The following is a 72,089-nucleotide window of genomic DNA, read 5'->3' on the forward strand; positions in this document are numbered from 1 at the left end:
TGAGAACACTTTTAATTTACAAGCAAATAGCTTCTTTTATTAATGGGAAGAAAGGGAAGATGGGAGGAAGAAAATGGACAACTTTGAAATTCTTCATGACAAGTTACTGTTACAAATAAATTTTGCTATATGAAAAAGATATCCACATTGCTTTTTTACTCAGTTCAATTAAACATTTTGATAGAGTTTGGAATTGAAACTATGATGGCGTATTTGCTTAGATGTCACATGATTTCTGATGCCTTTAGTGTCTATTTGCATTGTATTGGAAGCCTGCTGTCAGCATTCTGGATTATGGTGCTTTCTCCACATATATAAATATAATCTATTTTTCCACAAACATTTAGATTACTTGGCAGTTCCCTTTAGAGAAGGAGATTTTCTGGAGCAGACATGATGATCAGAAATTCAAGGTGATCAGAAAGTATTCATTGATATTTAAGTGAAAGTTTTCTCTCTCCTTTTAGAGACCTGATGAACAGTTACTGCAACAACTTTTTGAAAGTGTTGTAATATTTCCTGGAGAAGGATAACCACCATGAAGCCTGCCTCAAAACTTATTCTAATGCAGTCATCAAAATTTTACTTTATTTGAAAGTAGGAACAATGTGTATTTGGTCAATATTCACAGCAGCATGTCACCAAAGCCACATACCAGTTAGCAAACACTGTTTATAAGTCATGCTCATTACTTTGTGGAAGGAAATCCAGCTCTGCTGACTTTCATGAGTCACCTATTTACATTGGAAAATAATGTGGATAATGAAGGGGCTGAAGAAATATTCATATTCATATTTATATGAACATAGAAATGTTCATATTCCTCAGAGTTCTGTGTACTACCATTCCTTATTTGGGGGTTCTAACATATACATCTCCTTCCTGAGTTTTAGCACAGATATTTGTAAATATATTAATCCTAGACATGCTTTAATTTATGGTTAGTAATTGTTTTTAATTATTCAGAGTAAAGCAGAAACAGGTTTTTCCCTTCTTCTCACCATCATATGTGATCATTTATTTTTGTTAAGAAGCTCTCTATGAACAGCTGTGTAATTAGATATAACAAAATAAAAGAAACAATGTAGGTAAAAGCTTTTAATGAGATTGTTCAGGGTAATCTTAGCTCACTGTGCCGATTAGTCAAAAGTAAGACATCATTTTTGTCTTTCTAGAAATAGCTCAAGAATCAGTGAGTAACCCATTACTGGTTCTAGGTTCTGAAAGAGGGGTTACTATTTTAATGGGAGATACAAAAATAAAAGCTATATTGTTCACTTTTTTCTTTCTCGAGTACTCACTCTCTTTGTGTCATCCTATTCTCTTTGTCTGCTCCAAGTCAATTCTGGTAATCTGTTATACAAAGACTTTGCACACATGTAACCACTGGCTACATCCATCATGGTTCCCACCAGTTTATAGGAAAGGATTGTAAAAAACTAGGTTTTTCCAGCTATATAAAGGTTTGCATGCAGTGTTTGAGAATAAGCCCTTGCACATTATACTGGGAGGCAGGCAATGTGGGTCCATGGGATGTTTCTCAGAAAGGATTTGCTGGACATTGGAAGGTCTCTCAACTCAGCAACTTTTGGCCTCTCTCAGGTGCAAACAAAACCACTAAGCAATTTCTACCAATGACTGTGACCACTTTCTACATAGTAAAACAGCACAATACACAAATGCAAATGCAAATTAAAAAAAAACAAAACAACAATAACAAAAACAAAAACAAACACGTTTACTAGTGCTGAAAACTTCTAGGTTTTTCTCCAAATACAAATTCAATAGATAAGCTACTGAAATAAACTATGAGGTAAAGTAGCATCTTGGCTCAGTTCTGTACCACAGGCACATATGCTTTGCTGCAGGACATAATGAAAATTGCAGACAAGACTGAGCTCCATATTTATCTTGGTATCTAAAAAGCTTCAAACATGAGGATATACAAATATGCACTTAGAGACCATAGAATGAATTCCTTTAAACCTTATTTTCAGTGAGCAACATCTTCTGATTTCTTTTCAGCTTGATAAACACAAGTTTCAATTTTAGCCCCAAAGCAGCATGAAATGCAAAATATTTTGCCATTTTGCTTGTTTTATTCTTTTTCCTGAAAAAGAAAATTAGAAGGAAATGGATGAAAGATTTCTGGTTAAATAAATCTTTGACTTATTTCCATCCTGTACTCATCCTGCTTAAAAAGAAAACACTACTGATGGCAAAACACACAGGTAGGACAACAATCAAGATTTTGAAAAACATGGTTTTATTTTCCATGTCAATGCTGACAGAAATGTTACCCATTTTTCTTAAAAAAAGCTTAAAAGGAATATAGTAAATATTTCCTTTAGGCAGTTCTGGACTGATGATAGAAATGAATCAGAACGTGGAAAAGCTGACAGTCAAAAATAGCCAATGTCTTCTTAAAATCAGACGAGTACAAATAGCAACAAGGATGAATTAGATAATTTCTTTATCTATTGTCATAATTTATGGTACGGTATAGATAGAATGCCTCTTTAATACCAGTCCTCACTTGATTAATTTACCAAGATCTCAGTATGATGTGTTCAGTTTCTCTGTGTAGGCAAGTGACTAACCTGCAGAACAATATTATTTTCTCTTGCTATTGAGTTGGGCTGACTTTGAGTGCCATATTCAATTTATTCCTCCCTAAGCAGTCTGCCTTCAATGTCAACACTTTTCCAGTCAGCTTGCATGGCAGGCACAATGATTTGTTAAATATTTCCTATAAGCAGTTATTACTGTGCTATCAGCGTGCATGTACTCTGCATTACTCATACAGCATGTTTATAAATTACATTGTCATCATGAACCTCTTCCATGCACTTTGTTTGTCCTTGCTGTCTTAAAATACGCATTGGTTATCACTCAGAACTGTAGCAAACATTCTACAAGGTCATTCAGTGCAAAACAGATGTCCATATAATTTATGGACATAAACATGTGCTTGTGCTTTATTAGTTTAAATATTAGGTAATAAATTAAGGAAAATATTGTCTTGCAAGGGTTCATCAGCCTAACTATATGTTCTGCAATTTAATTTAATTTAATTTCAGGATTTAAAATATTTTTTTGTTTTGGTAGGGTGTTTATTTAACAGACATATTAGTGCATCTGCAACAGTATTTTATAACTTCCTCTATAACTGTAATAAAAGGTAAATGTTGCACTAACTAGGATTATTTATCAGGACATTAACACAAACGATTTGATGATGGTCTTTCTTGTGTAATATTAGAAAAGCAAATTTTTGTTACCATTACCTACCCTAAGTTACATAGAAAAGTTTAGTAAGCAGTAAAAATATGAAAAAATTCAGAGTAGGTTTCAGACTTTAGGCTGTAATACTCAATTGCCCCTTCCTTGTAAAGAAACCCCTTTCAATGAGCTATATTGTTTGGAAAATTAATGATTTCCATTAATGTCTGTTACAGAAATTTTCTCAAAAAAACTAGAATGCACAAAATCCCAACAACTTATGAAAAATCACTTCTACTATTAAATCACGGTTGTTAGTAAGTTTCCTCAAACTAATCAGAGATATGAATTTTCTCCCCTCCTCTATAATAAAATTATCTTATGACATTTTTTCAAGACTAATGAGATGTTGCTGTTTCTTTTGGGGCTTTTTTTGAAAGAAGTCTTGATTTGAATTGCAGTGCCTGATGATCGATGCATTACTCAAATGGAAGAATAAAAGACTTGTGCTGATGTCTATTGGTTGTTTTTGTTTTCTTGTTCTTTTGGTCACTTGCATTTAATGAAAAGAAGGGACATTTGATGTGAATCTCCCACAGGACCATTGGAAGCTGCCAGTGTAAAACACCCAGGATGGCACTGCAACAACTGTAATGACACAGAACAACGTTCTGACATTTCATTCTTGCTATAAGGTAGCAAATACCAGCTACTACTGGATTTTCTGCTTTCTCATATCACAGTGAGAAACTGCAGTGTGGATGCAACCAAACTGGAACAAATGCACACCCACATACGTGCCTGCACACACAGTTGCACTCACACAATCCTCAACACCCACTTGTTGATGACTTATAGGCACTGGACCAAATATATCAAGTCAGAAATCATAGCAAGAAATTCTAGACTCACCATGCCAAAACTGATGTCTTTTCAACAGATGAGTCTTGTTTCTTAGTTTGTATTTAGAAGTTGAACACTTTCTTTTTGCCTCTAAGTGAAATTAAGATTTGGTATGCTGAGTGAAGTGCATTGGCCAGATTTATCTAGGGTATAAGGGATTGCTCCAAGCAAAATTCACACTGTAGCAAACCTGAGGGGAACACAGAGGATTTTTAACAAACTCCAAATAAATGCTCTCATCAGATATTTTAATTCTCAGTATAACATAACTATTCTTTCATGAGACTTTGTTCACTTATAAGGTTTTGATATAGACTTATGCTGTTTAAATGAATTTTAAGTATTTGGGTGAAGGAATTAAAACACAAATAATGTATAAAAGCTGGTCTGTCAAATTCACTCTGTCTCTGTAAAGACAGCAGGTCCTGATGATTTCCTGTGGACGTTTCAAATGCATCCTTTCTGTTCTTATTGTCCTATCAAAGAAAATGGTGATTTGAACATATAATCAGCCAAATGGAGTACTAAATATTTCTCAAAAGCACAGGACTGTGGTTTATGAAGATAAACGCATGACTCAAAGACCTTACATGAGGATTAATCTGTCAAGTGCAGTCAAAACCTATTCTTCCTTTCTATGTCACTTTGTACTGAATGACAAGTTATACATACAAAAGGACTTTTTTGCCATTGCAAGTTAAAGACACACAACAAAAGGATTTTCTATTATATTAGTGGGCATTTTTCTTGCACTCTTTTTTAGAGGTGTAGCAACAATAATCCCAAATTCTCTCTCTCTTTTTGTATACGGAGAATCAAATCCAATTTGTAATATACGAGACAAAGGAAAATAAGTTTTTCTCTTACTTGCAAACCTGGTACAGGTGACAGGTCCTTCTCATAAAGTAGCTTCAGGGAAGCATCTAGACATGAAGCATCTACTTCAGTTTCTGCTTGTTCACTAGGGAGACACACTTCCACTCTCACTCACTTTCAGGCTTTTCTGTACACAGTATGTATCTGTCTTCAGTAACAGACAGACTTCATTTTTACCTCTTTCCTTCTGTCTGTGTGAATTTTCTCCAGAAACATAAAATATATATTTTACATGATGGATTATGATTGGACATATTAAAGATACTGTCAAGAAGCTAGAAAAACAATGTTCATAGACCTGCCAAGTTTAATCCATTTTCAATGAGTATCTGTTCTATGATGATTTAGGATCATTTGGAGCAATTTGGGGTATACAAATTGATTCATAAAAATTTTTGAGGCTCCCTTGAGAACTAACATTTTTCTAATCTTATCAAGACTATTTTAAAATAATATTTTAATGTATCTTATAATTTGTTTCTACTACCCAATTATATGTTGACTACTTTACCAGTGTGCTCTTTTTTATTGTGCTATGCATAGGAGAGGTACATGCACTGATACAGAGCAAAAACAGACAACTACCTGAAAAGTTAAGGTAATTTGTATTCTATAGAATTTTACCAAAATCCAGAGATTTTCCTCAGCAGTGGCAGGCAGGAAACTCTCATTCTAGCTTAACTGAGCATTTGAAATCTTGAAAAGAAATCAAAAGGTACAACAGTAATTATAAAAGGATCAGAAGGCCCACCTGCCTGATGATAATTGATGAAAGTCATTGCATAATGCAAATAATAATACTGTTAATTAAAAGAAAAATAATATTCATCAGAATTTCCCAGATTAAATGTTCTCTGGAGTTGATTTCCTCCTTATTTTTGAATAATAAGCTAATGTTTTTCCCTTAAAGAAAAACCAAAGAGCCCACAAACAAATGGCGGTGGAGTATATAAGTGATATACAAAAGAGTATATCACTTTTAAAAAGCTTCACTCTTGGTTCTTGGGAAGACCTTACCAGTACGTCCTTTAATCTGTCACCTCAGTAGTACCCTCATGATATGAAGGAGTTGATGTTAAACTTCATTTGCATACAAGCTCTATTCTAGACCTTCAATTACCTACTGGTGAAAAGTCAACATTTTTCAAATTCAAAGCCCCATTATACATTCGATTTTCCACTTCCACTACACTTGCAGGTAAAAGATGAAGGTTGCGTTTGAAGCACTGACATAGTATAAAATGCCAACACCACAAAAAGAATGATGGTGTCCATAAATCATTGCCTCAGTAGTAAACCTTTAAGCAGAAAGTACCACTTTTCATTGCTTTTTTTATTCTTATAATAATTTCATAAATTATAAATGATTTTTACAGAAGACTTTAAGGAAAAGTTAGACTATTTTCAGTTTGTGCACACAATGAAACAAAAGAGAGAGGTAAAACAAAAATTTACTCCTATATTTAAAATAAAGCTACTATATTTATTCAAGGGCTAGGATTTTTTTTTTATTTGAGGAGTGGACAAGCAGACAAGATAGAGTTTGTTTGGTTTTGTTGCCAAAAACTATAAGTGGTTCATGAAGACAAATTACACCATCAGCAGCATTGCATTTTTCATTTCTGTGACAATAAAATGCAAAGTTTGAACTAAAAACCTGTATTGTTTAATATCATTGATATTCCAAGAACTACTAAAGTTAATTATTAAAAATGAAATACTATGTGTGATATTTAATCTTAAAAATTATAAAATAAAACAAAGCAACTTATATCACGTTATATAGAGGTTACAAGTGCTGATCAAGTAAAGAAGACAGAGTACAATTTACAGTACGTGATTGGTTATTGCAGTGCAACAAATAATTACTGCTATTTTTGTTCTTTTTCTCTAACAAAATATGGTAAAATATGAATACTAAAACCTGAAACACCCTTTAAAGCATCCTAGAACTGTGTCTTAATATGAGAGAAGCTCATTTGGGATCGGGATTATAATTATCAACTTTCCCTATTGCTATTTTTCTTTTGATTAAAAGTGGCATAACAGAAGTTAATATAGGCCCTAAGATATTGCAAGGTTTTTTTGAGAAGATATTTAAATAGCTTTTTTGCTTGTTTGTAGCTGAAGAATATAAAATTTAAGACTCTAAAGTGTCATGCTTCTGAATCACTCTACTCAGCAAGCCAAATTCTTATTTCATATTTTACTCAGACCTCTAGGTCTAACATTGCAACCCACCATGTAGAAAAGGATCAAAGCTCAATATGCTAATTCTGGTTACTAGTAAACTTAGAAAAATGAGACAAATTAATGAAAACTCTATTTGACATTAATGTAAAAAAGCTAAAGATTGAAAAAGGCTTGTGTAACATTAATTATGTTTCTGTTGAGCCTACATGTGGTCAAAGACTGACTTAAAGAAGACATTGTATTCTGTTTGTCTATTTTCGCACTGAAGAGCATTGATTAGACTATGTGGACTGACTGAAATATCAGTATTATGTGCTATCCACCTGAAAGAAGCTGAACACATAGTTTCTAAAGAATTATTTCAATTTTTAAATATAACCAATTATTTATTTTGGGCAAATAGTATAAATCGCAGTGAACAAACACCTTAGAATATTCTGTAGTGCTTTTCATTACTCATAAACACCAGTTGTTGCTGGGAAAGTTTCCTCTCTTCTATCTCAAGTCTGATTAAATACTTGTTAGAAAATATCCAGACTCTTCTATTTCTTTTTGTAGTATGCAAAGCAAGCTATATAATAAACATACAGGAATATTGAAGGGATGTGATTTCACATTGTAGCGTGGCAAGAGTAGCCAGTTGTTAACCAGTGCTATGTGACTATCTAGTGACGTGGATTTTAAAAATTTGAATCTATAATTAAATTTAATATTAAAATGCAGTTCAAACAAACCAGTCAGCACTTTCATTCCTTAGGTCTTTCTTTTGGTTAAAGATTTTAAGCCTATTGAGAGTGTATTTTTTTTTTTTAATAAAAGTTTCATCAACATTAGCTGCAGTCAAATCAAACGTACACCAGGGATTCAGGGTTGATATCCAAGAATAAGATTTGATGTTAAATAACCTTTCACCACTGAAAATGAAATGCATTAATTTTCTTCTGAATAAAGCAGGGTGTGACATTCTCAGAAGAGTAATTTCACACTGTCCTTATCTTCCTGAAATAAGGCTATTTCTATCATTTGTCTATAGCTTTATCTCATGTGTTTCTAGCTTATATCTCGCTGTTCATTTCAGATTTCTTTTATCTAGAAAAAGAGATGGTCTAAAGGTTTAGTAGCCAAAAAATATAGTTTGAAATATTTCCTTCAAAAGACAGCATAACAGAATGAAAAGATAAAGGTATTTGATGTGAAGCATTAGAGGGATTTTATGATAATTTTGGAGACTTGTATTAACATTCATAAGGCAAATTCAACTGCTACATAAAAAGTGAAATTTCTGTTCTTTAAACATAGAGAATTCTGTGCGCTAGAAGAATTTCTAGATAAATCAGTTGGCAGGTCAGTTGCAGAAGTAATACTGCATTAAATGGTTCAGGCAGGTCTACAGCAATGCAGGTCTAGGACAGAAGTTAAACTTGCTTATTGTTAGTCTCTAAATTAATTCAATCTTCAGAGTATGCAGATACTCCTTGGATTATCATTGAAGGATGGTGGACCAATCATTTTAAAATATCTGGAAGTTAGATAAATCAACTAAATAAATCAACTGTTAGTCATAATCCCTTCTGAACTTCTTATCACAAAGAAAAAAAATCTGCATTTCTTAAAAAATTTAGTGAATAATTTGCTATCTAGGATAGTAAACTATATAATATTCTGACAACTGCTACAAATAACAAATGACAATTGGACACAATGACTTTTTCACAATGAGAATGATCAGCCATTGGACCACTTTGAGTTTTCCTGTAGGCTTCTCCCAAGCTGTAAGTGACAAGCATTGCCAAGGAAGTTGGTACTCTATTTCTGTCCATTACCAGTCCACTTCCTTACTGGTGGACCTTATTCTAAATTTGTTTTGCTGCTACAGACAGAGAGGTTTATATAACTCTGAGAATAGAACCATAAATTAACACTACTACATGTGAATCTCACAAAAAGCAGCTGAAAAATTTGTTTAGGATTGCAGGCAGTAATTTCATTACCTAAATTAATGAATAAAATAATCACACCCAAAACTATGAGGAAGGATAAGTTTGTAGGTCTATATTCCATTAGCATGTTAGCATTCTTTGCATTAGCTGAGCCATGCAAGTACATTTTATGAGGAGACTAATACAAAATATGTTCTACTTCAATATTACTAAGCTTCATGCAATGTGTAGCACATTAATTTTGCGCACAAAATAGGTAATTTTTCATAAGGGTGTATTTTAATGAATGTTGGCATCAAAATATCATTGCCAAATCATTGGGACTCTGATATCTTGTAAGCTCATCACCAGCATAGCAGATGGAACTGGTTTTGCTCTGTGAAGATTAAGATTCCAAGCAATATCCTCAGCCTTGTTTAGCACCCCTTTTATGACATGTTTATTTCTCCAAATCTATTTTCCTTAATCTCTTATGACAGCTTGGATTGCAGCCCTATTCTTTCAGAATACCCTCCACTGCTGCTGTGGGAATTGATTGGCAGGTAATCATATGTGAGAAACCTGGCACCAGCATCCTGCTCAGGACTAAACCTGACACAGATGGCCCTGCTATGGTAGCTGAAAGTTGTTCAAAAGTTCAATTTTTGTGATGGGGAGAAATAATACAGATAGAGACAGTAATTTTCAACTCTGTGAAATACTGATTCTGATCTGTTTATTAATATCTTAAGGAGTGTCATTATGAATTTTTACCAAGGACCTTGGACTCAAAAGAAAATTGTAATATATAGTGACATTTAATTTGTTATTGTTGCAGCAAAGTGCAGTCATTAAGACAATAAAAGGTGCTGACAAAACATTAATGGTGGTGAGGAAGTAATATTTTTTATAAGTCTGAGATTTCTGAGATCAAATAATATTTCTATCTAGCCTTCATAAAGGAGAAAATTGCTTGCATCGTTGCACTGATGATATTAAATCTTATTTGTTTGTCAAATATGTGTAAGACATTTAGCATTCTGCAGCTAATAGTAAAGATTAGTATTCTAGAATGGATGCTGGAACGGCTGAGAAAACAACAACAACAAAAAAATCCTCTTGTAATTGGACATATAAGTGAAAAAATTTGGTTGGCAGAAATCCAGTACCCATATATTAAAGTAAATAGCCATTACAGCAACTTTCTTTATTGCTATTCTCATGAGATCTAACAACAGAGAAAACAAAGATGTGCCAACTGTTGTCTGCTGTGATAATATGTTACAGACAGAAAACTAATCCACAAAATTCTTCTCACAAAATCTCTCTTATATATAAAAAATAAAATGGATTTTCATTTCAATTTTAGATCATAACAGTCTTTTGTGTCTCTATCAACTTTTCCAGTCCATGTTTGATATTATGATTCCCTGAACTTAGTAAAGTGTGACAAGCAGAGAAGCAACAGAATCTTTACTAGGAGTATGTCCTGCTGAACAAGAAAGGCAGTAAAATTTAGGTCTTATTTTTTGATTTTTAAGTAACTTAAATCAACACTTTTACAAATATTTCTCAAAATTATTGCTAAAATTTTAATATTCCTAAGAAAAAGAGAAAAAAATTAAAAAGTGTCCTAAGCATATCTAATTGGCTAATCATGTCGCTAGTCTGAAGTAAAGGTAATTTCTGCTCTCAACTTTTGAAAACTTATTGCACTAGAAAAAGAAGGAACAAACAGGACTCTGCATCTAGATGATCTCTGTCTTCACACCTCCTCCCTTCTTTTGCCATGCTTAGAAACTGGATTTAGGGAAAGATTTGAATTTTTAAGATATATCTGTGCTCAGATCACAACATTGAAAGAAAAGGCTTCTTTTTTCTTTCTTAAATATTTACAAATACTTCATGACTTAGAAGTACTAGTCCTACAGTATACTGTATTGTACTCAATATACTTGGCACAGTAAGTTTGCCTTTGATACTAATTTGGGAGGAGCTGTTCACTTTCTAAGACAGAGAGGTCCTACAGAGAGACCTTTATAAGGTAGAGGCCTGGCAATCACCCTATGTATAAAGTCAAACAAAGTGCAGGATGCCACACATGGGATGGGGCAGCCCAGGATGAATGGACAGACTGGGAAATGAGCAGTGCTGTAGAAAGGGACCTGGGGATCCTGTTGCTGGCAAGTTGAACCTGAGTCAGCAGTGCCCTGGCAGCCAGGAGGGCCAAGCCTGTCCTGGGGGGCATCAGGCACGGCATCACCAGCAGGGCAAGGGAGGGGATTGTCCTGCTCTGCTCTGAGCTGGGACAGCCTCACCTCGAGCTTTGGGCACTGCAATCTAAGCACGATAGAAAGCTCTTAGAAGGTCCAGAGGAGGGCAATGAAAATGCTGAAGGTTCTGGAGGGGAACTGTATGAGTGTCTGTGATCACTTGGTCTGCTCAGACTGGGGAAGACTGAGAGGAGACCTCATGGCATTCTACAGCTTCCTCATTTCCAGAAGAGGAGGGGCAGGTACTGATCTCTGCTCTGAGGTGGTCAGTGACAGGACCCAAGGGAACAGCCTGAAGTTGTGTCAGGGAAGGTTTAGGCTGGATAGCAAAAATATGTCTTCCACCCAGAGAGCTGGGCACTGGAACAGGCTCCCCAGGGAAGTAGTCCCAGCACCAGCCTGACAGCATTGGAGAAGTGTTTGAACAATGCTCTCAAGCACATGGTGTGATTCTTGGGCTGTCCTGTGCATGGCCAGGAGTTGGATTCTTATGATCCTTGCTGGTCCCTTCCAAGACAGGATATTCAATGACTCTGTGATTCGACGATACATTCTTAGGTATACTTATTGTATTTTGGTAATAGAAAGCATTGTAATATAATTTATCATTACTGTAATTCTTATAAATTTTTTATAAAATCAACACATAAGGAGATCTATTTGACATTTTTTGGACAGTTTCCCTTGATAAACAACTTGTATTATCCTTAATACATAGCACATTAAAAAAAAAAGAACCTAAATTAATTCAGAATTTGGTACATTTCTGAACCTTATTAATCCTAATTATCCACTGTATCTTGTCTTGGCACCTGTTTTGTACAGAAATTGGATTAGCAATCCTGAAGGTTAGTAAGCACTGTGGTAGATTTAAACAATGGGTTTTTTGAGGGAGGTTTTATTTATGATTGTACCTCATCTATAAATGCTTTACTATATAAAGAAACCTTCTACAAAGGGTTCTTTCATTTCTGAAGTCGAGCAGCTGTCTAAACAGAGTATTGCAGTCCACAACATGTTCTAAAGCCTACAAAATAAGACTAGGAACTCAGTCATCAAGGATTAATTTTTACTTCTTATGCTTTTGAGTAGCTAGATGATTATAAATATATAGCTTGGTGTGCTGGATTGGGAAGCCAGATTTCCTGCCCACTGCACACATGCAAGCCAGGTAAGTAATTAACTGACATAAGGTAGCAATCACTATTTTGGGAAAAGCATAGAAGCTCCACTCTTTTGCTTCCCTTTTGTTTCAGGTATTTTAATAATCATTTCCCCCATGGTGCTATATCATTGAAAGAACCAGTTCTATGAGCTTTTGCCTATTTATCTTGATACCAAAAAGAAACCAGATTATTAAAATTCTGCAAAATGGGTACCCATTACAAAATGGAATTCTTAGTTTATCATCAGAGACGGCTCACAAAATAAGAAACAGGACAGGGTTGGGCATCTGGTGAGAACAGAGGGGCAGATGGGGCCAGGATCATCATTAGAAAAATTGGCAAAGGTATTTAATTTTGTAATTTTTTAAAATACCTAAACCCAGAAGAGTGTAGAAGTGAGCATCTGGGAGGAGACAGATGGGGTAGGGCAAAATGTACAGCTGCCAAAACCATAGGAAACAATAGAGTAACTACTAGAGAGACTGCGTGACAGACAAATTCTGAAGAAAAAAAAAGTGAGGTAAAATATAAAGCAGCAAGTCATGTAGAAATATAGAAAGTAGAAATGGGAAGTGTAAGTTTTGTGTTGCTGAAATGTGAGTTGTGTGCCATATAGGTTGAATTAAAGTTCAGCTTACAAACTGTTCTCTGTGTCAGGAGTTCAAGTATTACATCTCTGCTCATTGCTTAAATCAATGTGAGCTCTTGGATCAGGAGTGTGGTCAGGAGAGTATGATAAACAGTAGGAACAAAGTCATTTGTACAAAGAGGATTTAAGAAAACTTTCCAAAGTCAACAGCAATGGCACAAACTAAGTTAAGCCAACAGCATAAACAAAGAGAATCCTATAAATTATAAAGTAGTAGTTAGAGAAGTCTTATAAATGTAAGAGATTTTCATTCACATAAAGCAATACAAAAATAGGGCTTCTGTCACCACAGGAATGGGAGACCCAGGGACTGTGCAGCCAGGTTTGTGTTAAACCAAAAGCTAGTCAGTTCATACACAGCATCATTTGCCTTTTTTTTCCATTCTCAAAATTGCTGGAATAACAGAAATTATGTATATCACACACAAGATTTTTTTTTTTTTAATTTAATGGAACACAGCAAGAAACCTGCTTCCCTCTTACGGAAAAGGGATAAGTGCAGGCATTAGCAGAAATATGAAGGTAACTGTTGTGGTCAGAGAGAAAAGAGGTGGAGTTTCTACCACTTTTTAATTCCATACCACCCATATCCTGGCAAGGGCATGGTTTCAGCAGGAGAATGACAGGCCAAAATGGAACAAGGTAACATAAATGGTTTAATCTTTATGCTGGGGTTTAAACCAGCACAATAACATAGCCAGAAGAAAGAACTCAACCACTCCACAGACAAGCAGATCTGTAGATTAGTATCAAAAAATTATTTAAAATAAGTCATGCATTTTAAAAAAAACATTGCAATTGAACTATTTTTCTAGTTGAAGAATATTAAGCTGAAAATGACTTACAAATATAAGGAGGTAGAAAAGATTGATATTCTTAAATTTAAAACAGTATTCCAGCTTGTCTTCTTTTACATGAATAAAGGACTAAAAATAGGCATAAAGTTGAGAATACTTAAATTATTGGTGTCATTCCTATCCACAGCCTGACACCACTATTCATATTCGCACTTGATTTTTGTTGAGAAATAAATTTGCCTATTGTACTATTACTGAAGGCAAGCCAATTATCTACTATCTTTTTTAATGCTGCCTATTGGATTTTTATAATACTTTAATAACCTATGTTATAAATTCAAACTCCAGATGTTTTTTTGCTAAAAGAGGGGGCTACCTTACTGCATTACTTCTGCATCATTGACTGAGCCTATATCAGAGAAAACCTCGTACTGGAAGAGGGCTGCATTACTGGTATAGATCATAAAGGTGTGACCAAGCTGAGTACGTCAGGCCATAAAGAGCTGCTTCATTAAATCTTCAGATTACAATCTTAAGGAGTTTTTTCAGTTCCAGAATTGAAACATTTTCCTGTATATGCATTTTTACCAACTTTCCTAATCACTGCTGTTTCAGAAAATATGTGACACTAGTGATTAATGTAGATATAGCAATATAAAACAAAAAATAAATTAAAATATATATTTAGTAATTTTGAAAAATAATCATGAAAAGAGTAAAAAGTTGTGGTGGAATTCAAAGTTCTTAAAGGATTGCTGGAAATCATTGTATCAAAACTATAAACTTAGGTGCCATAAATGGAATTTATTTTTCTTGTTTTTTGGTTTTTTAATGAATGATAGTATAGGGGAGCTAAAATAGGAGCAAGGAAAAGATAATTACTAGCATTCATTGTCTAGTGGTAATGTCTGATTCCATAGAGAAGGAATTCCCATGCCTGGACCTGAAAATTAATCACTGTCTGAAAAAAAAAAAAAAAAAAGAAAATTATATTTCACAGTTCCTTCAGGGATTTTCCTTGAAGAATTTGCCACAAGAATGCAGCTCTAAATACTTTTATTTCAAGGAAATTAAACCTCAAACATCTAATTCTATTTGTATTTCACCTTAGGGTAAAAAATTATGAAATACGGTTTGTAGGTAAAATTTTGTATGCTGGAGGATGTAACTCTTAATTAATAGAAGGAGATGAGGAGCTGAAATTTAAACCTTTTTAGTCTAAATGGATGAAAGTTTATAAACATGTAATCAATCTGTCTGGTTTGGTTTGGCTTTCCTAGCACACATACAGAAAAATCAATAGGTGCCCAAAGTTTGATAAAAGATACAGAGGAAGAAGATAAGTTTCTGCATTGTGGAAATGCTGGTGCTGCAGAGACATTTGCAGTCATGTAGCATGAGATATTCCATGAAAATAAAAATCATACATTGCTTCTTATAAGGCTGTCCTATCTCTATTAATTTTAATGTTCCTGCATCTGATTTTCCTTTCTTATGAAGTTCAATACTGGCCTCAATATTTAAGGCAGAGAGAAAATGGAATTGAGGAATGACATGGGAGTACTTAAAAGCCTTCTGCCTTACTGTATATTTGGACAGGTTTTAAGTTGCATAACAGGGAAATGAGATACCAAAAAAATCTTCAGAAATCTTTATCTCTCCTCCTTTATTTGTTGGGGTATTTAATGGAAATAAATTTAATACTTTCAGTGATTGATTCTACCAAGAAAATTCTTCATTTAATAATGCTTTTTAAAATTTGTCAATGACTGAAAAGGGACAGAATAGTCAGGGACAGATAAAGAACAATCAAATGTTCCAGGCAGCATGGTCTCTCTTACTGTCTCGTAATTCTAAATATCTTAACTCCAAGCTATGTATGTTACAGTCACTGAGAAATTTCCTTTCTTCACTGATGAACCAAAATTGACTTTATTTGCAGTTGCAAGTTTTGTAGGGTTGCACACCTGATCTTGGACTTAGAGGTGGACAGTTTAAGAGGCGAATTTTAAAATCCTCCAGTACTCCTAAGCATCTAAAAAAAGAAGAACAATGAATAAAATATGTGGAAAACATGCTGAAAAAAAATCATATGGAAGAGTATTGGCAACAGGATAATTTCAGACCTCAAAGACTGTATGGACAACATAATACATAACCAACTTGCCATAAATACAAAAATATAAACCCACAATAAGCCTTTTTTTTTTCCTTTTCACCTGCCAGGAGAAAAAAGTGGTGGGTTTTTTTTCCAAAACATTTTCACACTGGTTCATAAATATTTTTTAAACACCGAGAACCAATTTTTCCCTCCTTTTCAATTGAATAGGTAATTTAGCAGCTCAACCATCACTCTAGAAAAAAGAATTCCCCCCTTCCCCATCCTACAAGGACTTTGAACTCAGTACATTTTGTACCTGCCATTAAAAAGTCAGCCCAAACCACAAGCAGCTGCTGAACCATGATGAATATATCTGCCAAAAATTCAGAATGTATGATGAAAATATTTCATATATATAAATATATATAAATAATTTATAATAATATATAAGTAATTTTTTTGTGAGATTTGCTTAAGAACTTGTGCTTTTTTTTCAAAATGGCAGTTGCCTTTTTTAGCTTAATGGCTCATATTAATATTTTACAGTAACAATAATTGATGACAAATGTCAGAATATATGTTTTATGCCTACATGTTTTTCTACTTACTTTTCTATTTTAATAATATAGTAGAGATTCTTAATAATGCTCCATTTCTTCCTTTCTTGTAATATAACTTCACTTTTCTCTCTCTCTGACTCATAAATTTTGTCAAATATATCAATTATCGCCATCTGCAAAGAAGAGATATTGAAATCAATTTGTCATATCAGGATTTTATACTTTCTGAATATAAATGGTTATTTAGTGGATGGTAAAACAAGTTCATAGGATGAATCACAGAAAAAAGACTCAAATGTTCCAAACAGTTGATTTTTTTCAAATGTCCTCAGCAAGTCTGTTCGAAATGAAACACAATGTTTTCTGCCTACCCTATGCTATTAAATTTTGTGTGGGCGTATGTATAATTTTACAGATTTCCACAGGAGATTTAGAAAACAGGTCAAGGTGACAGCAACTCTGTTATATAATTTCCATTACAAAACTCTAAACCACATAAAAATCAACTTGAACTTTTATCACAAATTAAAAAGGACTACAAAGAAATTGATTTTTGTGTGCATGTTTGTTGCAGAGGATAGATAGATACGATTGTTATTTTAGCTAGCCGGATGTCACTTCTACCCTTGGATGAATCCTGGAGTGAAATGGACTGTTCCTCCCACCCTGCAAAAGATTGTGGTTCATCCCGCACCTCTGTACCTGCCCCTAAAACAGAGTCTGTAACCCCATTGGCCCATGCCTTGTCCCAGCCCACCTAGGAACCCCTGAAAAGGGGGCTCCGAGCGGCCATGCGGCCTCTTGGATTTCCTCCCTCTCTTGGCCCTCTCCTCTCTTGGCCCTCTCCTCCCCTCTTGGACTTCCTCCCTCCCTGGGGCTTCCCCTCTCCTAAACCCTCTGTTTCTCTCTCCCCTCCCCCGTCCTCCTAAGCCCAGCCACGTGCTACGCCTGAGAGCACGAGGCCTGGGCATCCCTGAATTCTCCAATAAACCTCTTCCCCCAAGAGCAAGCTTCAGAGATCTCTGCCTCCCTACACCCCAACCGTGCAAGAGGAGCCTACTCTTCCCTCAACTGGCGCCCAACGTGAAAGAAAAACGAATCCACGAATTTCGACACCTCCATGCACGGTAATTACCTGTGATAGCCTCCTCTTCGCTCTGAGCACAGGCTGTCGTTGCTAAGCAACGTAGAAGCCTTATCTCTTTAAAGTTTGCCGAGGCAATTTACCCTCGAGCACCATCGCCTGTAAATAGCCGGCTTTTGGAGCTCTTGGGACTGCCCGAGCAAGGAGCTGTGAGCCGGTGGCACGTGGCCACGTTAAGAGAGCGCACCGAGCACTGCCTAGCACTGCCTGCGCTGGAAGCCCCGAGGGGGGAGGTCTGAAGGTCCCGAGCACGGAAAAGCCGTCCGGAGAGGCGCCGGAGCTCTGAGGGGACCTGTGCAGAGTCCTGAGGAGAGGATCTCTGCTTTTGCGAACTCGAGGTGAGCTACACAGGTCTAAAATATGGGACAATCCCACTCTACCCAAGATAGAGATCTCTATAAACAATTGAACCATCTGTTACGTAGTTATAACAGTAGTTTGCCTAAGAAAGAGTTAAAATCCCTTTTGGAATGGGTCCTGCCCCACTTCCCTCATGCGGATCGATCAGCCGCCTTTACCAAAGAATTCTGGGACTCAGTAGGTGATAAGCTTTTTATTGAGATTTCCAGGAGAGACGCCGTTGCTTGCAGGTTACTCCCAGCTTTTAGAGCTGTGGCCGAATTGTTCGTTCCGCGAAAGCCGGTCCCGGCCATGTGGCCGGCCCACGCGGCTGCTGACGACCGCGCCGCGATCCCCTTCCGCCCCGCCCCTCCCCCTCCCGCCGCGGCCCCGGCCGCAACCGCCGCGGCCGCCCCCCTGAGTGACGCGGTTCCCGCCGCCCCCGCCCCGGCCCCTGCAACCCCCCACCCAACCCCCGCGCCGCGCCGCCGGGCGCCGGCCCCCGCGGCCGCTTCCACCCCTGCCGCTTCCGCCGCGACCGCGACCCCACCCCCAACCGCCGCGGCTGCTCCGGCCCCCGCGACCACCCCCCGCACCCCCCCGATCCCCGCGCCGCGCCACCTGCCGCCGGGCTCGGCGGCCCCCGCCGCGGCCGCCCCCGCCCCTCCCGACTCCACCATGACCCCACCCCCGGCCGCCGCGGTCGCCGCTCCTGTCCCGGCCCCCGCCCCGCCCCCCCCACTGGCCGCGGGGCTTGTGCCCGCCCCGGCTCCCCCCGAAAACCCTCTAATAGCAGCGGCGATTGCTACTTTCGTTGGCTCCTTACAAAGCGCCTTCGCCGCGTTTCTACAAACGCTCGATCCGGCGATCACAGCCGCCGCTGCCTTGCCGCCGCTGCCCGCGCCGGGAGGGCGCTTGGCCACGCCCCCAATCCCGGACGTGCGACAGGAAGCACCGGGAAGCCCGGTGCGCCCACCCCAGCCCGAGCCCCGGCCGTGGGGGGACACCCCGGGTCCCCGCGCCGCGACCCCGCCACCCCCCGCCCCCCGCAAACCCCCCCGCGGAACGTGCCCATCGTCAGCATGCTCCGGCGGGGCGGCAGACGCGGCCGCCATCTTGGTTCGGCCGGCGGACCACGTGGTGCGCCCCGCGCATGCGCAGTTCGCGGTGCCCCCGGTCCGGCCGGTCCCCGTCGCCTCTGCCGCGCCGCCTGCCACTCCCGCCGCGCCCCGTGCCGCGACCCCACCACCCCCCGCCTCCCGGCAACCCCCCCGCGGTGCGGGCCCAACATCAGACGGCTCCGGCGGGGCGGCAGACGCGGCCGCCATCTTGGTTCGGCCGGCGGACCACGTGGTGCGCCCCGCGAATGCGCGGTTCGCGGTGCCCCCGGTCTGGCCGGTTCCCGCCGCCTCTGCCGCGCCGCCGACGGAGCCCGCCGCTCCCCCCGCGCCCCATGCCGCGGTCTGCGATCAGCCAGAACCCCCGAGCTCAGCGGCGGCGCCGGCAGAACCCCCGGAGCCGCCAGAAGGAGCCCCACCGCCGACGCCGGGGACCACCGAGTCGCTTCCGGGTTTGCCGCTAAAGCCCTCCGTGCCGGGTGCCCGCCCGGAACTCCGGCCAGCCGTGCAACAAGTAGTTCTCGTCACCCCACCGCCTCCCCTACAGCCCCTGGATGCCCCCGCTTCCTCTCCTAGGCTGCATCCACATTCCACAGCTGCAGCCTCAGCTTGGAGAGATCCCTCTGCATCCTCAGGTTTCTCCCATGAGCCTTTGCTGACAGTCTCCACTCCTGCCCCTCTGCCCCAGCTGTTGGCAGCTGCAGCTGACTTACAGCTTAGCATGCAGCCAGGGAAAGAGGAACAGCACCTGGCAGCTGCTTTGACGAGTACAGGATCCACAGAGAACTGTGCTAGCCCTACCAGTACCACCCCTGCTGCCTCAGTTTCCCAGGATGCTCAGGGGAGCATTGATGGCCTCCAACTGATAGACAGGCATATATCCAACCCTCATGGTCCCAGAGAGTGGACGGCTGTCCCATCTCTGGACAAGAGAGAATTCCTAGTAACAGCAGGAGATAGTTGCTTCCGTTTCTCTTATGGTTACCAGCTGTTGGGGGGTACCATAGAAAAGACATCTAAAACCCTAAAAAGCAGCTTATTAAAACAGACAAGGGGAATATATAAGGCCACACCCCAAAATAGCTTCAGCAAAGCCCCATACGCATACAATTTTTCAAATTGCTGTATAGGACAGCCTGACATCCCCATTTACAGACACTTCCTGAACAACAAAAAAGTAAAAATAAAAGTCTTGATCAAGACCTCAGTCACAGGACAAATAGAAAGCCCATGCAACCTTGTAACGTGGGAGAGAGGGTTTGCTTGTGTCTCTACAGGCGAAGGACTCAGATGGACCCCGGCAAAGAATGTAAGGCCATACACCGAAATCTGGCAGTGCCCTCACCAGTGGCAGTGACTTTGCAGGTGCAAACCAAGAAGCAAGTGCTCAGATTTGAACTGTGCTAAGACGAGATGAAAACTACCTGCCAGAAACAATTCAAGACTATGGACATTTATTTTCACATACATGTTAATTTTGTACCCTTGTTACATTTGTTCTCTTATTTCAAATTTTTGTATTGAAGTTTCACCTATAGGTTAACCAAAGACAAATGCCTGAGTAACTCTGGCCAAGACTGCAAGCTCTGATACCATATCTCTAACTGATACAAAGCTCTAATAGACTTTTTCAACCTAGTCAATTATAGAACCTTCCCCAAAAGGTTTTTATAACACTACCTCAGTTAAATTCTTCCATTAGACTAAAGTATTCAAATGGTTAAAATGCTCAATCAGTAAAGAAATAAACGCCACCTTGATTACAATTAATAATCTAACTAAACAGTTTAACTGAAGGTTTGAGCTCTGCATCTTGGCTGAAGGAACTCTGTAAAGTAAGCTTGATTGTTTTTAGAGTAATAAGTGTAGTTTCATTAGCAATATGTTATGTACCCCAAGTTGTGCAAAAATAGTAATTAAGTCTGTATTTACCTTTTCAAAAGTTTAACGAAAAGGGGCAATTGTTGCAGAGGATAGATAGATACGATTGTTATTTTAGCTAGCCGGATGTCACTTCTACCCTTGGATGAATCCTGGAGTGAAATGGACTGTTCCTCCCACCCTGCAAAAGATTGTGGTTCATCCCGCACCTCTGTACCTGCCCCTAAAACAGAGTCTGTAACCCCATTGGCCCATGCCTTGTCCCAGCCCACCTAGGAACCCCTGAAAAGGGGGCTCCGAGCGGCCATGCGGCCTCTTGGCCCTCTCCTCTCTTGGACTTCCTCCCTCTCTTGGCCCTCTCCTCCCCTCTTGGACTTCCTCTCTCCCTGGGGCTTCCCCTCTCCTAAACCCTCCGTTTCTCTCTCCCCTCCCCCATCCTCCTAAGCCCGGCCACGTGCTACGCCTGAGAGCACGAGGCTCGAGCATCCCTGAATTCTCCAATAAACCTCTTCCCCCAAGAGCAAGCTTCAGAGATCTCTGCCTCCCAACACCCCCAACCGTGCACAGGAGCCTACTCTTCCTTCACATGTTTAACCTGAGTTGTTAGACTTACGGATATAAAGACATGAAAAATTTTCTTAAAGCACAATAGCCTTTCTCAGGAGACATATAACAACAAACCTTTCTCAGCTCTTCTTGCTCACTGCTCTTCTCGCCCTCTAAGTGGCTGAGTGAACTGCTAAAAATGTATGAAGACAAATTAATTACACAATCATATAATTATTTGAGTTGGAACAGACCTTAAAGACCATCTAGGTCCATCGCCCCTGACATGGATAGGGACACCTTTCACCAGACTGGGTTTCTCAATGCCCCCTCCAAGCAGGCTTTGAGCTTTTCCAGAGACAGGGAATCCACAGCATCTCAGGGCCACATGTTCCAGTGCCTCATTACCCTCACAGTTAAGAATATCTTCTTTATATGAAATATTTCTCCATCTTTTTTATAAGATCCTTTTTATATCGTGAAAAGTCACGATAAGGTCTCTCTGGAGCCTTCTCTTCTCCAACTGTGTTTTGTCATTCCTAACCAAATCCCCACACATCTGAATAGTGTTCCTATATTCTTCTCCAGAGACACATTCCTGGTTCCTCTGTCTGCATTTTTCCCTCTTATTCTTTACTTTGAGCAGGAGATCCTATTGAGCCATGCTGTTCTTGGGCTTTCCTTGTCCAAATTAATACATGTGGGAATCATGAGCTCCAGTGCTCTAAGAAAAATGCCCTGAACAGAGCTGACAGCACTGTTCAGCTTCATTGTCCCTGAGATCCATTTCCCAGGAGGGTCTTATTCATTACTGCCTTAAACAACAGACAGTTTGTTTTCCTAAATTACAGCATACTGAATCTATTCTTCACAAGGTCCATGTCCCTCAAGACTCTGAATTCCACTAGGACATCATGACTACAGCCCAGGCTGCCACCAATCTTGACATCCTTAACTGGCTATTCTGTGTTGATGAGCAACAGGCCTAGTAACACTTCTCTTTTGTTTAGAATAAAAAATTATTCTCGACTACCTCCAAGAGTGTCCTGAACAGCTTACAGTTTGCTGTGCCACATTTTCAGCAGATGCAAGGCTCCACTTAGGCATTTTGTTCCATCACGTGTCAACAACAGCAATTAGGTCATAACATCCAGCTCCTCCTGCTTCCTTCCCATGCAGTGGACATTGGTGTGTGTGAATCATTTTGCATAGTTTTTTAGCTTTGTTTGCCCTGAATACTGCTTTATGTGGCTCTAAATGTTCAGAAAATATTCTCAATGTTTTGTGCTGGGCCTCTGGTGTCCCTGGGGTATCATCTTGTGCCTGTACTCTCAATGTCTCTACTATCAGCCCATGCCAGCGTTCCCTGCTTGCAATGAGTATGATCCAGTACCTTAGAAATGTCTCATTTTCACACTTGATACTTGTGCCTTTCTAGTTATTCTTCCTTCAAACTCCATCTGCAATGCACATACCTTTTTAGAGATGAGCATGTTCTACTCTCAAAGACAAATTGCTTCCTTGTCCAGAAGCCTTAGCTGGCCTATGATCCAGCCATCTATTTTGCCAAAATTTAGCTAGAATATTTTGTACATCGTGACCAAGCATATAAAACTATTTTACTGTTAACTACAGTAGTAAAAGTCTGTATGAATGAGAGGTTGAGGACAGAAATTATTTTGTTTCCTTCTTCAGATGATTTTTCATACTGAATAAGTGCATCCTGAAGTCTATTTGCTACGGTTTAACTTCTAATTAATTTTTTTCCCTGGTTCATATACTTGCTGTCAGGGTAGGACATGCATTTACTGAGTATGTATGATACATAAATTAAATTTCTGATACTGTGAACAAGTTTTTTTGTGTTCAGGGAAGGATTGCAATAGACACATGACTAATGCATTTCAAGGAAAGCATTTTCTGAAACTATTGTTGTGTTCTATTCTTCTCTTGTATGGAAAGACTGAATTTTTTCTGAATTCTGCTGAGTTGCATATTTATTTGCACAATTAGCTGGATAAGGCTAGTGGTAATATGGAGGATAAAAGATGTTGCTGTATAGCTTATCAAAATTTCATTAAACAAGAAAAAATAATGCAAGAACTTCTTCTATTTCAATTTTTCTTACTTTCTGAAAGTAATGGTTAATTGCTTTAAAATAAAAATAGTTCTTTCTATTTTGACACTGATGAAATTCAGAGATTAAATGAGAACTTAATGCAAATTGAACATGAGCACAAGAAGATAGCTGTACTTATTCTTAGATTTTAGCAGCATGTCTGCCTGCTTAGAGATAAGGAAAGAAGTAGTCAAAGTGACAGTTGTTAACTGTCTTTGCATGAGATCATTCCTGCAGTTGAACTTGAACCCCTAAATTTTAGTACTGTCTTTCAATAATCTTTCTCCTTACTTCTTAAACAAGCTTTATTATCTGCCTACCAAAGATCTGGATATATGAGAGAAACAGAAATAACTGGTATTTCTAGACAGACTTAAAAACATATTTTTTTTATGTTTTAATAGATAAATGCTCTTTTCACCATGATCTTCTTAAAAATTGAAATTAAATGGGTTACTCTGGAAGAGAGGATTGAATCCAAAGTGCTAGTATAGTTAGTGAGTAATGTGTTGAGAACACTGTCACATACCTAAAACTGTCTGGTTCACCAATTGATTTGTTATGAAAATTATTCTTCTATTGTAGCTGAAATAGGATATAAATTGTGAACCTTCACGAGTCTGTTCTGACTCTTCAGTTTGGGGGAAGTAAGAGATCAGACCTTGTTTCATATTTCAGCTTTCAAATATTCTTATTCTTCCTCTAAGCTTTAGCAGAAAAATCTTTCCCTAATTCTGTCTTCACAGCAAGCCAAAAAAATGGGGCCAGATTTCCCCTTCTGCTTTTGAGTTTTTCCACAGCATGCTTCCAGATTATTGCAATGCATCATCACTTCCAATAGAAATGAGTTCAAGTTTGGGTCATATGTTCTTTCAATAGGACATAAAAAAATTTCTAATAAACCATGCTGGGAGAACGTTTTTGTAAGTGCCTATGCATATTTCATTGCTAACCTTTTTTATTCTGCTTTTTTACCAAAAAAAATGGAAGTAAATATTTTTTCTTTCAAGTGCTGTATTTAAAAGAAATCATATTTGCATAGCCATGCATTTCAAAATTGCTAGGATAAGTCAGGTTAGACAATATGATTGATTCCAGTGTTGTATAAAACTTTGTAGTGGAATTAATCAAAATCATGAAAATGTTCTTCATTGGATTATACTTTCTGATAGGAAAGAAGAGTAAGCATTTGAACATTTCAAATAGATCTTGTTTATTGAAGACTAAGCTGTATAATCCAACAAGTCTTGCCTTTTTATTAATATTATTATTTTAAAAGTTACTGGTTTTGATTTCTAATTACAAGAAAATGCAAGTACTTGGAGTCACTATACATTACATGTTTCTATATCTATATTTGATATTTACATAGACATATAGTGTAAGGGCCTTCACCTTTTAAAAGTTGTTTAATACTTGTTTGAGCTACTGATAAAACCCAAAACTCTTAATATAATTATACAAAATGTTCAGTTCCAAATCTCAAACACTGCTGACATCTTTTTCTTCTTAAGGAATCAATGCTTATTAACATCTTGTATGTGTGAATCAATGCCTATTAACTTCTCAAAAGTGTGGTCCTCCCCCCTCCACCCCAACGCCCCCTTCCTTGGACCTGTTCTGTGATCTCAGGAGCTCCTGACAAGGCTTGACTGAACGAGCTGAATGGTGAAGTGCCCCTTTATGACACCAGTTGTGTGGTGAAGTGTCCCCTGTCCATATCAGGAGCTCTTGCAAGGTAAAGGTGGAAACAGTTCTGGGCATACCAGCAATATCAGGTGCCTGACCTACGTGGGGAAAGAAGGGTTAATAATTATACCTAGCGATGGCAAATTATTCCTCTGAATCATAGCCTGAGTGAAAGGGTACCATCATTATGAAACCTTTTGAAAAGGTCTGGAACTGCCCTACAGACACAAACTCCTTGAGGTGCAACCTTTGCCTGATGAGAAACACGAAGGATTTGACATGAATATTCCACTGAACCCAATGGGAATTTTTGATAGGTACCTTTACACATACAAATACAGATGAATCTTGCTTTTTTCCAATATGTTTATAGTGATTCTTTAAGCTGTCCAAACCACTGATTCATGATAGCCTGCCAAGATTTTTCGAGAAGAGACAGAGACAGCTAGTGTATTAGGAATCAACAGCTGCGAAATTCCTCAAAGGAATTAGGGCATGTTCCCCTGTAAAGGTGACACACTCAATATTCCAGATGACAATTCATGTGGTAAAAATGGGAGGGAACAAGCAATAAAGTATAAAGAAACAAACTCTAAAAATTGGAATAGATGAAGACTATAAGGCAGAATTTCTTCCACCTTTAATTACACCATATTTCAGCAACACCACTGTATATCTGCCATAAGGTTTTTCTCAGTGCATCTCTTTTTGATTAGTCTTTGACCATATTTTGCTACTGAAAAATAAGGAATAATAAGTAAAGTACTATTTCTTATGGCACTGATAGCTTAAGTTAATTGAAATTTAAAAAGCAACTTGTATGCATGTGTTTTTTGCTCCATATGGAAATATGATAAAGCGGTTTAATACAACAGCCCAAAGTCAGAATGAAGTTGTATGCAGCACAGACAGCAGCACTAATTGGAACAGTGCTGGAAAATAGATGGAAAATAGATCTATTAGCCTCATGGCTTTCTCTCACAGTAGAATATTCTGCTTTCACTTTATCTGGGGCAGAAAAGACTGGTGACATTTTCACCAGTCACAGGTTGTGAATTGCACTTCTAAAAATCTCTAGTAATTCTTGGTAATGGAGTAGTTCAGATTCTGAGCCCAGTTTAACCTGTCTGGTGCACCTCATCAGGGCAATGAGGTAGTTTCAAAGTAGTGGTTGGTTGCGGAAGAGACCAAAACCTTCTCATAATTTTTTTTCTGTTTGAATGGTACTTTGAGAAATGTGTTTTTTAATTCCTCCCCTGGAGTGTGGTGAATTTCCAACTAGACAGAACAATGGACCCAGGTGTCACCCAGAAGAGACCTATAGGAGATAGCATAAAAACAGAGGATGTCTTCATTGACATAAATGAGCTCAAAACTTTCCAAATTAAGCAGAGAATACAGGAGTGTTCCTTCTCTCTGCTGTTCAAGTGCTAATTTCTCACTCACCCTGGATAACAAACTAGCCTTACTTAGGCAAATTCAGTCTTTTCTTCCTGAGCCAGAGTAGAAAGACTCCCTAAAAAGAGTATGCTAATGTTTAAACTGAAAAGCTTATGAAAATCTTGTTTCAAGATCGATGGCACTATTTTACCCAGAGGAAAAATTCAAATGATCTATTCTTTTTTCAGACTTGGCAGGAGGAAGGGGGAGAAGACCTTTAATTAGACATCCTGAGATACGATCATAACATACAGAAGCATCACAATAAATATAATAGCTAAGAGAACATAGTATTTCCTTTCCTTCCAGTTTTGCCTCATGCAATTTATATCTCCAGGGAAATAGCTGAATATTATTTAAGGAAAACTGCTTTCTTTTTCTTCTTAAAAAAAAAAAAAAATTATAAAAACAACAGCAGATGATAAAAAAATGAAACGCTATTATGGTACATATGGATCATCATGCAAATTAACCTAAGAAGACTAAAGTCCCTGAGCTGGTATTATCCAGGTTGAAGATGCATTACTGCTATTTTTGATTATAAGAAATTATAAACAAAAAGGAAGACAATCTGTTTGCCAAGCTGTTTTAGAACTCCCTCTCCTTCTCAACAAGGAGTTGATAAAAAGGCAAAAAATCTTCCTTTCACTTTTTGAAATAAATAAACAAAAAGGGATTATGATTTATTCCCACAATAATCTCTATGCTTAAAAGTAGTGGAACAGTATTTACAGTTCCAGTTTTTTGAAGATGTTTCAAAATATGTCAACATTATTTGCGTATAGCTGCAATATTTTCCTGTGGACAGTAGCCTTGTCTAACACTGAATTAGACAGACAAATTCAGAATTATTCTACACTCTTTCAGAAATGTCAAACATTAGCATATACATTTGCAAAGTTCAGTTATTGTTATTCTACATCTAAAAAATGCTGTTACTAAAAAATCAGACAAAAGGAGAGAATTCTCCATGCTCTTGAAAATAAAATTCTATTTTTGATTTTCCTTTCATTTACTTCAGCACTGTTCTCTTGATCTTGTGGTTCTAGTCTACAGAATAGTTCACCTCTGAGTCTTTGCCTTCCTTTTTGAAACAAACATATTATACTTTCATAACTTCTTATGTAGCCTGTAGGATTTCCCTGAAATCTGAGGCAGAATAGAACCAGTGTGTTATGCTGGGAGCACTGTGTCCTGTGCCCTGTTTGTGAATCCAATTCCTTGTTTAAAAGGGCAAGGGAACTTTCTGCTGATAAAAATGTGTTTCAGTCCTTGTTGGGATCACTTTTATCAGCAAAACCAACAACAACTCAAATAAATTAAAAAAAACACTCCTCTTTTAATATTCTGAAATATCCTTGTTAATTTCATCTAGATATATTCAAATATAGTGGGAAACAGAATTAAGTCAATGAACCTCATAACACATTAAAGAAATCAAAATCCTTTTAGGTGTGACTTTATTTGCCTTGCATATAATTTCACAGAAAGACAAATATCTTGTTTTCTTAATCTGTCCTGCAGAACAGAGGTAACTATTCTTATTTCATTCTACCTGGAATTTGGGCTCATTTAGTTTTCAAATCTCTTCCTGAAGAATAATATGCAGCCAGCATGGCCACCTGGCAGTGTAGAAAATTAATTTGAAATGAAAGCTGTGGTCAGGTTAGTGAATTATGGATACTAAGGCTCTCAAAAGCTGTTTATTCCAATTTATTTCTCTCTTATCACTGACAAATAAAATTTGTTCCTTTTATACAAATTTTTAATTTCCTTAGTTGCAGATACATTGCAAATATGGAGCTCAGACAGAGAAATAGTTCATCAGATTTGACCAAGTGGTAGATTATTTAGGAAAAATGCATTTGGCATGAGCATAGATATATTAATTCTTTTGCCTTTGCCTTGTATCTTTTTCCACCTTTTCATATATTTTCACATCTTATTTTTGGTTAACAGTTATGCTCAGTTAAGGAGCTATCAGCAATGTAACACTTTAAAATAGCAAAGATGTGTGGGTATCTCAAGAAGTGATACAAATTAATAGATTTCTGAATGACAAATTATAGTGAAGACTACATTATTGCACTGATTTTACTGTAAAAAAAGGTTTCTTTTGCTTCAAAGCACAAGTGTAATTTTCAAAAATTCTTTCTCAGAAAATGAGTCATGTTTAGGGGTCTAAAGGTAGTGATTCAAAATGGCATTCTGGAAGTTCAGGATGCTCCTGGAAAGAGGCACAGAATGTAGAGCATTAAACACTATTTCTTCTCTTTTTTATGTGTGAAGACATCATGAATGGGCTCAGTTACAAAGCAAAAAAAAATGCTTTTTATGTGATTAGAATGGTCTTCAAGAAGAAAACTATGAATGCCATATGAAACAATACAAAGTCTAAGTATAATCTACAGACATATATGCTTTCTGATTAAAAATCCAAAACAAACTCAACTCCCAAAGAATTGACTTTTTTCCTCCATTTGCATAAAAATAAGTACTGGACTCATGGAAAATGAAAAACGTATACCAATCCTCAGTCTTTTTGATTTGAAAAATTTCTTTATGTCAATATATTAGCATTTCTTCAGACATAACCAGTGTAGACTTATCTCTTCCACCACAGCTAGATTTAATATCAGTACTGTGACACATTGTACATAACTGAATGCAAGGCATCACATCAGCCCGACCTGGTAGCAACGCTTTTTTTCTCTTGTCTGCTTTAGAGATATTATTCTCTCATAAAAGCCTTGGAAATAGCCTATCAATTTGCATGACATTAAATAATCTTCTTAGAATTGCTGCATTACAAAATACTCAGCTTCAGGGTGTCACTTAAGTAATTGCAAATAAAAATACTTAAAGGTCTGGTTTATATGGGTTAGAGATACTGTAAATTCACCTTCCATAGTAAATCTGCTGTGAATCAGAATCTGAAGTCTGTGGAAAACAATGGGAAAGGGTAATTTCTGTTTTATTCATGTATTTTCACACCTTTCTTTATAATCTCCTGTTCAAAGACCTAGATGACACAGTGGCCTACTACTCTGATTTTTCATGTGTGAGACAACACAGGAGGTTATCTGACATTTCCAGAAGGCAGAATGCATTTGATTGTCTGGAAGTTGTCTGTTTGGCATGTTTGCACATGTCACAGAACTGTGGCTGGTTTTATTGCAACTATCTGTCCTGATTCAGAATAAAACTCATACTGCTGTGGCAGAAGTGTTGGAGGTCAGGTTATTTCTGTGCAGAAAACACTGGGGGGCAATTTTACCCCTTATTGGGCTACAAATCATATTTTGATCAATACATGTTTTTCAATACACCTCATTATGTGCATTTAAGGAACTCTGAAGGAAATCTTTTCAGAGTGAAATGGCAATTTTTCAAAACAGAAGGTTTGTAGGGATCGATCAGGTTCAGCTAACCATTTATTCAGACTTACAGGTGCAGAAAGAAATTTTAAGCATGAGAAGAGAGTATTCTTGAATGTACACCATACACCGTACAATGTTGAGGGTGTTGACCAGTCTCTTGGGGATGTATTTTTTAATTCAAACTTGTTACATAGAAATATTTGACCACTCTGTGCCTTGTATGCATGATCCTTAAGTCACAGGTAAGGAATGAAGATATTTAGTATCTTAAGAAATTTTAAAGCCTCATATACGACATCTATATGACAGAGATTAAAGGAAAAATAAAAATTGATTTTCTTAAGTCCTCTGATGTTTTTTACTCACTGTGTATCATTTTTATAATAAATATATAGTCTTGTAACTATTCTGTAGTGTTATTCCCTCACCAAAAATGTAAGTCTATCTTTGCACTTAGCTCTTATGCATTCTTCTTTCTCCATTTGTTCATATGAAGACTTTATGATAGACTCATCTACCGCAGCTTCTTGTAAGAAAATCTCATTATCTGAGTATGTGTTCAGTCTTCCAGTGAGAATCATTTGCAGTAAAACCTCTCTCATTCTTTCCAGATACCCATTTATATAAAATAGAGCCAAGTCCCTTGTTCCATTGAGACAGAGAGGATTTCTGCCTAGTTTTGTTCTATTTTTCTCCTCTATAAATTTATTTTAGTTAGTTGCTACTTCTGTCTCTTTGGCTACTGCAGGTATTAATATAAATTTTCTCCTATACCATTTGCACCACTTTAAATCTGAAAAGTTCATGAGACCACCCATGGAGTTTTTAACATTTCCAGCAGGAAAAACAATTTGCTATCAAGCCACCTCTTCAATACTATTGATTGTCAAATAAGCAAGCAAATTTAAGTGCGAAAAAATCATGGTGTTTAAATATCTTCTAGTACACCCTGTAAGTGTTCTAGTGCTGATGCTTGAAAGCACTTTGAGACTACTATAAGTAGTGCTCTTTCACTTTGATAGCCTCAGCGTGAGAGAAGAAGCTGGAAATTAGATAGCAATAAATGCAACACTTTCATATGTAATGCATAGTACACTTAACCTGTGTGCAACATCCTACTCTTAAGGGAAAGGGAACACCCAAGGTTTATGAATGCATGTGATCGAAAGACAGTCAGAGGATCTGCAAAAAACCACAAAATTTGATTAGTAAATTATGTGCTTGGCCTGGAAACTGGTGTGTTAGTTATTGGAAACAATTCTTGGTTGTCTCCACAGCCATCCAGACATCAGTGTTTGAGACACACACATTAGTCCCTTACATTCACTTCTAAAGGACTCCAGTCAAACATCTTTCAAAACAATTTAGATATTTAAAAGTTGCACATTAAGCAGGGCTGCTAGTTATTACAAATTTATAAATACTATTATTAGTTCTCAAACCTCAAGGATTAAATTCATTCTGAATTTGATTTAGGAAAAAGTATCCTTCAATAAGTATACTATAGTTTAAATATATTTTGACTATAAGTTTGCTTCAGATACACTGCAGCTTCCATAATGCATAATATAACTGGTACAAAAAAAAGAGTCTTCTTTAAAGATGAGTGGCTATACATGTCATGAAGTAAAAAATGAATCAAAATAATATAAACTAATAATTTTTGTTTGTTTAATTACATATATTCAATGCAAAGAGTGAAGTTAACACTCACTAAATATATTACCTAGAGTAGTAGTTCATATTAAAGCCTCTCTGCACTGTCTTAGGTCTGTAGTTCAAAGAAGAAGAGCTTGGGTTTTAATTCTGGCTCTAACTCTGCTATAACACATTAATATGACCTCTTTAGGGCCAGATGTTCTATTCTGATGTGGATGTTAAGCTTTCTTGTCTAATTTACAAATAAATGCTGAAAGTTACACATAGACAGATGCTCCCACACACAGAGGATGACTTCCAGAGGTCTTCCAGACTGGAGTTTTAACTTCTATAACTGCTAGGTTACTTGCAATTAACCATTTCTGCAAAAAAAACATTAACAGCAAAATACCCTTTTATAGCAAACAATGTTATAGCACATCATTTCCTTTACACAGATGGAAAATTAAAGCACAATGGATCTCTTATGCCAAATACTACATAACAAATCTTGTAAGAGCAGTAAAAATAGAACAGAGAAGTGTCAGTTTCATGCTTTAGTTGTTTGTTTTGATGGTAGTACTTTCCTGTAGAAAAACCTTTCCTTCAAATTAAAAAAAAAAAACTCCAAACAAAACAAGGCTGAAGCCCCCCCACTCTTAATTTTGTTGAAGACAATATTAGCTGAATCAAGAAAAGTGATTTTTATTCTGGTTTTATCCTTCTGTGAATTCATGTTTTGAAGACAATATAAAAATTTTTAAATCACATTTGCAGCCAGATAAAATTGTAAAAATCCTAACCTATTACTTCAAGGTAATGAGTCAGAGTGATTCACTGCAGCCTCTTGGTGATTTCTGCATGAGCCAATCAAATGAAAGGGCACAAAAGCCATTCACAGTGAAGATAATCCTTAGTTCTCTTGCACAATCTGATGCTATCAAAATGCTTAAGAAGACAGCAAAGGAAACATCAAAAACAAAGTTTTTGCCCTCCTCTCTCCAGTCCCCATATTTCACAACACAAATAGCAAAACCTTAAAATCAAACATGACCCTGGTGCAGTGTGGGCTTTCCATAATGTCACAGCATTTCTGGGAGCATTCATCTGCTCTGGCCTGGGCTCCTCCATGGGCTGCAGGGGCACAGCTCCCTCACCTTGGTCTCCACCTCGGGCTGCAGAGGGAACTCTGCTGCCATGCCCGGAGCACCACTTCTCTGCCTTCTTTACTGCCCTTGGTGTTTGTAGAGCTGCTTCTCTCCAACATTCCCACTTTTCTGCTGGTCTTACAGTGGCACATTTTTTCCTCCTTTCTTAACTAAGTTATACCAGAGCTGTTGCCACTGGCCGCCTTGGTCAGTGGTGTGTCCATGGTCCATGTTGCAGTCAGCTGGTATTAGCTGTGTTGGACATAAGGAAAGCTTCTCGCATCAGCCACGTCTGTAGCCTCCTCTACTAAAATCTTGTCACACAAACCTGATGCTCTGGTCAACATTCAATCCTTGTGAGTGGGCTCTGCATGAACTGCTAGACAGTGACCTCCTGCATGGAATTTAAACACCAACAGAAGCTTTATATTGAAATATAGATGCCTCAGAGTTGTATGCAATCAGTGATAATGGCAAGTATTTTGCTGCTTAGCAGTCCTGTCCTGAACACTCCTGACTGAAAACTACTGCAAGGAAAGCCGGCATTCACCAGCCTGGATTCTTTCCTTAAGGTAAATACAGTCACTTTCTCACTGAAAGCTCAGAAATCACCATCTTATTGTAAGGTAGGGGCTTGAGTTGCTGATTTATTATTTTTCTTAATTTCCAGTGTAATACGTTAAACATCACAGGCGGTGGATAACAGATTTATGAAGCAGTTTCCCTCTGAACAGGTTTTCAAGAACTTGTCAAAATATGATAAATGGAGCAGAAAGTCAGTGGTTAGTAAAATGAAATACAGTTGTACCCATCTTAAAGACGCCTTCCTCTACTGAGTACATTTCTTCCCCTCTTACTTTAATTTTTCTGTTTTCTTTCTTTTTCTTTCTTTCTTTCTTCCTTTCTTTCTTTCTTTTTATCCTCTTTATATATGATCTTTGATTCCAGGACATCAAAATCAAATAGAAAATTAGAGTTTTTAAACTGAAGATGGCTTATATGATAGGTCCACTTTTGTCTGTCTCCAGATTTAATTTAAAGGGATCATGACTTTCCAATAGTTTTCTAAAACTCGAGGGGTTTTAAAATTTTTCTACAATAAGCCAACTAATACAAATTCTAAAAAAGCAATCCTTTTTTATTGAGTGACAGAAAAAAAATCTCTAAATTTTACATTAAAGAGCACTGAATTCAGTTATATAATTTTTACATTAGTCAGTTTTGTCTCAATTTTTCTTCCTAGAAAAATCTGAAAATACCAAAGGGTCTCTGTTCCTCAATCTAATTTGACCTGTATCAACCTTGGATTACTAAATTATGGCTTCTTTGGGGGGTGTTTATTTGTTTGTTTCCTTTGAGTAATTTATTTACTCAGTATGCTCTGTTATCTTGTTTATTGAACTAATATTTCAGTCTCTTCTGTGAAATACTTTACGCTGTGCTCATGATTGTTCTTTCATTACTTTTGAACAAGACTTATAGCCCATATGAACATGACTTATAGCCCATTTAACATCTATATTTCCAGCCTGAATTCTATATTTTCTGCAGCTTATCAGGGTGACCAACACTTTGTGGCCAACACTATTTTCTCAGAGTTCCAAGTAAAACCTAGTGGCTAATCTTAAAATAAAAATAATTGATTACAGGGGAATTTTGCAGTGTTGATGCAAGTCCCTCCAATATTCTTAGGTCTGAGAAGAATCTGAATTGACTTCTTGGAAACCTCCTGGTTATCTTCTCCTCTTCTTTCACATCCTATTACTGTCATCATCTTCTCATGGGCCTAACTAACTTATTCTTCCTCTGTAGCAATCTGCTTTTTGATTGACAAGTTTTCCCTACTCTTTAGGGAAGTCTCTCCTTCTTTTGTAACTTTTTCCCTTTTATTTTGCCTCTTTTCCTGACTTATGAATGTGGCCACATTCTTCAGCACATCACCCTTTCTTAAGAGTTTGCCCTCTAGGCTCTCAGTAAATTTTAAGAGCAGAGATTGGACAAATAAGTCATCTTCCTTTTGTGGTAGAAACGTTTTCTGACTTCTGTCATCTCTCCTTGGTGCGATTTTATTTCTGAGATCTATTTCTCCATGAACTTTACCTGTCAATATTTCATTCATAAATAACTTGTGTCAGGTAGCCACTCAAAAACAATGTACATCCAGCACTGTTGGCATCCCATAACTCATTTTGTCTCCTCCATTTTTCAGGTCACTTTCGTTGCTGCCTCAGGTTTTATAAACATCTTTGTCTAGCTCTCACATTTAAAAAGAAAAACAGTACTCCTGAAATCTGCTCCTCTTGGCCAGAATATTTCTCATTTTCTTCTCTCTATGTCATTGGACCTTTCACGTTCAAAGTGCAAAAACAAAGTTCTGCACCTTGGCAAATGGCAAACTGCTATTTGTGGAGTGAAGAATTGTATTTCAGCTGTACAAAGAAACCTCTGAACAGATTCTGCTCAAGGAATTTTCAGAGAAGTGAGCCTGTGAATGGAGCAAATGCACACAGAGAAAAAGGTTTGCCTAATATTTATACTAGATTGCTTACACTTTATCACCTGAAAATATAATTTTGAAATAAGTATAACAATGTCATTTTTAGCCATCCATTTCAATCTGTGACTATGCTTGTAAGACAAAAAGACAGTAAAGGAAGAATAAACATTAAACGTAGTAATTTAAAGAAGAAAAAACAATGGCAGAATAATGTTCCTGAAACTTGACAGCTTGACTCCATAAGAATACCAAAATCAATCCATACAAGTAGGTATTTTAAGAGATTTTTTTTTTTTTTGCAAATGTTGTGGAAGAAAACCAAAGATATGTGGTTATTGTCTTTAACAATGACTTGCATGATCAGATTGAATACATCCTTGGTCAGTTTTCAGATAACACAGATTGGACAGGAGTGTACATCGGCTGGACAGACTGGATCAATGGGCTGAGGCCAGTTATGTGAGGTTCAACAAGACCAAGTGCCAGGTCCTGTTCTTGGGTTACAGCAACCCCAGGCAGTGCCACAGGCTGGGTAGAGTGGTTGGAAAGCTGTACAGAAGAGAGGAGCCTGGGGGTGCTGTTTGACAGCACCTGAACTTGAGCCAACTCTTGTAGCCAGCTTTGCCCAGGGGATCAAGAAGGCCAAGGACATCCTGGCTTGTATCAAAAACAGCGTGATCAGCAGGGCTAGGGAAGAAATTTTCCACCTGTACTTAGCAATGGTGAAGCCACACCTCAAATCCTGTGTTGACTTTTGGGCCCCGTGCTGCAAGAAGAGTATTGCGGTGCTGAAGCCTGCCCAGGGAAGGACAGCAAAACTGGGAAAGGTCTGGAACACAAGTACTATGAGAAATGGCTGAGGGGGCTGGAATGATTTAGCCTGGAGGAAAGGAGGATCAAGGAAAACGTTATTGCTTTCTACAGCTGCCTACAAGGAGGTTTTAACGATGTGAAGGTTTGTGTATCCTCCCAGGAATGATGTGGGAAAATGAGAGAAAATGGTCTCAGGCTGTGCCAGGGAAGTTGTAGATTGGATATTACAAAAAAATTTCTTCTTCAAAAGGATTATTAAGCACTGGAACACTCTTGATGCAGTCACCACCCAGCAGGTAGGTAATTGAAAGATGTATGGATATGGCATATAGGGACATTTTATATGGGTGGGCTTGGCATCCAGGGTTTTCTCTTGGAATTGATAGTCTTGCAGATCTTTTCCAACATAAATTAGTTTATGATTCTGCATTTATTGTTTTACTGATCCAGCTGATTATACCATTCCTCATTAAATGATTAAAAACAAACTATTCATAATTTAGTTAGAGTAAGGATCTGAAGTACTTTTCCAGAAATAAAATTCAAGCTGCAAACCAGCTTTTGTCACAGCCTGATCAGAAAAGCAGCCTGAAGTTGTTAAAGTATAGATAAAGAAATTACTGATTCACAGTCCTTTGGACTATTGCAGTGAAAACGGAAAAACCTTAACTGCCCTCTAATGTGCATACCTGGGCCATAAAAAAAGGTCAAACATATGAAGACTAGAAACTTCTCAAGAAAAATCATTCTCATAAGTTCAAAGACTAAACCTTCAAATACATAAAATTTTACTCGGGAATCATTTCACTGACTTCTCAGCCTTAAAGAACTGAAAATGTACATGCTGTTTACATGTAATATTCCAGATATTATACATTATTGCATTCCAGAGATTATTTGGAATAAAAAAATGTTGTTCTTTTAATATAATTTGAAGCTTCAAAAAGCTTAATTATTATCAAATTTTAATGAGAACGTCAAAGAAAATCCCAGTATAAGCCATACCTCAAAGAACTGTAGTAACTGGTAAAACATTATTAGCAATCTAGTAGAAAATGGAAGAAAAGTTAAGAGTTCAAACGGTTCCATGACAAGCTGCTTGGGAAAAACTGTTCTTTAATTTTTAGTCACAGCTTTTAAAACTTTTTATTTTCAGCAGAAAGAGTACATCTCTATCATAAACAGAATAAATTGTATTTACCTTGGAATATGGTTTAATGTATGAAAACATAAATATTTATTAACACATTATTGTAAAGGCTCTAAGTTTTCTGGCATCAAGCCATGCTTAGCTGTGCATCTGCACACAGAGAGGACAATACATTACCATGTGTATGCTAAACCTTCCCCCATTTTTCCTCCTCCTTTGTTCTCTATGAAAACTAATTACATTTTGAATTACTAAGCCTCTTCTGCACTTTGCTAAGTAATAAATGGATAGTTAGTCAAAACTGAAAAACTGTGACACTGCAGGGTGAGTGTCAATTAGACCATTTTTAAATTGCCCTTCAGCTTGCTGGATTAACTTTAATTGATGTCCTAGTATTATCCCCTGTTAAATAATTTACAGTGGTTTTTGACTCCCCAAAGCATTACTTAATGCCTTGCAATTATTAAAGTAGCATGCACTATCAAAGTGGCCAGATAAATTAGTTGAAAAAAGGGTGGGATCTCTTTTGTGTGAGGAAGTGTACACTATAGACTCAGATTTTCCAGTATAATTATCAGTTTAGAGGTTATGGATGTTTGTTAAATGGACAAAAGCTATCAAGAAAGATACTTTATTCCTTCCTTTCCAATTAGAAGGAAAGCATATTTTTTCAAGCCAAATATGACTCACAAATGCAGATTTCCTTAATTATAATATACAGCTCAGTGTCACAGAGTTTGAGTTTTTTATTATTTGATTTTAGCAAGATCACTCTAATGTACTTCCAGAATAAGAGGAATAATCAGCATCCAATAAATAAAAAGATTAATATAATGTTTGTTGAATAAATCTAAATAAGGTAAAATGGTTGAATATCATATACATTTTTCTTAATACTTCTGTACTAAAAAATACCTCTGAATAAATATTAGGGCATGAATTACATGAAACATCAGATGTTCATGGCTGGAATTTAGAAATATGTTTTTAAATTATTATTCTTGGAGATACAGAGTAAACTATCAGAGCTGGGGTTCTTTTTCCAGTGGAGAAAGAAGCTAGAATTTCTAACATAAGTATCATGATACTGATTACATAGATAAGTGAATTTCAGACTTTCTCCTTTGAAGAAATGCATGAGATCTCTTCCATTTTTAAAATTCGACTCAAATTTACCCGAGGTATTTTAATAATCATGATTAAAAGAACTATATATTAATCACCTTACCATTCTTTAGTTAAATCTGAAGATAAATTATATAAGCTAAGATCGATTTTATACTACTCACTAACTGAATCAAATCCAGAGATGATCCCTCATCTCTGGATTTGATCCAGTTAGTGAGCAGTATAAAATTTATCATCCAGTAGACAAAATAAGAGCCTGATCATGTTTTCATGGACATCAATCCTTTTGCAACTACAACTTATTGATCTTAGTTGCATTAAGCCTGATTTGTACCAATATGAGAGGGGAAATGCATTGTTTATTTTGAAATGTTACTCCTCTGATTGATTTTAATTATGCAAATGAAATGTATGCTTGCGAAAGGCAGCTAATAGATTAGCCTGGAAAATTGTGGTTAGGGCACTTCTGAAAGCACAGCAGCTGGAGAGCAGGACTATAACTACACCTACAGCTCAATGAGGTGTTAGAAGGACTAGATATTTGTTATTCTACAAGAGTTGACAACAGTTTCTTAAATCAGTAGGAAGTATATGCTTTAGTGAAAATCTATTTTTCTTTATTTCAAGTATATTCATATAATCTTTTCTATCAAGCTTTTTTCTGGATGCAGCAAAAAACACACACAAGACTACATCTTGAAATTACATCACTGAACTGGAAGTCACTTGTTACTCCTCCCTTTCCATCCTGTTCTTATGCACTGGAAGTAAGACCAGTTCTTAGAAAGCCACCTGACATCAATTAGCTCATTTCTATGACACACGAAAGATTGACCTGTTTTCATCAAATTGTGCCATAGTTGTCTAAATCTCACTGCAGCTAGAAATGTTAAGATCAATTTGCTACTTATGAGCCAGGAAAAATGTATGTCACAGCATGCAGCAACATAACCTCAACATAACACAGAGACTCACAAGTTTTGACATTTTGTAACTTCTTCACTTCCTTATGTGCATTTTGTCGAAGAGTAGTTAGCGCTATCATGCTTTGTATTTTATTCTCTTGGAGCAGAAGACGTGAAGTGAGAAGGAATTTTTCAGTCTGACACAAATGAACAGGAAAAACGCAGTCAGTGTAATGTAAAAGACTAAACCAATTACAGACGTCATTTTGGTTTGAAGAGGAAAAAGGTCAGTGACTATGATTGAAATCCTCCATAACTGAAACATGGCAACCTAAGCATATCTTTAGCATAACATCTGAAAAATGTTTCAAAGTACAATCTGAGCACATAATGAATGTAAAATGCTGATCTGTTTAAGTCAAGGAGAATTCTGACAAGATTTTACCTTCAGCATTTTTCTGGAATTTGCTTCCCACTTTGGGAGCACATTAATTTCACAGTATTTTCACATGGCATTCATGCTCCAGTTTAGACAGTGTGTGTATAGACATGCATAGTTATGAATTCTGCTTCTGAGTGGGTTTTTTTGGTTTCTTTTTTTTCAGTTGATGAATGCTTTCTTTTACTAGGTGTCTTTTTCCGAGGTGTCTTAAATGACACTGCTTTAAGGGAGTTACAACTGAGTTCAAGATTCTACAAAGTTTATTAAAGGTAACTCAGAAGTAAAATGATTTTTCTATGAAAAAACAAAAATTATTCTTTTCCATATGTATAGATTGTGCTCCATTTATCTTCCCAGTGAAGTGAAAATTTTGGGCGAGATGAGGAATATTCTATTTTGAGTATGGCCTAAGTGCAGCTATTTCTTAGTAGCAATAGTGTTGCTTCATGGTTTTAGATTTGAGAACCATCTTTTTTTATATACTGAAGTCATTAGAAGTCAATCATGCAAGGGGAATCTTGATCTGGGAACTGGGAAGATACTGGTATTGTGAAACACAAATATTTACATGAAGTAATTTTTTGCCCTCTTTTCATAGACATCTGGCAAGAACCTTGACTATATTTGTCACACATAAAAAATATATTATTAAAAGAAAATTCAGTATAATATAAGCAAGATATATTTAAACAATCACATGTGACCTAATTTGCAAAGGTTAGTAAAACAGTACTCCTCAGTTAAGCAAGTGCCAGCTAAAACAACCATGCCAGGTAACTAACATTATATATACCTTGTATTGGCAATGAATAAAAATATGAGTCAATTACTGTAAGTCTGCTACTGAAAAACCTCAACTTTTTTGACACACATTTGTGCATGATTTTTTTAATTGCTTTTTTTTTTAAGAAAAAGGTACATTTTCAACAAAATTTACTAAAAGTGCATTTGTAATAGTTATGAAAAATACAATAACTTTGCAAATAAGACTGCATACAAATATTTTCTAAAAAATATATTTGATTATTGACTGTGATTTCTTTTCCTTTAGATTTGGCATATTTATATTACTGAATGGAAATTCATGCCAAAGTTAAAAAAGACAATTAAATAAAACAAAATAAATACATTTAAAAAATCTTCTATTTAACAAGTCAGGAAAGCTTGTGCTTCTTACAGCAAAATACCCTGTATTATCACATTTTCTCTTCAGATATTTTAATATTAGGAGACTGTAACTGCATAGTATTTCAGTTTTATAGACTGCCCACATGAGAAAAATATAAAAAAAGAGTTCTGAAATATAGGAATTGTTCTGTATAGTGAAATGGTAGGTGTCTGTGCTGTTTGGAATTTTTTTGTTTTTTAGATAAAGCAGGTTCTCTTTTGCTCTAATACAATTTTTTTTAAAAAAACCCTCCAAAATATATATAAAAAAAAAAAAAATACCTCCCCCTCATCCTTGTTACATACTCATTTTGCAGAAGAAATGGTTATCAGGTACACTGGGAAGCTGGTCCTGCATTTCATTAAAGTTCTCTTTTTCTGGTATATCATCTTAATTAGTGGTACAGAGAGTTCTTTTTTCTTCGTTTTAGTGCCATTTTCTTTGGAATTAAAAACATTAGTATGTTGGCAGTTGCAAGGGCAGAGAAGTTCTACATAAGCATCTCAAACCTTCTTAATAAATCGAGGTAAGTTGTTTCCCCAAGAAAAGACACAGTGGGTTTCCTCTTGTGCATTCCCTCTGATAAGACTTCACAGCAGAGCATCTCACAATCATAACCAAGAGGCATGAGGTAACATGGGCAAAAGACACATCAGTAATATGGACAAGGCAAACCCTACAGATTTATTTTGTTAAGTAATGTCTGGAAGATTAAATTGTGGCAATGGAGCAGTTTTCTCTTCATATCCCCTGCCTTCTTGTCGAGCACTGAAAAAATTTATCTACCCTAAGAGTAGGAGATATTCCCTTCATGATACAGTCTGCAGAGCAATGACTAGTTACATTACTAGTTACACGACTGGTGTGAAGCATCAAACCTCCAAGCAGTCATACCACTAAATTACTAGATGCTGGCATGCTCTTTTTTCCTGCCTGCAACACATCCTGCTGAGAGCTCTGAGCCATTGCTGTGGGGGCCCATATTGCCTGTGCTGAAATACCACAGTCGGGGTAGAGCAGGATGGAGATCCCTGCCATACTGACATAATGCCCTACCAAAATATTTTGTCCTGCAATTGGTTTATTACTATATATTCTTATGTGAAATAAGCATTAGCTTTGTAAACAAATCAGACTATAATCCCTGCCAGTAAGCACTTTGATGCCTTCAAATTTGTAGCAACCAAAAGCTCTTTTTTATAGGATATTGAGATGAAGGATGATCATTTGGTCTCTTCAAATGACAAAAAGAATTCTTTGTTGATTTCTGTCCTTCCCTGATGGTTCACCCCACATTGCACATGCAAAAAACAAGTATGTATGTGCAAATATGTCAACACCTGCATGATCAAAATCTGTTAAACAAACACATGGAGTATCTTCCCAAAAGACACCATCTTCTCCACAGCAGATAGAGGATAATAACAGAAGTTTAAGGTCTGAAGTTATAAGCAAAAGTATTTAGGCAGTTCCTGAAATACTTAGGAAGTTCCTGAATTCCACAAGACCCTTTGGAAAGGATACATGCTGAAGCAATTTTGAAGAACTGCATCTTGTGAGAAGGTGCCCACATTAGAGGTGTTCATGAAAGATTGTCTCCTGTGGGAGACAACCTATTCTGGAGCAGGCATCAGTATTGGAGAATCTTGATACAGTTGTATTCAGAGAGAAAAAGAACCAATATTTTGTTTTCATTGGTTTTTCCTTATTGTGTCGATTCACACAAGATGGATAACACAATAAAATTAGGTGGTACACCAGGAAACAAGATATTTCAAACCTCTTCTCCAAGGGAAATAAATCTCTCTCATTCTTTCAGAACTAATAAATAGTAGTATAAGAACTAATAAGTAATAAGTAATAGTAGAATGTAACAATTACTGCCATACTTGAGAGCAAATAATTTCCCCTTCCTCCCTGCCATTGCCTGCCATCTATGTCCTAGCCTCCCCTATTAAGTACAGCACTCACATTCTCTGTGCTCCAGATATTGAAGTCTACATAAGATAAGACATCTACTAATGAGTTTTACTCTAATAAATCACAAAACACAATCCCAATGAACAAGGGTCTTTTGGCAGATGCTTGGTCCTCGGTTATGCACACAGCACTGTCACTCCAAGCACGTTCCTATTACCTACAAATATATACTTTTCTCTTTCCTAGCCTGATGGAGAGAGGAAGCTTGATTGTCTCACTGGGAGAGAGGGTTAAGGGCTAGAATGATAATGTATGTTTCTGGGAATTACTTATTGAGGAGGAACTACCACGCTGAAAATTCAGCTTCCCTTTAGCTTTGAGAAAGAAGGTCTTCAGTCATCCCAGAGATATTATTAACAGAGATAATATCAGAGTTTAGGTTCTGCTGTAGTCAGACATTCATCCTGCCAGAATGGTTTAAATATCATCAAGACTGTTAAAAGAACAGAATTTTCTTTGGTAGCAATTTTGTCTTTAAATTTTCACCAAAGTAAAGAAATATACATGTTCTTCAATTTTGAGCAAAAATACATATTGTGACTTTTAACATTGTTGATGTTATCATTGAAAAAATACACCATAAGAGAATGTGACCTTACTTCTAAATATTGGTGGGTTTTTTTGCTTATACAACAAATTATTTTGAAAGCATGCTAATTAGTCCTAGTTATGAGTGTTGCCTTAATTATAGAAAGGTTAGGCATCAGTAGTATGACCAGAAAGCTTTTAAATTATAAAATAAGGCAATACCCAAGAAATTAATTGCATAATCTATATTAATTCATTTGCTATTTTAGTTACTAGGGGGTTTATTTTATAATTAAAAAGCTTTCCAGGATAATACTCCTGTGGATGATTTATATATATATATATAGTGAGAACCTACATGAGTTAATTTGCAGATAATCAAAATCACAGCCTTTTCTACAGAACAAATTAATTATAGTAGAATAATTAAAACCTCCATTAATTATGTTGCACTGGTCAAAATAAGGACCAGCTCCTGACTCATCAAAAACATATTAGCTTTGTGCATATTGGCACTTCCATTCAGATTTTACTGATTAGTAATTTAATTATCTAAAAAATTATTTATGAATAGCTATTCATAAGCATATCTTGAGCTGAAAAGAAATTCTAAGTGATAATTCTAATTTTGAGACAAATATGTGCTTCTATGTTTTCCATCTCCTGTTGCCTTCCAAGAAGTAAGAAGAGGAAAGTAAAGGTAGATACAGAAACCATAAAGCTGCTCTAAGTTGGGCAGCTGAGTTGTGTTGCCAAAACATCAGAAAAACCAAATGCTGCATGTTCAGCTCAACTACCTTTCCTCTGCCTGACTGGCATTTTCTTTAAATGACTTGCTGCCCTAAACATCAGTTCCACTATGGAACATGTGACCAGTCCACATGATCCCAGAGGCATCAAGCAGTGATGGATGAGACTGAGGCATTGTGTTCAAGATGAATTCAGATAAATTTGTTTTCTGTAAATATGGTTTATGTAAAAGGGATCCAAGTGACAGAACTATTTATCAAACTCACTTAAAGGTATGTCATTATTTAGGAATGGTATTGCCGAATTTAGTACTCCCAAAAAAGGGAAAACCAAAAGCTTTTCTGCTCCTTCCTCAAGTGGCAGATGCAAAAGGCAGAGATCGTCAGTCAAGAAAAAAATTATTCTCTGGTAACAGGAATGAGATAGGAGAAGCAGCAGTATTAGCTTAATCACAGTTTTGCTGTACTGGAAAGCATTACAAGGATATGCAGCATTTTTAATTAAGAAAATAAAACTTCTTTGCATTCAAATATAGCAAAGAGTAAACACATTTTTTAATGCCACTATAACAAAAAATGAACTTTGCTATTACCATAATAAAAACTTTTATCAGAAAATTAATACTTTAAGGCATGTAGAATATCTGAACTTAGATCTGAAAATTTAAAAATGAAATTATCAATTTTTGAAGCTAAAGAAAGAAGTCTATATTTATTTTTTTTCTTTTTTTGTTTGTCTTGGGTCAAAATCAAAGAGCAGTTTGTTTTTCGCAATTAAAATATTTTTTATTGTTTTGAAATACCTAAATTTATTTTGGATCTTTTTGAGACAATATTTTAAATAAGTCTTGCTCTTATTGAAGAAGAACAAGAAGAACAAGAAGAACAAGAAGAACAAGAAGAACAAGAGGAAGATATTTTTGTTATCCTGCTAAAATTTTTGGCTTTCAAATTTCTTTTATTTTTTCAGTAACCTAATGTCATAACCTATGTGATGTGAACAAAAAAGTACGAACAGAATTTTGGTGGGAAATTTTCCTTATGCAGAATGAATATCCAGTATATTCTAGCTCTTTAATAACTAGAACTCAGTTTTGTGGCAAAATAAAATGGGAAACAGTGGTAGAGTTTAAGCCTCTACTTTTTCTATAAAAATTTTGTAATACATAGCAATAACTAAGAAAAAAACTCATCCCAAATTTGATTAGAAACACTGCAATCCTAATTGATGCTTTTCTCTAAAAATTTTGTTTCCTACAGGCCTGATCAGAGGTGCTGCTCGACCAAGGTGAAAGATGTTCCATGTACTGAAGGCAGTCTCTTTTGTACATAGGGAAAACAAGAAAGGTTGCATTGGGGCTGTGATGTCATAACCCAGTGCTGGAACCCCTTTCCCAGCCAAGACACCTCTCATTAGGGTGATACATTATCCTCTCACAATCTTGAACTCAGATTCCAGGGAGGATATTGTTGGAAGGACATAAAATAGGAAGCAGTGGAGAGAATCACATATACCAAAAAATCAAACATGAAGCAATATGAAGGCATTAGAGGGGTAATTAAATTGGTACTGGAAGAGAAAATGAATGAACCACTGAGGAGATGTGGGCAAAATCAGCCCATTTCACAGTTCTCTCTGTTGTTTTCTGCTCCTCTCAAGAGACGTATATCTGCATTTTCTGTTCAAAATTTTAAGTATCCTAATGACAGTGTGTTGTGCTACTGGCAAGAGTTTAGAGGCTTCAGAAAACCACATTTTATGAGATTATTGTTTATCTATGTTTAACAAAACATTAGGAAGGGAAAAAAGTGGGAAACTGAAGACCAGTATCTGCCAGTGAACACAAACACTATATCAGGGCCCAGAAGGTTGTCAGTGGCCTTTATATAACTTTTATAAATGTGAGCCTTAAACTTCACAAATTAAATTAATTTCAAGTGCTCTAAAAATATTTTTAGAGCAAACCAAGAATGTGAAAAATCCAGAGCTGGAACAAAATGCCTGAATGGAAGAGGTCCCTGCTGGTGAGCAGACATTGGGTCCTCTCCAGCCTGTCATATCAGGACACCAGGACCAGACACAAGTCCTCTTGTACAGTTGGATTTAGCCAAATAGGCTTTGGCAAGCAGAGGTACCCTTTGCCAGAATGCTAGAAAATACACAAGGTAACATTTTCACCATTTACCTTATGATCCACAGTTTTGTTCAAGAGTAGCAAAGACCGAAATACTAGTTTGAGAATTCATTCTACCACAAGTATGAAAAGCAGACTTTAAATTTCCAGTATCTCTGCCAGCTGCTACCAAATGGAATTCAAGATGCAAAATGCATTATAGAAATCAGATAAAGTTAAAAGGAGGAAAAAAAGAGGCTTTCTAATTGAAAAGGAAAGAAAAAGTTATTGAGTTTTAATGTGAAACATTTTATAGTCCCACTACTAGGAGAAAGTAAGTCACTTTCAATGACTTTTGTCACTTTTTAAAATAAAAGGAAGCTTGTAAAGCTGATATATTTATAAGATAAAAGATCTGGAAAGAAACACTGACCAATTGCAAACATGTGAGGAAGGACAACTGCAGTTACTGAACAAGATAAAGCTCTAAGAACTTTTAAAAATGTTCTTAACTTTCATGTGGCAAAAAATGTTAACTCCATGAACACTTTTAATGCTATGTCTTTGGTTTTTCCTTTCAGCTCTTCATCAGTTTTGCTGCTGCTCAAAACACTCAACCCCACTTTGAATAAGTGTTCAATTTGAGCTCCACATAGTATAAGCAGGATATAAAAATATTGGAATATGTCCCAAGGTGGGCAGGAAAGATAGTTAAAGGAGTAGAGGGTATGATTTTGTTCAGATTACAGAAAAGGAGGCTGAGTCATCGACTCATTGCTGTCTACAATTACCTCATGATTACCTCAAATATGGAGGTGCTTGTCACTTTCTCTAGTAGCAGGACATAAAGGAATGTTAAAGCTGAATCAGGGGATTTCAGATTGGGTATCAGGAAAAAGGTCTTTACTTGGAGTATTATCAAGCAGTAGAACTGCTCCCTGGGAGACAAGTCATGGCCTCAAGCCTGACACTCTTCAAGAAGCATTTGGACAATGATCTTAGACACATGGTTTAATATGTAGGTTGCCCTGTGTGGAGTTAGGAGGTGGACTCAATTATTATCATGGGTCCCTTCCAGCTCAGCATATTCTTTAAGTTCTTAATGAATTTTTCAATTCCAAAAAACTAAGGGACATATTTTCCTTCTCAATAGCTCTGTGAAAATCAAGCTGCAGTCATATCCTTTACTTACTCTTTCTTAAACAGTATGCCATCCAAAACTACAAAAAACTGTGTTAATGTATTTTATTGGTATTTAAAATCCTTGATTCAACTGATATTTGTCAAAACTTAATTAAAGCATAGATGCAAGTTTCTTTCCAATAAAATCTTGCACTACATAAAACAAAAATATCACAACACCCCAAGAGGCTGGCCTCTGAACAAAGTCCATGGGAACAGTGGTCAGTATACTCAGGTACATTCAGCATACAGCACTGAATAAAGTGAATTATCAAGCAAGAGCAACTTTTTTTTTCCATTTGCACAAGATAAGAGAGCTTCCTCTTGTCCATGAACAGGTAGGATAGGTAACACTTTGAATTAATAAATCCCCATTAATGGACTGCTGTAATAATTCTCAATTTTGTTCCAAAAAATGTTTTCTCTTATATATTACTCTGCATAGCTTCTCAGGAACACACTACAGTAAGTGAAAAGAAATCTACAAAGAAAACAGAATTAATTGCTTTGACAGGTTGCAAAGATAGTACATACATAGTCCCTCAAGGGTAGAGTTCATTCAAATAATGTTACATACCATTACAGAAATTTTATATATGATGTTCTTTATTCAGTAGTACAATTTTAATTCTGTACTAACCATAAATGTTTTTACATTATTGTACATTTCCACATCCCTTCCCCATATTTTTCTGCATTGTTCTATGTGCCTAATACACTTTTCCCTTTTGGAAATAGTGGTGGGATTTTAAAATTTTTTTGTTTTAATCCTGCTTCCAGAAAGTTACATATTATTACAAAGACTAGTTGAAAAATTAGAAAAAAACAATGGCATGATTATTTTCCATGAGAGGTAAGACAGTTAGTTCCAAGAGTCATCCATTTTTATATCCATCTTCAATTTTTATTTAAAAAATCTGAAATTATGAATTCATATTTTTCTTCAAAGCAGGAGCTGAGGGATACCAAACGAAATTATCATTTCCAGGCAAAGAAGGTTGAAGATTTAAAATTACATTTTGCAGTGGTCAAAGGACAGGAATGGCAATTCTACAAGCTGATTTCAAATCTACCTGTGATACTAAAATGATCAAATATTTTTAATGCTTTATCTTCATTCACACACTTGTTTCCAGTCATCCAGGAAATTATTGTCATCCAAATGTTAATTTGTACATTCATAGCAGGGCAATTAATCTGATTTTGTCTTAAAGTAAAAATGTACATGATGAGGAAGATAGAAGAAATTCACACATTAATTACAATGACTTTTAGATTTTTCATACTCTGAAAAATTATTTTTTTTAAATATAGTTTTCTAAACTATTTAAATGGTGGATAAGGTAATATATATTCTATAAAATATCGGGACAGTCAAGGTGTTTATATAGGAGATTAAAGATCAGTATTTCTGTGTGTCCTTCTGACTAACTGTCGATGTTTTATTTTTGGCAATTAAAGAAGCTTTATTTTGACACCATTCCTAGCATTGCCAAGTTAGCTATTTATGCATAATGAATATTTGAAATATGTTCGGATGAGCCAAAAAGATAGAAGTAGCAATTTTACTTGTTTATATTTCACATTTTTTTTTTACAAAATGCAAAGAAAATACAAACAATGCTTCTTCACCCTCCAGTTCTTCTCATTAGTCTTGTTTATCACTGTCCTTTAAGGAGGACTGTCTTTGCTAAGAAACTGTCTGAATAAAAGGTTTCTTCAAATATAAATCCTGGTGCTGAACTCAGTTAATATAGCTATTCACACAATTTTCTTTAAAGCCTTTCTAATTCAGCAGTATATAGCTCATTTCCTCCATACCCGGAGCTGTAAATTACCTTAAGAAATTTCTTACTGAAAACGACGGTAACTGCTAATATGAAATCAGTTGAAAGTCTTCTCTTAGAAAGGTCTGCTTCTTCCTTGAATATAAGTCAAATTCCAGCTGTGATTGCCTCATCCACCTACCTAAAGAATAAAGTTGCCATAGGTGACAGCCAAGTTCTTCCTGCTTATCTGTGGGACTAGAGTCTTACTCTATAACATGCTTATTTTCCCACCCTGACAAGTTGTTGAGTCACTGGGCAGAATGCGAAGCGAATGTGGAGATCAGGCATCAATCACCTTCCATCACATTCCCTAGCCCAAATGTCAGTGATTGGACAAACTTGCTTTGACAGACATCCCGTCTGGACAAACAGCTTGTCAGTTTTCTAATAGGATTCAGCTGCTCTCTCACCACAAGCATCACAACCTGAGTCACTTCAAATATTCCCCAGGGAAAATGGGTGAAACTGAATGAACAGAGAGGACATGGGAAGGATGGGGTGGTGTCATTTTGGCAATTTTAGAGTAAACTAAAACTTTCTGAACTTTACTTTTGAAAACTATTTTGCTGTAACAAAAAAAAGAGAAGAATGGCAAATTTAATATTGACATTATCTGCAGATGTTATGGTAACTTCTTCTTTTAGCAAAAGCATGGGTCAGAAGATGTCCCTGATACTGAAGTCATGCCCCTTATTTAGGGGACAAGGAACTTTGAGATGCATTTACATGAAGAAACTAAGAAAACAACCTTTCCTATAGCAATTGATGCCCACAGTCACATTTGAGGGATCAATTTAATTCAAAATATGTTTTCAGACCAAGGATCTTTGCTCATTAAAGAAGTACATATTAGAGTACAAGCAAATCATAATGCAGAACTATCATGTTTTCTTATTAAATGCAATATAAAAAGAACTACTTGTCTTGCACAGGGACACACTTTATTACTACATTGGGACTTTAATAAGAAAAAAACAAACACATATTACTGTATTGCAGCCAGAAGCTATGTTTTATATCCCTGAAAAAAATATAAATAAAAAATGTTTTACAAAACAGTGCAAATTTTTTGTAAATTAAACCTAAAAATGGCTTCATCTCAGTTTTATATTGATCATCTCATAATTATAAACATTGAACTTTTAGAAAAATCCAACAATGACAGTAAGACATTTCAAGTAAGCATAAATCAAAAAATGTTAAATATAAATTTAATCCTAGAAAATTTTATTGATTATGAATTATGCATAAATGGACAATTACCTTGCCAGATTAAATGCTTAGAAATTCAGATCAGTTCCCTAAAAAGGCTGTAAATGAATAGCTCAAGAGTTTTTTACCAGAATACAAAATTCTGTCAATAAAAACTCAGTTGCGATATAAGCATAATTACACATGCAGTATTTATGTAGTAAATTGGCATAAAATCTTATTTAAATAATTTTGCTTATTAACAGACAAATTCAACACTAATAATCATTACTTAATCCTGTACAGGTCCCTGGGTGTTGACACAGAATTGTGCGTGTGAAGTTCACATTGCAGGAACAGAGTCCAAGTATAATTTTAAGAACACCTCAGAAACCTGATGCTACACGGTGTTTCCACTCTACTGCCATTTGGCCTTTGTGGTTCTATTCCTTCCACTACACAAGGTAACTTTGCTGCCCTTTGGCCACTCTGTGGCTTAGACCTTATGACTGCAGGTATTTTCCAGTCACATCAACACCTCCGTTTTCAACGAGACTATCTCGAATCATTGAAAAGCTGCATATATTAACTCCAATTTTTCCCACTTCCCCACTGCTACTATACTATTTCTCTTTTAAAGGGGGACCAACTATAGCAGGAAATTAAACAAAGTTCTTGGTAAAAAAATAGCCAAGATCATGAAAAACATATACTGATATTTTTCAAACTACTCTTGTAAATGACAGTGTTTCCTTTAAAACATCAAAAAAAAACCCTCTAATCTCCAGCATCTTTGTTTAAAGAACAAAATACAAATCAAAGTGGGAAAAAATGCACCCTAATACATAAGGGAGAAAAATACAGGTAGATAATGGAATGATTTCAGAACATGCACATAATCCAGAATAAATTTGAGCTGCTATGATTCATTGACAGAAACACTTATTTTTCTGGAAACAATCTTAATAATTTTACCATTGATTTTTCACAAGAAAAATATTCAGAAGACAGAAGGCACATCGTAAGAGAGCCCTGTAAAAGAGATGTATTTCCTCATGTATCACTACCATTTTGTGAGTTCCATTTTGTAGCAATGACAAAAATACTCACTTTTGTGTGAACTCAGATGATTGTTTATGGGAAGGCCAGAGAATGTGAATGTGAGGATCTGATCATGTGAGGACATAATCATGTAAAAACATGATAATTTACCGGGAGCTTTTACCATGACAAGCTCCCAAAATTCCATGTTGTCATGTTATAAAACAACTTTTCAAGGAAATTGTCCTGGCTTCCTATCAGCAGATCTTAATACACAAAGTTCACTTCAACCAAAATGGAAGTCTCCAAGGACTAAATGGTGACTCTTGTTAAGAATATTTTGAGTCTAGTTTTCAATTATTGTTTCATAGGCTGATTATTAGAAATTTGACCTAATCAGTAGAGGATCCAAGTGATTAAAAGTCCAGTTAACCTGAAATTCTCCTTAATTGAAAGCTATGGTATTTTGTAAAAGTTCTGTACAACTGTAACCTACGCTAACTGTTGCTGTAGATAAAAATAAGCTTTGCTCACTGTTAAAATATTTATTTAATAATAAAGATGTAATTTATTTAATAATAAAGCTCAGAACCATGTGGCCAGTCCTCCTTCTACCATGGAGACCTAAAACATGTATGTATCCTTTCTGTAAAATATATATATGTGTATATAATATAAATAGCATATATAATTAAGCATTATGTACAGGATGTAGATATATAGACGCATATTAATATTTATGTAAATATATATAGAGATATGTTTTCTATACACATATGCGTACATATGTTAAAATGTTCTGCATTTGTTATGCCACCACAAGGTTCAGTTCTTTTCTTGTGCAACATATCATAGTATGCAGATTATAAACAAAATTCCCTTAATATTTTTAATTTTCTTGTAGTTGTGTAAGCCAAATCTATGACAAGCATTCAGTCCAAGGCTTGACCCTACACATCAATGAAAATAAAATTTCTAGGTATAAGCAAATATCATTCTAGTGTCTAGGAAATGGCCAAGAAAACTCTGGTGCCAATGTATTTAATTTTTAATTTAGATAAATGTTATGTGTCTACCAAGAACAGACTTAAGTTGCAGGCAGGCACTTAAGAAAGGTAGATGGAAGAATGGACTAAAACTGAGAGAAGGAGAGGAAAGGGAAGACAGATATGCGGGCAGTGAAGTTTGTGGCTATAGGCTGATAATAGGAAAGTCTGAGAAGCTTTGGAATAGGTGGAGCCTTCTAACACCATTGCATTCCTAAGGAATGCAGGAGGCCTTTCATTAAAAGAAAAGCAAATACAGTAACATGTCATTGCTCCTAGCACTGACTGTTAACAGTGGGAGATCTGTTTCACAGAACTGATTTTCAGGGGATCTTCATTTTGATGAGATCTTTTTCATTCCTTCCCTGCAGGACAGAATTATAAGATGCAAAATCTTGCATCTCAGCAGGTTTGCTCTGTCTCTAATAAGATAGAAGGGAAAACCCTGTCAAGACTAATACCTAAAATGAAAATGATACAGTACTCTGCATGACAGCTTGCCTTTAAGATGTAAGTCGTTTTATTTTCTCTTTTCTCCCCATCAAATTAATTGTCAACCTTACTTAATAGTATGGTAAAAAATGAAAAAAAAAAAAAAGTCGAGTTTAAGGAGCCTTTAAACTTCTAGACAGTTTTAGTTGTTAATTAGTAAATGTCCTTTACTGTCCTTTCTCTTTTGCTGTTCTATACATGACCTGACCACACAATCCCAGTAGCAGTTTGAGTTAAATCTCAGCCAGAAGTCATGTAGAAAAATTTCTTTACATAAGATTTGCAAATTGTTTCAAATCTGTGCAATACACATATTTTGTGCTTAAATTTGGAAAACCAAAGTAAGACTCTAATGGCTTCATGGAGCAAAAATGCATAAACACAAGCTTCTAACAGTATTAATTCCATTGTAAAAAAGAATAAATTGTATGCTTTATATGGTGTGTATATATATACGCACATATGTACTATATATATATATATGCAGTATATATGGTTTCTCTACCATTCATAGAAATTATTATTTTAAACAGAAATTAATCTAAGCATTTAAAAGTAGCATTTTTCTAGATATTTTAACTGCTAAAATTTAAGAACTACAGACCTCATCTAAAGAAAATGCTAGGGTGTTTGCAGGTTTATTTTGATTGTGTTTAGTATTCTGTAAATATAGATTTGGAATAATGTGCAGAACTGTCATTAAATGCTTTCAACACAACTTCTATCAAATATATTTACTGATTTGATTAGCTGCTCTTATACTCAGTGTTTGTCTAAAATTAAAGAGGAAAAATCAAATTAAAGCCTCAAGTAAAGGATGCAGTTAAATAACAGCTCCACAGTTAGAAACACTGTAAATCCATATCTGAACAATGAGAGAAATCAATTTTATTTCAATACTGTTTTACTTTATTAAACACTGTAATATGCAATGTAGGAATATTAGAGAAAAAAATCTACATTAGTAAGCAAGAAAAGCTAGGTGAAAGGCATGGGTCTGTCCCAGTCAGAACACATGTGAGTGGCTAAAGAAAATCTGGAATCAGGTAAGACTCATAGATGGTGGTAGCAGGTTAAGGTAATTGGTTGTACAGACAGAAAGAAAGGTGTAATGTTTAATAAATGATAGCAAATATATTCTACAAAACGTAAGTCTAGAAAATTATTTGGCAAACTATTGCATATATCTGTTCATATATTGTCTTAGAAATAAGACAATAAGAGGAACTAAACACAAAATAAAACATGAAATCTTTGGATTGTATGTACTGTTGAGTATTATGAATATTTGAAAATTGAAGAAAATAGAACTTTATGAAACAAAAATTTATCTAACCTTTCATATAATTTTCAAATCCTTTGATAGGCTTTAGAAATGTCACAGGAAACTTGGCATTTCCTGTTTATTATTTAATGATTTCTCCTGGCTTAAAAAACACAGCTTAATGAAGCTCTAACATTTTATAGGCTCTAAGATCATTATTTGTGTGAATTTATTGCATTTATAAATTTTATGAAAAGAAAGAAAGTCTCCTCAAACTGAAGTGCTCTAACAGAGTGAATAGTTATTCTTGAACAAAGGCGCAGTAAAAGGCTTTAAAAGATAAAAAGAGCTGAATCTGTCAAAAATATTGTGGGGAGATAAAGAAAAAGACCCTGTAAATTTATGTCAACAGGAAAACCTCTCCAGGGGACTGTTAAGTATTGCTGTGGTCAAGGGAAGGTGCTTCACATGACAGCCATGCAATTTGCTACTGGTTTGCAAACACTTGTTCTGGCTGGGAATTTTCTTTTTCAGTAACAAAATAGACATGAGGTATAAACAAACATCTCAGTTTTGTTGCTTATAATTTTTTTGGCAGTATATTATAATGTCCATAATAATGGGATATAATGACTTGTATTGTCTCAGGTAACATACTGAGGAATAGATAAATCCTTTTCTACTTCCGGGTAGTAGAAGTAAATCAAGTAAGCATATATAAATCATTTCAGATCAAAGCCTAAAGAATTTTGGTGCTGTTCCAAATTCCTGAATATGGTGGATTTCTTGGATTTCACACAGAAGAGTAAATAATTTCTCACAATTCTCTTGGACATACTGAAATAATGTAGGAATTTTGTCTCTGCAAGTCTGCCCCTAATTTATTATATGTAATTTCATTCTTTAATTGCTGAGAACCAGGAAAAGTACATCTCTCATTCCACAGTAGAACACGAAGAAGTTAGATAAGACTGTGTGTAAAGAAAGGAATGCATCTGAATCTTGCTCGTAGCATCTCTTTTTTTTCATTCCAGTTGATATCGTAATAGGTTTTGCTCTTACTTTAGGCAAGCACAGTCTTTAGTGAGAGACCTCCATTATTACTGTTGTTAATCCAAAAAGAGTTTCATGTATTGGCTACAAAATTTCTCTTAAAAACATCTGCTAGGAAAATGTAGCCATGATAAGAAATACTTATTATCCAATCATATTTTCAGCCTGTCCTTATGTAGATTTACTTGTGAGGGCAGAGAAAATGTTAAGTAGGAAGAAAAGCTATCTCTTAGGTAAAATTCCCAGAGAAGCTTAGTCAATGTCAACTCTGACAGATGAAAAATCTATCCCTTTTAAGTGAATTTAGTGCAGAAACTTGTGCAATTTTTTTATTATTTATCCCCTGATTCTTCCCAAATGTATGCCTGAATCCTGTGAACATGGGTGACCTAGGATTGAGTAAACAATCTTTTACACTTACCATCAAATTGAAACAAAATTAAATGTCAGTTAGCCTACTCATATGGGGAAGCAAAGTGCAGGTAAGTATAAAAAAAATATGAATATTCAAAATGTATTAAGCACTCACTTTCAGTCCTCACCCCTCTAAAAGGTGTGCACAAGCTGTCAAACAGCTTGTAATTATTTGGTAATTATTTGGCAATGCTTCAGTAGCACATGTACCATAACAATATTTACTTGTGCTATTTTAAAAACATTTGTTTGTTTGATTTAAGAATAACTATATGCCATTTACTCTTAACTTATAAACTCCTGTGTTCTGTACATAAAAAAGACAGACATCAGTCTTCTGGTCCAGAATATAAAAGCCAGTGAGCCTTCATCAGTGAACAGAGCAATTTCACAGAATCGTGGAATGACAGAATGGTTCAAGCCAAGGTGCGTGCAAATTCAAGGCCAATGTAATTCCATCTGATACAGGGCAGAGTCCTCCCTGCTCAGTGCCCCTCTCAGAAGGAGCAGACACTAATACAGAATTCTAAATGTCCAATTTGTTTTATGAGAAGACCTGAAACAGGACAAGTTTAAGTTCAATAGCCAGTGAATGCAATATTTTTTTCCTATGATGATATTTTTTAAAATTACATCTTTGAAGCCCAGACACATGGGAAAGCCATTAAGGTAAAACCTATTGTAAGCTCCTAAAATGGAAAAATATCAACCAAGGGAAACAGAGAAAATTGATGCTTCTTCTCCCAATAGTAATTAACTTGATTTCACTGAAAGGGAAAATAATTAAAAAAAAAATAATAAGACCATGTCATCTTGCTATTCTTGTAAAAGAAAATGAAATAACAATATTAGTTTTTACTTTAATTTTCAGATGAAAATTATTTCTATATTGATTTTTTTACTTTTCACTTGAATAATCTCTCAGAGATTTTTTTTATTATTTTTATACCATATTTTTTATTGCTCTACTAGGAATCATACCAAGATTTATACTTTGTTTAATATTGACCTAAAAATAGTGCAGTATTTTAATATCTAGGAAAGCAAAATGGGTAACATAAATATTTTTCTTGATATTAAATGTGCAACAGTTCCCTTTCAAAAATGCATCAATCACTCTCACTCAAAACCAGTTTAAGCAGTTGGACATCAAAACACTTAAGGTCCATTTATTGCTTATTACTTTAGCTATGTTTGACTGAACAGTCACATTAGAATTACTATGGGAAAGATATGGTCTTTTCCTCTTTCTTGCACTGGTGCACATCTGATTGCTGTTAGAAAAAACAGACACAGCAGAAAATTACTCACTTTTTCATTTTGTTTTTCTTTTGCTATTTAGCCTCCTGAGATGGTTCACAGTAGGATCAAATAAGAAGCAGCTGAGTTGCTCATAAAAAACAGCCACATTTATGGGAATATTAAGCAGAAACCAAGGAGCAAACAGTATTTTATATTTTTATTATGGTAACAGAAACATTCCTGCAATGCTAAAGCTCACTGTGATTTTTATCAAATCTCCTTCACACGGAGAATCATGTTTGACCAGGAACATGATGACTAAACTCACATGAAAAGTTAAGTTTGGAAGTTGAGTTCTTCCACAATAAAACTGGAATATCTGGTTCTAGAACTTTGCACTATTACTGCCACATCTTTTACACTATTACAGCACCACAGCTACAGAAGAAGTGTTTTACCTAAATCAGAGCAATACAAATACAAAACTAACTGGTTACAGTCTTACATTCATACATCATCATGAAATGCAAACTTGTCAGACCATTATATTCAAAAACTTGAAAAAGTACTATTCAGTCAAAAAAAAGCTTAATATAGGGATGGGGTGTGTCATCAAAGCCCAATGTCAGCTGTCTTTACAGCCTCCTTCCATTCACTTCATGCAATCACAGTTCCCAGAAATGTGAATCTGCTTGTTACTGATACTCTTCCCAACCTATATGGGAACTACTAGTTTTGAGACTAAGCAGGAGCAATTTTAATAAGCATATGCTCCTTGTGTAGCACTAAGCATAGCAATCCCAAAAATAATCTTTTCAGGGCATTGCCTACTTTTTGAAAATATAGCTCCATCATCATCCCTCTAAAAAATTTGAAAAAAAAAGAATCTGAACAAGTCTAAAAAATATGAGAATATTAATAACTTTTTCCTGATAAAATGCAAGAATCTGTTTTCAATTATGACAAAAATCATGGCATGCTGATAAATGTATCCTTTTTTTAAACCAATATCTTGTTTAAAAAAGGATACATTTATCAATTTCAAATAAAATACTTAAATTACTACATATAAACTAATTTTTAGTGTAAATACAGCTGTAGGTGATTTTTTGGTGTTGCTGTCTTTTAACCACTATCTCATAAAATAAAAAATAATTATATTTACAAAAAGTCAAAAATATTTATTCTATTTGTATGCATCTAATTTTTGCAGTTAGAATTTCTAATTGGCCCTAAAGTTTCTTTTAAAATCTGTTTGATTTTTGTTATTTCCTCTTTGGCACTATTGAATGAATCCAGATTTAAGGAGTCCTGCTTGCTTGATGCACTGGATACAAAGATTTGAAGTATGTAGAAGCACATTGGCATGTACTGCACACTGCTCTAAAGTTTGGATACAGCTCTACATGCTGTGTTGTACTTTATTGAATACTAAACACCCAGCAAGATCACAGAGCAATTTCATAAGTTAGAATCAATATATAAAATGGAATCTGAGTGCTTCAGGGAAAAGGGACCTCTGTTTTCCTTCCCACTACTGAAAAAAGTCCTGAGAAGTTTTCTGTGTCCAATTTTGAGTATCCAGTGGCAAAATATGCAATCCCTGACAAACATCTTGGTCCTTATACCCTAGGAGGAGTTTTAAACCAGGTGTTACTCTGCTTACAAATCCTGCAAGGGGATCCTTTCTGGTACCATGCCTATAAAGTCAGGTTCCACACAATATTTGTGGTATTTTGGTACCAAACAGCCCAACAAACACTTCATTCCTTTGTGAAAGCTGTTCAGCCCTTTTTTCAACTTAATGGAAAGGTTGTGCATTATCCAATTAAAGGTTTTTGCACAGAGAGGCAGACCCAAGAGTCACTGCAGTAAAGGCACATTTCCCTTCCTATTTCATCAGCACTGTGTTCATAACACATGACACTGGCAGTGCTCATTCCTTGAGTCAGAGGAAAGATCAAGGGGATCCCAGACTCAGCCAGTCATGGCCTGTCAGCTCCATGGCACAGATGAAGATCCTCAATTTCGCTCGTGGCTGATCCCCAGCCCAGAGCTCCCCCCTCATACTCCCTGAGTTTATCAGAAACACTCTAGTATTCTGGCTCTCGTGCCTTCTGCTTTCTCAAAAAGCACTGCTGGTTCTTACTCCAGCTATGTAGAGAGAAGGGAAGGGAAGGGAAGGGAAGGGAAGGGAAGGGAAGGGAAGGGAAGGGAAGGGAAGGGAAGGGAAGGGAAGGGAAGGGAAGGGAAGGGAAGGGAAGGGAAGGGAAGGGAAGGGAAGGGAAGGGAAGGGAAGGGAAGGGAAGGGAAGGGAAGGGAAGGGAAGGGAAGGGAAGGGAAGGGTGGGTATATTTTAAGAATGCTGCTATATCCTAAAATGATTGTTTTGTTTTTTTCTCTCCATGTATAGATATATGCATATATGTATTCTTGCAGCTCACTTGTCCCTGTTCTTTGGCTGCTCTTCAAGGCAAAGCATAAATACATTTGGCTGTCTAAATTTATTCTTACCCTGAGCTCCCAGTTTTAAAGTTCAAGCCATAAATATGTTTCTAAAATTTAACATATCTTTATTGTTATTAACTTTCAGTATAATTATTGATGTTTCTGAGATTCATATAAATGCTGAATCTCTTTTTTAATGTTAATCTAGATTTGTAGCCTCAGCGAATCCATTTGAAACATTTTATACAGCTAAATGACAATAAGGGAGTCCTGCAGTTAAAAAAAAAAAAAATTTCCTTTTTTTTATGAGTACAGATTTTAAAGCCAGAAGGGACCATTATAATCTTCTAAACTTTCAGCAGTTATGAAGCCCATAGTGATTTGCACAGCTTCTTTTTTGAATAATAGAATCTTTTAAATAATTTTTAATTAAAAAAAAAATCTCAAGAGATAAAGAATACACCATACTTTCTATTTCTTGACTTATGAATTTTGGTGCAGGTTTCATTCCGCACTTGGGATTTTAAATCTAGTAACTGTGCTTCACATTTATATGTCTGCTTCATATAGTACAAAGGACTGCTTCCTTTCTCTGCCTTATATTGTAAGAAATCGCTAAGAAGGTACTGTCTACCAAACACAAAGCTAAAGTTTCATTTTTTTCCATTCCAAAGTGAAGGTTTCAAATTAATAAAATATTTACACATTTTTATTGAACCACAGCCTTTGTGTTTGCTTGATTCAACTTTGCTGTTGATTCTGTTAGAATTTATCTGAGTCTTTCTTTGTTTATCTTTTGACTTTTCCAAGCCAAAGGGAATATGACCTTAAAAGCACCAATTATAGTGTGCCAAAAATAACTTCAAAATTTTATAAATAATATCAAGAAGAGTTCTTCTCGAGATTAACTGGCAAATGCATAATTGCAGTATCTCTAAATACTGTGTGTTTCCACCTTATCCGACTTTCTAAAATATAATAGGACAAAATACCCAGGCAAAATATGCAAAGTTCTAGTGCACAAGCAAAGTTTTCAGGACCAGGAAACCAGTGAAAAAAACTCAGCTTCAGTAATAAAATCTTAGCATATTTCCTTCTTTTTACAGATGTTACCTACATTTATTATCTGTAATGATGGCCCATTTTTCACTTCCATGCTTCCTTTAATAAAACAGTTGACCTTCATTAAAAAAAAAAAAAGTAAAAGTAAAATAGAGATAACTGAAAGTTTAAGCTTTGCTTCCAGTCCAGAGCTCATGTTGACATAATAAAATTTCAAGGAGAAAAGGTGGCCTGTGATGCAAATATAGTATAGTATAAATCTGATCCCAGATTACATTCAGCTTTTGAAAGTCTCTTCTTCTAGCTTCAGATGTCATAATACAGGAGTAATCCGATAAACGCTTAGGATTCTTTTTATTTTAAAAATAGTGTCTGAATTTTTAGTTCAGTCACACAGAAATTAAAGTTTAGTCTTTATGCAGCTTTATACTCAAAAACAAGCTAAAATATCCTAAAGCAGCTTTGGAATTGTAAATATTATTCCTTCAAGCACATTCTAATTTTCAATAGCTCTTATTCTTAGAATATGCTACTATGATAATATCATTCCATGATGATAGGATGACCTATTATCGTGTGCTAATGCCCCAGAAATATGAACAGAAGATCTGATTTGTCATCTGATCACTAACATGTCAATGGCACAGTGTTAGGTTCAGTGTTGCTGATGGGACTGTCCCTTAAATTATAAGGCACAGATTTCTCCTGTTGCCTGTGGGCTGATCAGATGTGCTCAAGTGTTGTGAGTTCTCCTTGGTTAAGTATAAACCTCAACAAACAGTAGCCCATGCACTGGCAGTCTGCCTCTCTAACCCTTCTGATGGCATCTCTCTAACATGCCAGCTTCATGGCACTTCCTTGACTACAAGGATAAGAGAAAAAACAGACAAGTGGAGCTGCCAGTGTCTTGGCTTCAGAAATCAAAAAGGCTCTCATTTTGGGAGGTGGTTGGTGTAAGGTTTGGGTTTTGGTTTTGGTTGGTGGGAGATTTTTGGGAGTGAGAAGGGTTGCTTGGGTTTTTTTTTTTTTTTTTTGAAGGAGATGTATTTTGAGTTGTTTGAGTGTTTTTTATAGGAAATGCATGTTATAATTTTCTGAAATTTGTGACTGGAAATTGATCCAAACAAAAAACAACAACAACAAAAAAGTCTGAACTATCAAATGGTCTTTTTCCTTCCTGTAGCTGAAAAATCAGACTTTTTATACATAAAGTTTGATTGTTGATGCCAAATCAGTCATTATGGTAATATTTCAGACACAATTGAAACAATAAGGGAAAAACAAAAAGAAAAGTAAGAAGCCTTTCTATAACCAAACAACTTATTTTTTGTTTTATTTTCTCTTGAAGAAGGTATTTTGAGGATTAATCTGACAGCAGCTATAGTTAGGATGCCATATAAATATAAACATGAAATATTTTCTTAAGGTTTTAAAAGGAATTTAATCTAATTGTTCTTGAAATATATTACCTATTGGATTTGCATTCTGACTCCAAATGAGCATCTTATTTTTAATTCATTGGATGCATCTATGCTTTTGTATTTTTAATGTGAAGGGTAGAGCAGAAAAGATTCAGTACAAGCAGATGCCAGTTTTAATATAATGTTCTCCTACTTTGGGGACTTCACTAGCTGTGTGGGTTACCCAGTAAGGCCACTCAGACTTTATAATTGACAGTAAATAATGTTCTTGCAGTCATCTGCTGCCATTTGCTAAAAGAAGCCAAGCCATAATAAAACCAAGTCAATTTGAAGTACTAAAAAGCAAATTAAATACTTTAGATACATAAAATTACTGTTCAGGAGCAAAACTGAAAGCGCCTAATAGAAAGCTGATTTTTGAAGTTCATATATTTCTTAGCATAGAGATCTAAACATTATTTATAGCATGCCAACCAAAACCTCAATAAGGATGGAAATTGCATGAAAAAGTGATGAAAAAAATCAAATACAGAGACAGTGGAGTCTGGTTAGCACCAGTAACAGGCATCCACCTCTCTGGACAACCTTTTGCCGTGTCTCAGCACTCTCACAGTAAAGAAATTTTTCCTAACATCTATTCTAAATATCTCTTCTTTTAGTTTCAAATCTTTCCACCTTATCCTGTTACTATCTGCCTATGTAAAAGGTCACTCTCCTTCTTTTTTATACTTAGTGGAAAGCTGCAGTGAGGTGTCTCCAGAGCCTTGTGCTCTCCACAGTGAAGAACCCAAGCTTTCTCAGTTTCTGTTTTGTAGGACAGGTACTCCAGCCCTCTGATCCTCTTTGTGACCCTCCTCTGGACCCACTCCAACAGGTCTAACAGAAATAAGGGGCTCAGCTGAAGCAGGTGTCATCCATCCTCCTGCAGCAACAAGGCACAGTGTGCTTTGGCACCAAAGACACGATCTCTGACTCAGCCTGAGCTATCTCATACAGTAGCAAAATAATCCGGCATTCAGCTAAGTACTACCAGAAGACATGTTAGATATTATCATCAAAGAATCATAGAATTGTTCAGGTTGAAAAAAACTACAATATCAAAGAGTCCAACTGTAAATTCAGCACTTCCAAGTCCACCACTGAACCATGTCCCTGACCACCAGGTCTGCACATCTTTTAAATTCCTCCAGGGATTCAGATTCTACCACTTCTCTGGGCAGCCTGTTCCAGTGCTTGAAATATGGGGATCTAAAACACATTTCTCTGGAATTCAGAAGTTCAAATCCAGATCTGTATGCCAGACCTGCCAGACTCAAATTTTCACAACTCCTCAGATATCTAAAGGAGAACCATAAAACAGCAATGTATTTTTGTCACTGGTAAGCAAGTCTTTATGTTTTATTTCCATTTTTTTTTCTCTTCTAATCTATTCAGTGCTTCTGGATGTTAAAGGACATAGATATGTAGTTACTGGAATACATTCACTTATAAAAAGATAACAAGAGGTTTTTTATCCCTCATGTATAATGATGCTCAGTCTTTTTCTAATTATAGTGAGAGCCTTATACCAGAACCTCTTGGGATACTTCCCTCTTTCCAAAAGGAACACTTTTATTGTGTTAAGTAGATTCAGATGTTTTCATAATAATTGCATGCTTTTTCCTTTCTTGCTGTGGTACAGTGTTATTAGCTTCTGTAAATCTACCCTCTGGTGTAAGCTGATAGCATAAATGAATACTGGACAAAGTCATTTTTAGGGACATTAGTGATGATATCTTCTTTAATTGCCTTTGTTTCAAATGAGTACATCTAATAATTTATAAATAAAAATAAATATAATACATATATAAATGAACAGTGGTTTTCCATTTGAAATTCTACATCAGAATGAAAATTCCCAATTTTGTAGTTTCCAAGATTTGGCTTGGTTAAAATAATACATTTTTTGGCTATAAAATTTATCTGCAATAAAATCTAATTTAACTGCCATAAAAATGACAAGAAAGATGAAAATTATAAACTGTATTTTATAAACCTATGAATAAAACTCACAGAATCATATCCTGTATAGAAGTTTAAAGTCAGTGAAGTCACAAGCACCTTATCAAGGCACATTTTTACCCTAACATGAGGCCTTCTTATTGGACCTAACTTGATGGAAGGTATTAAGAAAAGAGTACAATACCAGCAGGATGAAAAGAGTCAGAAAACAGTTGTCACTATAGTGCTGAGCCAGAAGTGAGCTAGTAAAAAAATTTAAATTGAGGAACAAAAAACCCAATTAGAATGAATTCAAAAACCATGGTTGAAACACTTCTTTGCTTCTTGCTTCAAGTCCTCTCCTGCTGAGAGTAAAACAACATGCCAGCAAGAAAGGCACGAAGAGCAGCTGGCAGTCCAATAACATACTAGAACTGTCAATGCCATCCACATGGTTCTCTACATGAGGTTTTTAGAGACTCCTGATACAGTAATCTATAATGCATTGGGAAAAAAAAAAGACATTCCTTTTCAAGACTGTTCTCCACTGAGGAGAAAAATAAGATTAATGCAAAAATAAAATAGAAAAAGCAGCTCTTCTCTTATATGTCTTTTGACCAGAAACTAAGGAAAGGACGTGGTAAAACCAGAAGCTGTGAAAGAGCTTATCATGCAAAATGGTGCAAAAATGCTGATCTATACCTGGCAAAATTGTTTAGACAATATCCACTTAAATAAAGACAATCAATTAGAAGCAAAATGCTAAATAAGATTGCCACGAGACGTGATTTTTTTTTCTTAACTTTATAATATGATTTAAAGCTACTAGTCTTATAACACTTACATCACAGAATCAGAGTCATGCAGTATACTGAGATGGAAGAGACCTATTAAGATCATTGAGTCCAACTTCTGGCCCTGCACAGAAGCATTCCCAAGAGTGCTGAGATCCCATGTGCACTAACACTTCTTGAACTCAGACAGGTTTGTTGCTTATATGATTTCCCTCGGGAGGCTGTTCCAGTGCTCAACCGTCCTTTAGGTGAAGAACCTTTTCCCAGTATCTAATCCAATCTGTCCTTCACTCAGCTTCATGCCATTTTTTCTAGTCCTGTCAATGGTCATGAGCTGGAAAGATTGATACCTGTCCTGCCCCTTCCCCTTGTGAGGATGTTGAAGACTGCAATGAGGTCTCCCCTCAGTCTCCTCTTCTCCAGGCTAAACAGAACAAAATTACCTCAGCCATTCCCCTCTAGAACCTTCACCATCTTTGCTGCCCTCCTCTGGACTGTCTTAAATATCTTCATGTCTTAGTTGCAGTGCCCAGAACTGTATACAAAATTCAAGGTGAGGCCACCCAGTGCAGAGCAAAGCAGGACAATCCTCTGCCTTCCCTGCCTGGCAATGCTGTGCCTGATGCAACCCCACAACAGGCTTGGCCCTCCTGGCTGCCAGGGCACTGCTGAATCAGATTCAATTTGCCATCAACCAGGATTCAACCAGGACCCCCAGGTCCCCTTCTACAGTGCTGCTCTCCAGCCTCTCATTCCCAGTCTGTCCATCAACCCAGGACTGCCCAGTCCCAGGTGCAGAATCCAGCACTTGTCTTTGTTAAACTTCATACTGTTGGTGCTTGCCCATCTCTGCAGGGTCTCTCTGCCCCTGGGAGAGTCAACAAATTCTCCTAATTTAGTTTAATCAACAAACTTACATAGTATTCCCTCAAGTCCTGCATCTAAATCTTAAATGAAGATGTTGAAAGAAGCACAGGACCAAGGACAGAGCTCTCTGCAACCCCGGTACTTACAGGTCACCAGTCTGAAGTTACCCCATTCTCTACAACCCTTTGTGCCTGACCCATGAGCTAGTTGCCCACACATCACTTAACACAGTTTTCCAGCTGTGTGCTGGACATTTTATCCAGAAGAATCCTGTAAGAGACAGTACCAAAAGTATTGCTTAAATCCAAAAAGATTTGGATTTAACTCAACTGCCTTCTCTAGATTAACTAGGTGGGTTATCCTGAAGTAGAAAGATATCAGGTTCGATAAGCAATTCTGTCCTCTCAGGAAACCATGTTTGTTGTGACCAGTGATTGAGTTGTCCTGCAGGTGTTTTTTGACACCTCCCAGAATAACCTTTTCCATTATTTCAGTGGGTACTGAAGTGAGACTGACTGGTCTGCAGTTTCTGGGGTCCTCCTTCTTGCTTTTCTTGAAAATCAGGACAACACTGACCAGCTTCCAATCAGCTGGGACCTCTCTGGATTCAAAAAACTTCTCAAAGATCACTGAGAGAGGCTTTACAATGACATCAGCAGCTTCTTGAGGATATGTTTAGAAAGCAATACTTTATTTTTAAGGGCGCAACGAAGACCAAGGAATCTTGTGAAGAAACAATGTCTTATGATGCTTTAGCAATTTAATTTACACTTTCATTTTGATTGTGAATATATTAGTTGAAAGCTTTTCTGTTGCTTTTGTTAGCAGTGTCCAACCATATTGTACATTTAAGTCTAACTTTAAAAATAAATAAAAAACCTACAGAATTACTACGAGAAGGAAACATTTATTAAAAAGGCTTTTGTCCTCTCTGTCTTGAATGAAGTGGGTTTGGATACTTCATATTTGACCAGGCTCTCTGTAGTGAGTACTTTTGCCTTTTATATCTATTGATATTTAGGCATTTCTTCTCTAAGGTCTTAGAGGATTTGCCTTATGTAAGAAAAAACCTTAAATGTCGACAAGACTTTACCTGCAGTACTTTCATATGTTTTTATTTTTCTTCTTTCTTACAAAATGGAAGCGTTTTCCACATTCCTTAGCATAAAGTACCAGTAAAAGAAGGTATGTTAGGCAGTCAGGTTGATAGCCAATATTTGAGATAAATTTAACAGGAAAGGTAGGTTCCTTCCCAGATCAAACAAAATTTGTGACTAACAATAAAACAGAAAAGCTATTTTTGCTTGTTTGAAAACAAAAACATTTTACATTTTCAAGACTTTAAGAAGTTCTGTACATATTTGAGAGGAAAGAAAATAGACTTTATATTTTGAAAAACATTTTTGTGGAAAGATTTCTATGAGACCAAGGAAAAACTTTTCATATTATTACAGAATTCATTTAAAAATGCATATTTTCTGAAGGCATACTCTGTTTAATGCATGTTTTTGGCAACTGCTCTTTCTCTCTCTACATGTCTATTCAAATTCTCCACTTGGCTTGTGCTTCTTTAGGCTGTGTTTCACCTTCAACATTGTCAGAGTAGGTATAAAATAAGCACAGTTTGATTTCTACTCAGTAAATTACCTTTTCATCTTACATGGGCCATAGAATTTCTGCAGGAAGGAATACACATAACTCAAATCTATCACATACAAAAACGACACCTCTTCCCATTTCCCCTGCACTGATTTTAATGAGATAATTGTGATAGGTTCACCCTGGCTGGATGGACAGTGTCAACTAAAGCTGCTCAATCACCCTGCTCCTCAGCTGGGTGGGGAAGAAAAAATGTAACAAAAGGTTAATGGATTGTGATAAGGACAGTGAGAGAGCAGTCATCAGTGTCACAGGCAAATCAGACTTGATTTGGGGAAATTAATTTGATTTATTTCTAATCAAATCAGCATAGGACAATGAGAAATAAAGCCAGTTCTTCCTGGGATCAATTTTTCTCCTGAATTCTCTGCCTTATCCCCTCTGGCAGCACAGGAGGAAAGGGAAATAAGAATTGTGGCACTCTTTTCTCCTCAGTAGGACTCTCCATGGTCTTCCTCTGTCCCAGTGTGGGGTTTCTCAGGGTAGACAGTCCTCCACCAGCCTCTCCAAAATGAGTTCCACCTCATGGGCTGCAGTTCTTCAGAAACAGCTCCAGGCCTTTCCCCAGGGTGCAGTCGTTCAGGAACAGTCTGCTCCAGTGTGGGTCCCCTGTGGGATCACAAGTCCTTCCAGAAAACCTGATCCAGGGTAATTCCATATTGGACATGGGGAATGCTTATGGTGTCCTCTCACAGGAGCCATCCCTGAAGCCCCTCACCTCCAAAAACCTTCCACATAAACTAAACTTGTGAAAATGTGTTGTCTCTGGTGTCAAGGACTTACGACTGCAGATCAGCTCCAGAATTATTTTATTTCAGTTTCTTGTTTTACCACCATAAGATATTATACTTTAAACTAGAACAGGGGCATTCAAACTAAAATCATTTTAGTAGTTTCTACAATAAATGCTGATTGGATAAAAATGTTTTCTCACTTTAGCATCAATGAGTAAAGATGCAAAGTTAAAGACACAATGAAATTTCTTATAAGTTTATAGTTAAAAAGAAGCAGTGTATAATAAATAAACAAATAATCATTCTCTGATTTATCACAACTCCAACTCTACAGCATAAAAATATCACAGAAATATTTTCTCTGTCATTTGTTTGTTTTCTGGTTTGGGGTTTTTTTTTGATGATTAATTTTTTTTTAAACAGTAGGGAACTATCACCATCTTAAATATAGATTCAAAAGAGAATCCAAGATACAAAATAATTTTGCTTTAGTCCACAAATTCATAACTTCAGTTGGTTTGTCTGATGTATCAAACAATGTGATTCTGAACTCAGGACCTTAATACCTGCCTGCTACAAGGAAATTAGCAAAATAATTAGTATGGTTTGCTAGGCTGTCATCAGGTCATAACCAAGTACTATCCATAACTGTTCTTCTGACCTTTAGCAATTTGGATCAAACAGCCTAGAGTCAATAGCTTCCATTATCTTAGAAGCAATCCTCTGGGATATCTGGTCTACAAGTAATAAAGTCTAGTAGATGAAACACTGACAAAATCACACAAATAAATAACATCTCTACTCGTGGCAAACCCTAAAATTTGGGGTGTATTCCTCTTGGTCACAGCAGACAATACTTTACACATCCTTTGAGCAGCTCAGTTGGTTAGAGCATGGTGCTAATTCCACTAGGGCTCTGGAGTCCATTCCCGTATGGGCCATTTGCTTAAGAGTTGGACTTAATGATGCTTGTGGGTCCCTTCCAATTCAGAAATGTGAATCTAAAGTTAAATATTTGTATCTCTTGCTACTGCCTAATACTGTTTTTTTTTTTTCTGGTTGAAATTGCCTTTCTTGCTGTTCTATACCTTAGTCAATAGGTGGCAATACCTACTCCAGTACATTTCTTTCATGGGCATTTGTGATGTTTCATGGGCATTTGTGATGTACTCCATCTTTATATCAGCCTTCAGTAAAATATTTCCATTCCACAAAAAAAAAAAAACAACCCTGACAAAAAAATAACCCAGTCCACTCATCACAAGCACCAGTTTAAAAAATAAAACTCTGCGTGACATTAACCTCTACTTTCAGAGACTTCTTTTGGCATCATTTACTACCAGGAAATATTGGTGTCTGGACATGTTCTTAGCCTTCTTCCCCAAACTCTAATTAGAATTTTACCCCAATTACTTGAAATTAAGATATTTTTGGTAGTAATGCTTCAGAGACTGCTATCTTTTCTATGACACAAAGGTAATTTTGAAACACTAGTTCCCATTTATTCTGAGGAAATAGACATGATTGCATTTAATTATGAATAGTTTTCATAAGTACTGAAGTGATTAATTTTCTGAAGGTAGAGAATCCTTGTAAAGCTTCCTTGCCAATGCTGCAAGGAAATTTTAAAGAGGTGTGTCTTGAATGGCAAGTGACGTTCTTGTTCCTTTTTCACTCTAATAGTGATTTACATGAACATATACACATAATTTTGGTGCTAATTTAACCATAATAGGTCACTCTTAGAGGTCATTCAAAAGACTTTTATATATTTTTTCCTTATGGAGCTTTACATAGAATCAAATATTTACCTAGCTCCTTTTCTAATAGTAACAAAAAGAAGATGGTATGAAGAAGACTGAGGTTTTTTTTCTTTCCTGTGGTAATGGAAAGCTGCTCTTGTGGCTCCAGTGAGTCACATTGAAGTGAGTTTCTAAACAACAAACAACAAACTCTACTGTATTTTAAATTAAATACAATGCAGTGAAGTAATAAAACAAAATAGAACTTATTTTTTTCTATTATGTGCCCGAACACTCTGGAGAGTGACCAGTACAATAGGGAAGATCTTGAAAATGTAGTGGTTTCAGATAAGTTTCTTCACTTCAAGCTCAATGAAGACAAGCACAGAGTTATTACACTCAGGCTTAGCTGTTCAGATTTCTGTCAGGGCCAGTTTAAGCAATTACTAAGCCTTTGTTGTTTGGCTCAGTCTGTGTTGCTCTTCCACTTGTGTTACAGAGCTGGGTGCAGGGTCTCCTGCACCTAGCTCCTGATACCAGTCTCCTGATACCAGTACCAGCTATAAGGCTTCTCTGTGAAATCCTTGAGTGAAAATTTGTAGTGGTAAATAATAATACAATATATTTCAACATTTGTTATAAAAGTAAGCAGACAAACAAAAATCAGTGGAAAATTACTTTGAAGCGATTTTTCACAAATTGTTAGCTCTGTGTTACATTGTCATTGCATTTTTCTTCCTCTAACAGAGGAAGATTTTAAGAAGGGGATTCTGGTGGAAAGAGATGTCATCCCAAAGTCACATCTTGTCTGATTCAGCTCTTCATGCTGCTTTGCACTACTGGGGCAAGGATGGCCAGAACAGCAGAAGCCTGCAAGCAAAACCATAAACTGTATATAAAATCAAGAACTTGGAACAGGGGAAGATGAAATTTAAATGTGTAAATGTAGGGATAAAATAGTAAATAGGGATAAGAAATCACTGCTAAATGACAACTATTATTATAATGGAATGAATCAGTGAATATTGATTTTCTCATTGCTACACATAGGAGATCACTTTGCTCATTAAACACAAGTTCTCAGTATATGTCTGTGTCCAGTTTGAAGCATTCATTACATTCCAATAAGAATATATACATTACATCTGGAAGAAAGCAGAGGGGATACAATCATAAGCAGTTTTGGAAAAAGATCTCATGAGAAAGAGAAGGCAGAACAGTCTTCAAATAAATTTGCTATAAGTTAGAGAAAGTAGAAGTGTTGTACCTGCAATCACCAATGAGATTACATAAGCTTAGACATAAATGCAGTAGAAATTAGGTGATACAGAAAAAGATATTTTAACTTTAGAAAAGAAAAATCTGCAATAAATTACACTGAGAAAGCCTTCCCATTGAAATTTTAGGAATATTTGTACAGTTTCAGAGCAGGGAAATGGATTAGATGTTCTTTTCAAATTTCTTTCAACACAAATTTTTTAGGTTACTTTCCGCCCTCTAAGAAGCCATACTTTCTAACTCTGCTTCCTCCCAGCTACTTTAGTAGTTCCAGCTTTCATTATCAAATGCTCCAGAACAGAACATACTGTGGCAGGTAAGAATACAGACTGCTACTGAGGTATTGTAATAAGTGTCATTATTTAAAGCAAAAATACCAACAAAAAACCCCATCACTACCAACAAAAATCTCCAAACCTGGTATATCTTATTTCCTACTTACTTCCTTTTATACTAAAAGATCAAGCTACTGCAAATCTCCAGTGGTCTTGGATGTTACTTACCACAATAACAAAAAAATTGATAAGTTTAAACTGTGTTTCCCATAAAAACCACGTGAGGCTGAAGTGACAAAATCAGCTTCTTGAGTGGTAAGACTTACGCAACATTAGGTCAACAAACAGGCTTCTGTTAAAAATAAAAGGCTCTTTCAACTTTATTTCAAATCAGAATGTAACATTGATGTTCCCACCTCTATCTCACAATATACCAAATGAAATGGCACCATATTATAATGATAGTGTTCATAACTGTGGTGAATGAAACAATACATGAA

General features: G+C 36.3%; 1 long non-coding RNA gene across 3 annotated transcripts; it reads left to right on the plus strand.

Moving 5' to 3' along the window:
* The first annotated feature begins 36,396 nt into the window (after positions 1-36,396).
* LOC110470883 (uncharacterized) lies at positions 36,397-57,720 on the plus strand. 3 transcript variants are annotated; one of them, XR_002465492.2, is made up of 8 exons: positions 36,397-36,707; positions 40,224-40,305; positions 41,635-41,730; positions 45,722-45,749; positions 51,084-51,241; positions 53,236-53,374; positions 56,410-56,513; positions 57,430-57,720. It is a non-coding gene; the product is annotated as an uncharacterized LOC110470883 (long non-coding RNA). The 3 variants fall into 3 exon arrangements; XR_002465489.2 differs by having other exon boundaries at positions 56,410-57,720; XR_002465490.2 differs by lacking the exon at positions 45,722-45,749 and having other exon boundaries at positions 56,410-57,720.
* The last annotated feature ends 14,369 nt before the right edge of the window (positions 57,721-72,089 follow it).

The sequence above is a fragment of the Lonchura striata genome, chromosome 1 (genome assembly GCF_046129695.1).
Source record: "Lonchura striata isolate bLonStr1 chromosome 1, bLonStr1.mat, whole genome shotgun sequence".
Taxonomy (NCBI): Eukaryota; Metazoa; Chordata; class Aves; order Passeriformes; family Estrildidae; genus Lonchura; species Lonchura striata.